This window comes from Glycine soja, chromosome 7 (genome assembly GCF_004193775.1).
Source record: "Glycine soja cultivar W05 chromosome 7, ASM419377v2, whole genome shotgun sequence".
NCBI classification, from domain to species: Eukaryota; Viridiplantae; Streptophyta; class Magnoliopsida; order Fabales; family Fabaceae; genus Glycine; species Glycine soja.
The window spans coordinates 16,868,789-16,940,877 of record NC_041008.1 but is presented as its reverse complement, the minus strand read 5'-3'; the positions used below and the strand labels follow the sequence as shown (position 1 = coordinate 16,940,877).

Genomic DNA, 72,089 nt, shown 5'->3' with positions numbered 1-72,089 from the left:
TGTATGAACTCGCTAAGCCACTGCACTTAGGCTTAGCGAGTGTTTAAATTTTCAGTTTTAATTTCTGGGTTTGTATAAACTCGCTCAGCCGGCATGTCGTGCTTAGCGAGTTAGTTTAGTTAGGTTAGAGTGTTTGAGTCTTCTTGTATTTTGTTGGCGGCTAAGCGAGCCAGTCTCGCTAAGCCACCATACCTCTTTAGCTTGAATAAGCCTGGGCTAAGCGAGTCAGTCTTGCTAAGCCCAAGGCAATTTTGTTTTTTGAAATTTTTTTCATGCGCTAAGCAAGTCCCACTCACTAAGCACAATTCCTTCTTTGCTTTTGAATTACACTTAGCGAGCCTGCTCGCTAAGCCAATTTTGTTCCAGTAGTTAAGTTGGGCTAAGCGCCTACTGACGCTAAGCCTATGTAGTGTGTCGCATTAAGCGAGTCAGTCTCGCTAAGCGCAATTAGCTCTCTGTTAGAGAATAAGGCTTAGCGAGCTATGCTCGCTTAGCCATTGTGTTGTGTCAACTAAGCGAGTGTGTCTCGCTTAGCTAGAGTCCTTATTTTTATGTGTTGCGCTAAGCGCGCCCTGCGTGCTAAGCGTATCTTATTATTTTCTGAAGGTGCACTAAGCGAGTCTGCCTCACTAAGCGCCCAATCTATTTTTCTGTTTTATTTTTCTGCTTTCAGTTTTGAATAAAACCTGTCTAATTTCAATTCCTGTTATTCTTTTAATGCAGATGACCTCTAGGAAGAGGAAAGCTACTGCCTCCGGACCCCGGGAGCCCTATGACACCACTAGATTTATATCTGAGGGTGCCTAGGAGAGATATGCACAGAACGTTCACTCCCAGAACATCCTTCCTGAGAGGAATGTCATCTTATACATTTCTGAGTATGACGAGTTCCACTAGGAGCTCGAGAGGTGGAACTGGCATAAAGCCTTGACCAGGCATCCTGATGGTCACATTGATGTGGCCCTGGTCAAGGAATTTTATGCTAATCTTTATGATCCGGAGGATAAATCTCCGAGGCAGGTCAGAGTGCAGGGGAAGCTTATAAAGTTCAATGTTGAGTCCCTCAACGCCTTCCTAGAGACCCCGGTGGTCTTGGAGCCTGGGGAACACTACAGCACGTACTTTAGATTCATGTCCAGACCCTCAGGAGTTCGTCGCCAGATTATGTATTCTAAGGCGCGGTTTTGTACTTAATGCTGAGGGAGCACCCTGGAAGCTCCTGAGGAAGGACCTCACCACCCTCGCCCATACATGAAGTGTGTTATCATACTCCAACCTCGCCCCCACCTCTTATACGTTCGATCTTAACATGGACAAGGCGAGGTTAGTCTACGGGCTTGTGATGAAGATGGATATGGACTTGGGCTCGCTCATTTCAGGACAAATATCACAGACGGGGACCTGACACTTCTGCTCCTTCTTCTTCCGCTCTTCCAGCTCCAGCTCCTCCACCAACACCACCAGCTCCCACTCCTACCACTCCAATACCCTCCAGAACCTCCGCTCAGAGCATAGAGATTCTAGTGTCGATGCTGCAGAGCCTCCACCATGGCTTATGCCTGGTGATGCAGAGTATCAATCATCTGGCTCAACATCGGCCCATTATGAGCATGGAGGCATTTATGGCCCAAGTGGTCTGGCCAGGAGTCCAGCATTCTCCTTTGGGGGGAGGTAAGGCTCCTACAGCCCAGGAGTCACAGTCAGAAGCTGAGCCGGAGGCATCACCAGAGGCCGAGGGCACTCTGGAGGACACACCAGAGGTCACACCTGCTGCCACACCACTTGTGGAGATTGAAAAGGATGAGGATGGCACCGAGGACACAGATTACACAGTAGATATGGCAGCGACAAAGAGCACTAGGGATCCCTGGCCCACTCCAGCACCAGAGACATCTCAGCCAGCCCCGGATGCTCCTTCCTCACATCATGATGAGCATACACCGGCACAGGATTGATGACAAAAATTCATTTTATATTTCAGTTTTTTGATACAACTTTTACATTTCAGTTTTAGTCTTAGATTATTTACATTTTTAGAAAATTTTATAGCTCTTTGAACAATTTACATTTATATATATGCAGTGGTTTGGTTTGGTTTTAAATTTGTGGTGTTTGTGATTGATTTTGAAATTGATCGATTGCATGATTTGAGTGAATTGCGATGTTAGATCACGTGCTTTGAACAAGTATGCGGTAATTAGAAGAGAAAGAGCATGAATTAGGGACATGAGTGAAATTGTTAGTTTGTGTGACAGATAAATTGTGAAGGCAATCATTAGCCATAACCCGGTGAGTTGTGTGAATAGAGAAAAATATTTAGCAACATCAAAGTAAGTTCAGTAGAATAACCCAACGCTTGTTACTTGATTGTTTTACTTCTCAACTTTTGGATATTTTAATCTGTAGCTAATTAGACTTTTAGACAAAAACCTTATTCAACATTTACTAGCTTTATACAAATGTTTGCTCATTGAATATATATTTTCTGAATGAAACAAGTTCCCTGTGATTCGATACTCGGTTCTTACTGTTTTATATTACTTGTGCGACTCAGTATACTTGCTGGTTAGCATCGCAGAATATTATTGAACCAATTTTGCTGCAAAACAGCAGCCTACTTGCTAAATAAAGTTCCTACAAAAGCAATCTCTACAACTCTATATGAGATATGGAAAGGAAAGAAACCAAGTCTTAAACACATCAAGGTCTGGGGTTGCCCTACTTATGTTAAAAGATTGCAAACAGATAAACTTGAGGCAAGGTCTAATAAGTGTAGATTCATTGGTTATCCTAAAGAAACAATGGGATATTATTTCTACCAACCTTCTAACCATAAAGTGTTTGTGGCAAGATGAGCAACCTTTTTGGAAAGAGAGATTCTTGTAGAAGGAAACCATGGTAAAGAAATTGAGCTTGATGAGACTCAAGTCACCAATGATAACATAACTCAAGAACATGAGATGGAAACTGAAAGGCCTTTCTTTGATGTTTTGAAATTAGGACAAAGCTCTTCAACTCAAACGATTATGGCTCAAGAACCAGCTATTGTTCAAGAACAAGTCATTATTCATGAAGAAGTTAATGAACCAATCTTAGAACAATTGTAGCAACCTTTGAACCCAACACAAGAACCTCTTAGAAGATCTACTCAAATGCATCGTGCACCTGATAAATTAAACTTAATGATGCAAGATGACATGTCAAATGAGGTTTATCATAATGATGATGACCCTAAGAGCTATGAAGAGGCCATGAGAAGCTCGGATTGCAACAAATGGAAAAAAGCCATGGAATTTGAAATAGAATCAATGAAGATCAACAAAGTATGGACTTTAGTTGAAGCTTCAAAGGATATAAAACCAATTGGTTGTAAATGGGTTTACAAGAAAAAGATTGGAGCAGATGGAAAGGTCGAGACGTATAAAGCTCGCCTTGTTGCTAAAGGATATTGTCAACAGCAAAAAATAGATTATGACGAAACATTTTCTCCTGTGGCAATGCTCAAATAAATTCGGATTCTACTTGCCATAGTAGCATACTATGATTATGAGATATGGCAAATGGATGTGAAAACAACTTTCCTTAATGGTGAGTTGAAAGAGGAAGTGTACATGACACAAACTGAAGAATTCACATCATTGGCTGGTTGTAATGAAGTTTGCAAGTTGCAATGATCTATATATGGATTGAAACAAGCTTCTAGAAGTTGGAACATTCATTTTAATAAGACAATCGAAAAGTTTGAGTTTTTTAAATATGCAAAAGAGCCATGTGTTTACAAAAAGGTTAGTAGGAGTGCAATTATTTTCTTAGTGTTATATGTAGATGACATATTGCTAATTGGAAATGGCATACCAACATTGCAAGGCACAAAGATTTGGCTATCAGAACAATTCTCCATTAAGGATTTGGGAGAAGCAGTCTATATTCTAGGTATAAAGATTTTTAGAGATAGATCTAAAAGGTTGCTTGGACTCTCCCAATCTATATACATTGATACTATCTTAAAGAGATATAACATGGATAATTCTGAACGAGGCTATTTGCCTATAGGTGTTGGAATTGCTCTTAGTAGGGAGAATTGTCCAACAACTTCTGAAGAAAGAGAACACATGAGTAGAGTACCATATGCTAGTGTAGTGGGAGCTATCATGTACACCATGACTTGTACACGTCCTGATGTCGCTTATGCACTAGGTGTAACTTGTCGATATCAAGAAAACCCTGGTGAGGAACATTAGAAAGTGGTTAAGACCATACTTAAGTACTTAAGAAGAACTTAAGACCAATTCCTCATTTATGGAGACTCTGAATTGAAACTGAAGGGTTATACTAATGCAAGCTTTACATCAGACAAACATGATAGCAAATCCATTTCAGGATATGTTTTCACTTTAAATGGTGGTGCAGTAAGTTGGAAAAGTTCCAAGCAAGCTACGGCAGCAGATTCAACTACTGAAGCAGAATATATAACAAGAAGTGAAGCCGCTAAAGAAGTCGTTTGGATGAAAAAGTTCATATTTGAACTTGGTGTGTTTCCTTCAATAGAAGAGTCGATCCCATTATTGTGCGACAATAATGGGGCTATTGCTCAAGCAAAGGAACCAAGATCACACCAGAAGTCCAAACATATTTTGCCAAGGTATCACTTGATTAGAGAGATAATAGAACGTGGTGATGTTAAGATTGAAAAGGTAGATGGAAAGGAGAATACAGCGAATCCCTTCACCAAGGCGCTTGGCATAAAAGAGTTTGACAAGCACAAATGTGAATTAGGAATGAAGTTCATGAATGATTAGCTCTAGGCAAGTGGGAGATTGTTGGGAATAAATTTGTATGTCCACGATCCAAGTTATCATGTAATCAATTCTAATTTTAATAATAAAGTATTAATTTATTTTCATTGTCATATTTCACTATTTGATTAAATGGTCCATTTGATAATGTCCTTGATTAAAATTAAAGACTTGTTATTATTATAGAGATTATGATAATGAGAAACAAGTTTGTTCTAATTTTAATCTAAACCGTTCTTGATCAAAGGATTATTATAAATAGGATATCAATAATCTGGATAAATTAATATATATGTGATAGTATTTATTGGATAAATATTAATAGATCTCATTTATTAATTTGTATATATAGATGAGTCCCATGTTGATGTGATCATTGAACTGACTCAATTGAAATTTTCTAATGGTTAAAATTTACCATAAACTGTCAATAGAAAATTCTCAAGAAGAGGTATAATAGCTTTCTTTGACCAGAGATTGTCGTAGTAATTAACAGGTTATTTGTTGTATTTTGATTCCAGACACCTAATGCTTTAAAGAACTTATTGAATGGATATTGAATATGATTAAATACCTATAGATTTAATGATTAATCAAGAAGGAATTCATCAACTCTTGGTAATGAGTTTGAGCTCTATGAATAAAATTATATCATGGCCAGGAAAATTAAATGAAAGAAGAAATGAGTTTCTTAAGTCACTATGAGTTAACTCAAAAGGGTTTGATAGTAATACCATACTCTAGAGTTAACCCAAAGCTGTAAAGATGGAAGAAATTATTACACTACTATTCTAATGGTTCTTGAAAGTAAAATGTTACTTCATGCTATCCGGACATTAAGGAGCGTTGCTAGACGCCTACCTTGATTAATATATTATCGGCTTAGTATTGAACCTACGGGATCACACACAAACGAGTGTTCTAATTTTTGTTAAAGAAATTATTTTAATATTTGATGGTTAATTAAATTAGAGAATTTAATATGATCAAATGATTAATTGATTTAAAAAAAAAGTGAAATATTATTATATTTTTGCTAGCACTAAAAATATAAATAATATGAAAGATTTGGTGAAAGAAGATAAACAAACATGTATGATTTTGTATTTGGAATTTGAATTGAAAAGGTGGCTAGATATAAGTTTGACTTGGTCAATTATTATTTCAATTTTAATTGCTAAATGGTTAGCAATAAAAGATAAGAAGAAATAATATAGCTTAAAAAATAATACTATCAATAATGATTTTAATTTGATCAGAAATTTGGTATCCTTAGCATGTTATAAATAAAGCCTTGGACTGCACGTTAAAATAATCCTAATATCATTTCTCTATTTTTATTTTTTCACTTGTCAAAGTTGTTGACGAATAAAGGTGAGTCTCGGTTTGGATACATGTTAGCATGTTTATAATATAATTTAAATACAAAATAAATCCTTTTATTATGTAATGTGTATTTTTGAACACTTTTTTTCTAATGCCAAATCCAAGAGTGGAAGTTTATGGAATCTATCAGTTGTAGAAAATGAAATAATTAAGCCCTGCTGAAAAATGATGTTATTCTCTACTGCCATATTGACCAAACAATCACGTGCCATAACAGCATCCATGACCTCTTGATTTTCGTACCTCCCATTTCGAGGGAGGAACAACATCAAACTCAATCTATGCATAAAAAGTTTGTCCATATCTTTGACGAATAATATGTATGGTAAATTTCCCCAGATGGGGTACTTTTATAAACTAATTTCCCATCTGGGGTAGTTTTCAAACTATTTCGGGAGGGGGTTGTTTTCTACGTAAAATGCATGCAGGTGACACGCAAACCGCCAGTGGAACTGGCGAGTTTGGTGTTTTCGAAGGAACCGCCAGTGCCACTGGCGATATCGGCATGCAAGGGGAACCGCCAGTCAAACTGGCGAGTTCCAAGTTGCAGAAGCCAAGCGCTTTTCAGTGATAGGGTTGTTGTTTTTTCAGGCGTTTTTCAGTGATAGGGTTGCTTTATCATAGAAAGGGAAGTTGCAACTGCCATTGGTGAGTTAAGGGCAAGTTGCAACTCCCATTGGCGAGTTAGGGCAGAAGGAATAGCCATTACAAATGGCGATTTAGGGCCTTTATATACGCGAAAATTGTTTCAGTGTTGCTGTGTGTTCACAAGTAGAATTGAGTTTTCAAAACTGTGAGTGTTTAGGGTTTACATTTATCCGCATAAGGTTTCAAATTTGCTTCTTGAGGCTTCAAAATCTGAATCAGGTTCGTAGGAATAATTTGTATTATAATTTTTTTTAAGTAATTTTTATAGCAGTTTGAATGTATAGTTTTTATTAATTTTTTAATTAAATTAGTTTTATATTTTATTTCGTAGTTTCCAGTAAAATAATTTGTATTATAATTTTTTTAAGTAATTTTTTGTAGCAGTTTGAATGTATAGTTTTTATGAAATTTTTAATTAAATTAGTTTTATATTATAATTTGTCATCAAATTTTTAATTAAATTACTTTAGTGTTGGTGTGTGTTCAAAACTATATTTCAGTCTTCAGTGTTGGTGTGTGTTCAAAACTAGATTTAAGCTTTAAAAAACTGTGAGTGTTCTTGAGATTTAAATTTGTCCGCATAAGGTTTGAAATTTGCTTCTTGAGGCTTAAATTTCTGAATGAGGTTCGTAATTTTCAGTCAAAAAATTTAATTTTAAATACCGTTCAAGTTGAATGCTCATAAAGTTATAGTAATTTATTTTAAAAATTTATGAGCATTCAACTTGAACGGTATTTAAAATTAAATTTTTTTCCCATTATATTTATTTGAAGTACGTATGTTGAAGTCATTATTGTGAAAATGAATTATTTATAAATAATACTAACTTTGTTTATGGTTTATTTGGGCTTTAAAATTACTACCTTGGAATCGTTTATTTTTTTAAGTGTTTACCATAAAAAATATTTAAAGTTAATAATTTTTTTATAGAATAAAGTTTTAATGTCAAATTGTGTTAAAGAGACTTTTTGTGATTACATTTTACTATTTTGAATTTATTATGATTAATTAATTAAAATATTGTTTTTGTAGGTACACGATGAATTTGGTTATAACGATGTTGTATTTCAATGGAATGGTATATGAAGATATTGATGGTGTAATATTTGAAGGCAGTAAAAAAGCGATTCAGATTAAACGTGGAATTAGTTTCAATGCTTTGAAGAAAAAAATTGGAGACAAGGTAAAGTTACAAAATAATGAAATTATTTCTGCTATTAGTTGTAGATTTTTAGTGTCAGGAAAATATATTGCCTTGCAAATTTGTGATGACGAAGACGTTGAAACGATGCTGGAAAGTTTTAAACAACAACAACAAATGACAGTTCTAGAATTGTACATAGAAAAGGATGTGGCTGGTAGTTCAATGTTTCATTCTGCAAATTCGCTTACATCATGTGGAAATTATTTATCTAATGATGAGACACAACTGCCAACAAATATGAGCAATTTACATGTTGACGAAGATGATGATGATGATGATGATTATCTTGTGTCTCACTCATACGTTGAAGAGTTTTTAGACGAAGATGACAATGTTGACGGTATATCTGATACAGACAATGAAGTTACCGACATGATTCCACCAGTAAGAATTGTTCACCTAGCATAAGGTATAATTTCCTCTTAAAAAATACGTCAATACATTTATTATTTGACGGAAATTGTATTTAATGCTAAATAAGTATGATTTGATTTTTTTTTTTAGACTATAAGGTGTACAAGGAATTCAAAATCCATTTTGGAATGATGCTTTGCATTATAATAATATCAACTGGAGTCATCCTGATGAGGAGGACATTTGTGGTTTGGAGATGTCATCCAGTTTTAATGTTGGCCAAGAATTATATGTTGGCATGGGTTTTGATAGTAAAGATGCGATCAAGAATGCAGTCAAACAATATGTTATGAAGATGCATCAAAGTTTCAAAGTGGTTGAAAGCAAATGGGACAAGTATGTCGTTTGTTGCTTGAATAAAAATGCAGATTGTCCTTGCCCTTTCTATATGAGGGCAATTCTATCTAAAAAAACTGATTCATGGAAAGTCACTGAATGGGGTGGACCACACACATGTCTCAATATGACCATGACCCAAGATCACGAGAAGCTTGATTCAGATTTAATTGCCACTTGTGTAGTAGGTACGTATTTTATGTTCATATTATGTTATTGTTTAGCCTTAATTGTCATTTAAATTTTGTTATTCTATTGACAGGCATGATCAGAGAAGATCCATCAATAAAAGTTTCGTTGATTCAAGAGAGGATTAACAGTGAATTTGCGTACAAGGTGTCGTACAAAAAAGCTTGGTTGGCGAAAAAGAAAGCCATTGCAATTGAATATGGCGATTGGGATGAGTCATACGCGAAACTTTTGTCGTGGCTAACACACATGCAAAATCATTCTCCTGAATCATATTTTCAAATACTACATGACGATTTTATCGTTGAGAATACGGTTAGTCACGAACACCGTCAGTTTCATAGAGTTTTTTGGACTTTTGGCCAATGTAAAGAGACTTTCAAGTACTGTAAGCCAATCATACAACTTGACGACAAACATTTGTATGGAAAATACCGTGGGACCCTCTTAATGGCCACATCACAAGATGGAAATGGTGGTGTCCTTCCTCTAGCATTCGCGGTGGTCGAAGGTGAGACGTTGACAGCGTGGTCATGGTTTTTGGCACACTTGCGTGAACACGTCACAAATAAAAATGATATTTGTCTGATATCTGATCCACACGCGAGTATAAAGTCCGTTGTCGCTAACGAAGCACTTGGTTGGCAACCTCCCCACGGTTATCATGTCTACTGCGTGCGACACATAGCAAGCAACTTCAATCGGAAATTCAATAATGCCAAACAAAAAGAAATGTTGAAGAAATTGGGTAAGATTTCATATTTGATGGTCACGTTTATTTTATGCAGCCTACACTCCTTGCAAGCACATTTTTGATCAAAATTTAGACAAATTTCGTCAACTGAGTCCAGCCATAGCAACATGGATTGATCGCATTTCAAAAGAAAAATGGACGATGGCTTATGATAGAGAAGGACGTCGATATGGCCACATGACAACCAACCTCTCAGAATGTATCAATAAGGTTTTAAAGGATTGTCGCAACATTCCCATAACAACATTGGTCAAATCAATATACTGTAGGTGTCGAAAGTATTTTGTTGAGCGTGGCCACCAAGCCCAAAGACTTTTAAATGAAGGACAAGTATATTGTTCGAAGCTTGTTAAAGAACTTAGGAAAAATCAAGAACAAGCTTGTACGCACATCATTTGCGTGTATGATATCCACTCCACAAGGTTTGAAGTAGAGGAGACCTTCAACCCTATAACGCAACGCGGCGGACAAAAGTGGGCAGTTAACTTAAATGGTCATCATTGTCAATGCAGAAGGTATTCTGCGCTTCACTATCCATGTTCACACATTATTGCAGCTTGTGGTTACGTGAGCATGAACTACTACCAATATATAGATGTTGTTTACACAAATGAGCACATCTTAAAAGCTTACTCCGCACAATGGTGGCCTCTTGGGAATGAAGCGGCTATTCCTCCTTCTGATGACACATGGACACTTATCCCTGACCCAACTACAATTCGTGCGAAAGGTCGGCCAAAATCAACAAGGATAAGGAATGAGATGGATTGGGTTGAACCATCTGAGCACCGACAAAAATGTAGTACATGTGGAGTCGAAGGGCATAACAAGCGTCGTTGTCCAATGCAATCTGAGCGTGAGAGTTGTTCAAATCATTTATTTATGTATGTTAGTTGAGTGACTTGTATTTGTTTAAGTTCTCTTCAATGTATTGAATTTGTGGGGTGCAATAAATTCGTTACTTAATAACATTTTGGTTTGTGTACATTACTTATTTGTGGCGAGAGATTACTTCGTTAGTTAAAAACATAAACATCAACCCTAACCGTAAACCCTAAACCAAAACCCTAAACCCTAACCTTTAAACCCTAAGCACTAAACCTAACCCCTAACCCTCAACTGTAAACCCTAAACCATAAACCCCAAACCCCAAACCATAAACCCTCAACCCTAAACCATAATCCATAAACCCTAACCCTACACACTAAACCTCAAACCATAAACCTAACCCTAAACCTAAATCCTAAACCCTACCCCCTAACCCATAACCCCTCAACCCTAAACATAGGTTGAGTGAAAGTGGGGAGTCCAATGCAGTAGTTAAGGGTATTCAAATTGATACTAAAGGGGAACTATCTACAATGATGAACTATGGACTTACTTAAAAACATAAACATAAACCCTAACCTTAAACCCTAACCCTAAACCCTAAACCCTAACACTTAGACTTAAACCCTAAACCCTAAAACACTAAACCTAAGCCCTAAGCCCTAACCCTAAACCCTAAACTCTAAACCCTAACCCATAAACCTAAACCCTAAACCCTAAATCTTAACCATTAAACACTAAAACCTAACCCTTAGTCTTAAACCCTAAGCCCTAACCCTAAACCCTAACTCCTAACCCATAAACCCTAAACCATAAACCATAACCCTTAAACCCTAAAACCTAACCCTTAGTCTTAAACCCTAAACCCTAAGCCCTAACCCTAAACACTAAACACTAAACCCTAAGCCCTAAACCTAACCCCTAATCCCTAAGCCATAAGCTATAAACTAAACTATAACCCTAAACCGTCAACCTCAAATCCTAAAAACAAAACATTAAACCCTAAGCCTTCCGTTTAAATCTATGCAATGTCTGATGATAAACCTTATAATTTGAGCAAATAGGTTGGTGGAAAAACTCCAGACTGATGCATGTAATGAAATAAAATTACATTTAGAAGTTGAAATTGGTGTTTGTCGTTAGTTAGTACCATTACTTATTTTCATTTGTCTACTTTAATTTTTCTTTATAACTTTATTTATTATTCTAGTTTGATACGCGACATAAAAATAGTCATTATGGTGTCCGTGATGGTGATTCCATAACACATAACAAATAGTCATTGAAAACGGAGTTCCATAACAAATTCCATAACAAGTAGTATGAGATACCATAAATTAAGTGTGAAATTCAAATTACAAAGATACAACAAAAATTTTAAATAGAGACATCAAAATCAGTCATTATGGTGTCCGTGATGGCGTGAGGATGTGTCACATGGTCGATCCCACCTTCGGGCTTGACGATCAGAATTTCTTCTTGCGCGCTGTCGCCGCCCTTGTTGCTCAGCCTCAGCAGAAAACTCGTGACGCAAATCAACACCTAATAAGTCACCCATATCAGGTATTGCTCCGGGTACATTCCATTGCGGAGCTAATGGGGCATTAGGTGTTGCCATTGGGGCATCATGTTGTTGCGAAGGGGTCATGGTCAGCCATGAAAAATGAGGATGTGTTTCCGCAACACCACCAAACGAATGTTCGCTTGCAGACATATCAGTGTCATGACCTTCGAAAGGATACTGATACATCTGCGAAGGATACTGAGAAAACGTTGGTGGCATGTAATACATTCCATGGCCACGCTGCTCCATTTGTTGGGAAAAATCTTCCGCTTGAACAATCTCTCTTCGTCTGTCAAAACCTCGAGTTTCAACACTTGACTGAAGCATGTGAAACTGTTGTGGGGGAAATCGACGCTCTGATGCTGGACCATGTGCCACAGGCTCAGTGATCCTCTCTTGCTCTTCGGATAAAATCGTTATCTTCTCCACATAAGGCACGAGATCATCTACTGTCCATGTGTTCCGCCCTTGTGGTGACACCATATACTGCAATGTCTCCGCAACTTCACCCTGCAATTATTAGGGTCAGGAAATTAATGTCGATGCTTTAAAAAATAAATTGAAGTTAAATATTTAAAAAGAAATAAATACCAATGTAGCTGTGTTTGCATTGTTTGGGTCGACAAACATCTTTGTTTTTCGCCTATACCAGACCATGTAATCGGAGTTAAAACTCAATAGGCCCTCATGTCGAGGATAAATGTCGACCCTAAACTCAGCTCGATTATTCCACTGACTGATCATTGGGGTCAACGGCTGGAACCAATTTTCATCTTGTTTGCCTTTCAGCATTAGCCCATGGATATTCTGTGGTTGCGAAGGAGACTCCGGAATAGGTTGTTGCATTCCAAATAGTTGCAACACTCTATCGGGTTGGTGCCACTCTACAACATGGAAACAAATGAGTGACACCACTGCGCACCACGCCACACTACCAACCAAACAAATGGGAGGCAATATTGACATAACAGTTACTGTGTAAGGCTCCCACAGAAAATGCACAATTGTTAATTTTGACTTAAACATGACATTTTATTTATTATTTAACGAATACATAATGATCTTCTTACCTCATGTCGTTTCATAATATCCAATTTGCGACGAAAAACTATAAGATCATCATTGCTAATATGTTGATTTCCACGTCGCAGCCACCTACAAAAAAAATATGAAATAATTAGTGGCGACACGTTATATTATTGATTATTTTCAAATGAATTTTTTTTAAACAACTAACCTGTGTCCGAGTGGTTTATTTTCTATTACAGGAGGAGTCCTCTTTGGAGCCAAAGTCGTGCAACGTTCCCATGCCCACATTTGGATTAAGATGCACATACCTCCGATTGATTTAATTTTGTAATCGGTGGCACTGCACATCTCTCTATATAAATAAGCAAGCACGGCAGGTCCCCATGTATACGTGCTGCACTGTTCAAAGTCCCGTAAAAATTGAAGGTACCTTAGGAAAACTTTACTGCTGCTTTTGTCAACAAATAAAACACCTCCTATGAATCTGAAGATCCATGCACGGGTAAACCTTTGTAATTGTTCTACGTTACCGCCAGGGATATTTATTTGTGAAAAATGGTGAGCCAGCCAACTTAATTTGACCACATTGCCTTGAAGTTCACCTTCATGTGGTCTGACTCCCAACAATTCTTCACATAATTCAGCCCAATCAAGATTAGTCTGACCAATTAATGGTGCCCCATCAACACGTAGACCTAATAATACTGAGACCTATTGAAGAGTAATCGTACACTCTCCGCATCTCATGTGAAATGTATGGGTTTCGGGCCTCCATCTTTCAATCAAGCCAGTAATTAATGACGAATTTATTTTGAGGTAGCTCATCTTCATTATCCAATAAAACCCAGATTGTCGAAGCAGAGGAATAATTTCCTCTGGTATTTCTTCTTGACCTTGATAAATTGGGACAGCTCATCGGATATGCAATTTTTTTGTCTGGTTCCCGATTCCACACACACACACACACACACACACACACACACACACACACACACACACATACACACACAACCCAGATTGTTGAAGCAGAGGAATAATTTCCTCTGGTATTTCTTCTTGACCTTGATAAATTGGGACAGCTCATCGGATATGCAATTTTCTTGTCTGGTTCCCGATTCCACACACACACACACACACATTAAAATTATTAGTTAACAAAATACTTACCAAGAAAACACACACACACACACATTAAAATTATTAGTTAACAAAATACTTACCAAGAACACAAACCCGTTGTAAGAAGAGCAAAAACGAATGCACTGCAAGGAGGGATCAGCAGAGAAGAAAGGAAGGCAAAGAATGCACTGATGAAAAGAGAACAAAGGAATGCATAAGGGAGCCAGCTGCCTCGCGTTTTGCTTTATAGCGGAAAATTTTTTGGAGCATGCTCACCAGTAGTGTTGGCGAGTTCCTCCTGCAACCCGCCAGTGCCAATGACGGTTCCCAACAAGCCTGCACCAGTCTGCAACGTAGCCTACGCCCTCCTGCCTGGAACTCGCCAGTTTGACTGGCGGTTCCCTATGCATGGCAATATCGCCATTGCCTGTGGCGATTTCTTCACGGACAGCGAACTCGCCAGTTCCACCGGCGGTTTGCTTAAGGCCTACATGCATTTTACGTAGAAAACAACCCCCTCTTGAAAAATGTTTAAAAAGGATCCCATCTGGGAAAATAGTTTTTAAAAGTACCCCAAATGGAAAATTTTGCCTAATATGTATCCTCACAAGCAAAGTTACATAAAACACAATATTTTTTTCTGTCCATCTGTTACCATTCCAACCAAAAATTAACTTGTACAATTTAATTTGATTTTAATTTAAATGTGGAGTTTGAATTATTTTACATTTTTATTAAGTTATTTCATACTTTTAAGTTCTAGTTAAAAAAATATCTAAATTAACTTTTATATAATAAATCTGCTATTTCATTCATACACATAAAAACAATAAACTCCAATTTATATTATTGACTTCCAAGGTCGATCGGTTACAACATTTCACTTTGAAATTCCTAAACATTTCTACTAGAAATTATTTTTTGCTGGCAATATGATGTCATTTTTTGGTAACATTAGATACCACTAGATATACTTATGACACATGTAGAAGAAAATGCACGCGACAAATGGTGTTGATTTCTGATCATAAGTAGTACTGCACTCTGCAACCTGGTTAACATTTAGGAAGATCAGCTGGTGGTGGAGGGACTGAAGTTGAAGGAGTTGGTCCGTTCTCAACCTCAAAAATCATGGCTAGTCCCCACGGAACATGGTCTTCCATATGGCAATGCACAAGCCAAACCCCTATAAGTAATGAAGACATTAGAGTCTGTTACCATAGCTAGTCTAGCTAGTTGATATGGCAACATCCGAATTTAGCATTATAAATATATAGTAGTAAGTTACTTGCAACATATATACTCTACTTGACTTTTGTTTTATGTAGATCAAATGTAATGTAACTAATGCAAAGTTTGGAAAATTATTTTTTTTGAATAAGCACTAAGAGAAAAAAAAAGGATGATAATTAAAATAAATTAAACTTCTCTCATAAATTAAAATTAAATTATACATGTATAAATTAAAATTTAAAAAGGTTAAATGAGAAAACTTTTTACAAAATAACTTATGCATAATTAAATTGATTTTAACAAGAGAATATTATTTCATTAGTATTTGTTAAAAATGTTAATCCAAAAACAACCGATATGTACAATTATAAAACAATGTGACATGACAAACTACGAAAAAACATTAGTTGATGCTGTAAATTAAAGAAATGAAGAGAATCAACACCTGGATTGTTTGCTTGGAACCTGATGACAGTCCATCCTCCCATAGGCACACCAACAGTGTTGCGTAATTGCGGATTCACCAAATTAAACTTAGCCCTATCCTTCCTGTTGAAATTCCCGAACCCTTGAGCCAAAACATGGAAGCTATACCCATGAATGTGCATGGGGTGGTTTTGGCCCCCAAGAAGTGCTGTATTCTGAAACACAACCTCCACCGTTGAATTGAACCTGAGCTTCTTCGCCCTGGTTGATTTTGGCGCAAATAGAAGGTTCGTATTGTTAGCGTCGTTCAGATTCGTGAAGTCAAACATAACCGGAGGCTTGTCAGGGAAATCCCTAGTGTAAACACTGCTCTTGTTTTTATAGAATGCTTCCAACAAAGAAAGCTTCACACCCGCGGGAACAGAAAATGACTCATTGTTCATGCTGGCAGAAAATCTGTGACCATTTGGACCCTTACACGTGGCGTTGTTGGGATTCTTGGAATCACACAATTCTAGGTTGAACCCAATGGTAATGAACATGTGCTCATCCACCTTACGTGGCACAGGAACCCAGTGTGGGGCCCTCACTTTGCTAGTTATGACATTGTAGAATTTAGTATAAGCCGTGTCCGTGTCGTTGAAGGGGGGTAGAACTGGCATTATGGGCTTTGACGATGGCGGGGCATTTTCGTAAATGACCGTGCCGCGAGCTACGTTGGCGTCGAAGTCTTCGAGACCAACAACGTAAGGAGATGCAACCATGTAGTACGAGCCAGTGGGTTGATTCGCTGTGAATAACACGTCAACACTCTGGCCAGGGGCAATGACGATGAGGTCGGAGACGTAGTGGTCGGTGTAGGAGGCATCGACGGCAACAACTGTGAAATTGTGGTTCGCTATCTTGAAGAATAGGTCGTAATTGAGTGCAGCGTTGATCATTCGGAGCATGTAGATCTTCCCTTGCTTAACTTTCATCTTAAATGTCTCTGAATTATAATCAGAAGGTCATACATACATAGACCTTAAATTCATGAATTTAGAAGAGTTCTAATGTTGAATATCAGAGCATGATATTCACATGCATGTTTAAATTGAATTCAAGTGACCTACTAGAAATTGTTCATGGCACTTGGAAAATCTAAGGACTACTTGAAAATTTAATAATGTTACATTAATTTTTTAATTAAGAAATTAAGTTAGAAAACTAGGATACACTCCTAATATTATCGGAGAGTAAGTCAATGACATGTATATAAGTTGTGATTACCAATAAAGGTTCATCTAGATGATTAACTACTATATAATATAAGCTTGAACCACAAATTTATCTATTTGATTGCAGCTACTGATTAACTAGTTCTTAATGAAGTGTCATACAATTTTCCTACCAAGAAAGAAAAAACAATGGTAGGGGATCGAGCCCACACCCATGGAGAAGATAGGAATTTGTAATAATCTTTAAATATTCGTGTCAACCCACCCACATTGGTAATGTATTACATTAATAATAGGATGAGTATTTGTATATATATCTTTTTATACAAGTAAATTTAATTTTATGTTAGCACATATGTTACTATTAGTTTAGATATATATTGTTTACACTAATAATATTTTAATTTTATAAAACACAATCTATATTAATGAGATCTAACCTAACAACTAATAATTTTTTGTATTGGTGTAAAAAATGGTATACTTATTAATTAATGGAGGTAATTAAACATACCATTTTCAGTACAATTCATGAGATGGCCGCTAGTCAAACCATTGATTGTAAAGGCGTAAGATATGTTTGGTCCTCCGCCACTGGCCTGTGCTTCAGTAGTAATATCCTCAACTCTAGAATTATACAAATCTCCTGCATTTTTAAATTAGAAAATATTATCATGAAAATATTACGACATTTTGAAGTAACTGTAGATTTTACAATTATACAAGATGATAGTATCAGCTAGATTTCCTTCGCAGATACTGAAGAAACCTCTTATGGTAGAACAATGGAATGACCCTTCATTGATAATATTAAAAGTATACGTGTAAAAGAAATAGAAGTACCCATTTTTTTTAAAAAAAAAAAACAGCTAATACCTAATATAAGAGGAATTTGCTTGTACGGTTTAGGAAATGGAAATCGGCCTGAACGAGGCTTAATGATGAAAGCACCATGAACTGTTGCTCGTAAATATGATGCATGAGCATGCCACCATACTGTTCCTTCTTGTTGTGTCACGTTGAATTTATATGTGTATTTACTTCTGGGTCTAATTGTACATTGAGTTATATATTCAGGACCGTCTGCCCAAGGACTAAAGAGCTGTAACACTCCATGCCTACACATACATAGTTCAAAATTTCATTTACAATGATGCATTAACTTAAATGAAACATAATTTTGTGGGCGTTGCAAATAAAAAAGCGTATAAATATTCACATGATTTACTTTGGTAGTAGTTTAATTAAGTCTAGCAATTGATGATTTATCAAATGAATGGTCATATCTTAATTTTATTTGAAACCAAATTAAGAACAAGAAGTTGGTTTCTTAAATGCGATAGAAAATAGCATATACTGATTTCTTGTCTCTTTCTTCTTGTTTTTCTGAATTTCTTGTCTCTTTCTTATCTCCTCAGTTAAAAAATAACGCGTGGTTAAAAGGTAATGTAATTAATATACTCTTTGTTAATTTTTTTCCCAGTTTTGCTAAAATACCAATTGTTTTAATTGAGGACATAGGGAAAGCGACTAAATAGGTCAGATAGCTAGGTTACTTGGTTTATGATATACTGGATATAAATAGTAATTATATATTCCATGGACAAAAAAGTACTACTACTAGATATGGCATCTTATTTAAATAAGGGAGGGCACAATTAATATCATGGTGGTGTGTGGGTCTAGCTAATTTATAATGGCTCCACATATTAATTACGAGGAATCTTCGCCATTCATGTGGGTATTTGAGTCTATAGACCTTGGTAGGGCTAGTAAGTACTAGTGCTAAACATTTTTTAGGCTCCATTAATTAATTAAGAAGATAATTTCTTATATTTCATGCTATTTTGTTGAATTCTCTAAGGATACACATATGGAAGAGGGTTTACCAATGAAGAGTGATATCATACGGTCCCTCGTTCAATACATGGACAATTACAGTGCCACCTTCGTGGACATTTATCGTTGGCCCTGGGAAAAGTCCATTAACTGTCACAATCACTTGCTCCTTGCAAAAACGTTTGATAGTCGTGTTTTGAACCTGAAATTGGTGAAATACATGAAATTGCAATAGTATGAACATCCCTTCATACGAAATTTCGTTCGACAAAGAATCTACAGACGTAAATGTGTTTTTAATAATGTATATATATTAGATTAAAATTTTATGGCTCAATATCTAATATGAGAAAGGTTAGACACTAACGTACGTAGAGCCAAGTTTACTGCATACTGTTGTTAGGTGAGGAGTTGAGATAGTTGTGTTAGACTAATGTTGTGATCTTAAGTGGTTGATTAACACACCAAAAGAAAAAAGAGAAAGAAAGAAAAAACTATGTAGACAGCACTAAGTTGCTTACATAATTAAACAACCATGAAGAGAGAAAAGAAATCAAATGGGGTAGTAATTTACTTTGAAAATGTGTTCCACGATAGCTGCTGAAGCCAGGGAAGAAGCTAGAAGGGCAAAAACAAAAACACATGCTAGAGAAAACGAGAATAGCTTCATGTTTAGGCGGGGAAACTAAATGATAGGATAAGACTATTGCTATGAATAAGTTTACTTGGATGTTTTAGTTTATCACATAGGCTACATATATATATAGTCCATGAGATTTGTCATTTTCTGTATTTGCGTGTCCATTTAGAATTATTTAAACAAGCAGCTCCAATGTGATTTGTAATTGAGTTGACGAGGAAGCAAGATAAAAAAATTTACACTATGACATCAATAATGTGGGCCTGGAAATATTAAATTAATGACAAGAAATGATGGCGCTTCGGCCTTCGACGAAAAAAATTGTCATGCATGAATATTTGATGATACACATATAGGAGTGCTACCTGACCAAGCATATTTTGATTAATATTTTTAGAGGGAAAAAATTATTATGGATATCAAAAGCTTAAGATAATTTTACACTCAACAAGTATCAAATTGAATTATTTATTCACCATGACTGTATAATCATTAATCGCATATTTGATATATTTTGCAAAATGTAAGAAAATAAAGTAAAATAATTTTAGCTGTATGCATTTTGCAAATGTGTTCGGCCATAACGAGTAACTAAATTCGTACATTTAGCTTATTTTTAATCTCACTTTTCTATTCTTTTAAAATGTTATCTTTCTTTGTTTTTTTCTTTCTTTCACTTCAGCTTTCTACTAATACAATCCAAAATTGGGATGTATGTTTAACTTTATCTCTATTTACGATTTTTCTTGTAAAACATTCTTTATAAATATTAGGAAACTTTTTTATAAAAAAAAGTATTAGGTAATACTATATATATATATATATATATATATATATATATATAGAGAGAGAGAGAGAGAGAGAGAGAGAGAGAGAGAGAGAGAGAGAGTAAATAGAGAAAAGTTACAGGAAGCCGTGTAGGAAAAGAGACGAGGAAAGTTGACCAAAGTATTAAATAGTACATAAGAGTTTCAATGCAAATGTTACCACCGACTATATTATCTTAGGGAGCGGTATTAAATCTTTGTAAAATAAAGTTATTAATCAATCTAAACATTTTTTTAAAGGAAATCAAACCTAAACATTCAATTAATGCTATTTAGGTTCATTCGAATTAGTTATCCAAAAAACGGTTCATGCAAATGAGTTTGATTTTGATGTACTTGTGCATTCCTTTCATAAGTCTAAGATGGTATGACTCAATTAATTAGTTAACCAGGATGCATAGATTATTGTAAATTTTATGGCAATATCTTCAATTTTTATGAATAAAGAAAAATACACTTGTTTCATAATAATAAATAATTACATAGTAGGAATATTATTTGTTTTTACGAAGTCAGATTGATAATTCAACTTAATTATGTACGTAGCTCTAAAGCGAGGCTATAAAGAGCAAGTAATGGCGCATGATATCTCTTCATATGTTTTAAAAACATAAGAAGAGTACCACTTTATTCGTATGATTAGTGAAGAGATAGCATGTCCATCATTTTCTTCATTAGAAGTAATTAACATGTTACTTATCAGATATAGACTTGAGATCATATTTATTTGATTGCTCCTTTAAAATTAATATGGCATATAATTTTTTACTTCATATTGGAACGAAAAAAATATGAAAACTGTGTTACTTATTGTCAAATAATATATGACTTTGTAAATCATCAAAATTTAAAAATAGGATATAATACATATATATCCCATCTGTTTTCTTGGTAACTGGATAATATCACGTTTTAAAAAGATTATCCATTCCCCTTTGATCATTATATATAATATTTCAGTGTGAGGTATACATATATGAAATAATGTTTTTCTCACGCTCCTTAGTTTATTTTATGCTCTATCTACACACTCTCCTCTTATAATAATAATAATAATAATAATAATAATAATTTTATTTAATTAATTATATTCCCCTTTTTTAACTGTTAAGAGATAGGTGCGAGCATATATAATATTACAATCTTAATTAGGTATATAAACATATCATTATTAATATCTATGAGTATGAGTACGACAAAATGCTAAATTGATTGACTCACAAGAACAAAAGAAAAGGTTAGCTGTTGTTTCTGTGATCCAAATCATGGACTTCTCCAGAACGGAAGGGGAATGGTTACTGGTTAACCTCTTCAGCTTTTGGCAGTTTGCTATGTCCTGCATGAAGGATGTCTTCGTCGTGATCTACGACAGATGATGATAGGGTTTATTTGCCATACCTGGAGACAAATTATTTTTATAAGAACTCACCGTCCGCGTGTGCCTTGGCTCGTTGCACACTAATAATTAAACATTTAAAAGGCATCTAATTCATCCCACTGCTGTGTTTTCTTTATGTATATTTTCTATTTCTTCGTTTTCGCATGTGTGAAATTCCTTGAGTAACCGTGGGATGTTATTTTTTTTTTTTTTTTAAAGTCAAAATATATATTCATTCAATAAAAAATTCCAAACTGATCTGTACGTACAAGATGTACAAAGGATCAGTGTATACAAAAAATATAAGCCCTTAAACAGAGAATTCCCACTCTACATGCATGCATCCTTCATCCTTCAGTAACTGTAGTCCAAGGATGCAAGCCCATGGTCAATACACCACCAACAACAACAATAACAACAACAACGCCTTATCCCACTAGGTGAGGTGAGGTCGGCTACATGGATCAACTTCCGCCATAATGTTCTATCAAGTACCATACTTCTATCCAAACCATTAATTTCGAGATCCTTTTTGATAACCTCTCTTATAGTCTTTTTAGGTCTTCCTCTGTCTCGAATTGTTTGTCTTCTCTCCATCTGGTCTACTCTCCTCACTACAGAGTCTACCGGTCTTCTCTCTACATGCCCAAACCACCTAAGTCTATTTTCCACCATCTTCTCTACAATAGGCGCTACTCCAACCCTCTCTCTAATAGCTTCGTTTCTAATTTTATCCTGTCGAGTCTTACCACACATCCACCGCAACATCCTCATCTCCGCTACACTTACTTTATTCTCATGTTGGCTCTTGCCGCCCAACATTCTGTTCCGTACAAAATCGCCGATCTTACCGCAGTCCGATAAAACTTTCCCTTTAGCCAATACACCATCAAGAGAAAAAAGTGCCCGGTTGAACACCAAATCTATACGGAATCCAATGCCACGAGACTATCTTAATCGGTGAAAAAATATCTAAGGACTCTCTAATGTTTTGTTTCTGAAAACAATCGAGTAACCGTGGGATATTATATTGTGTGGCCTAGCTAAGGTCTATCACAACAAGCATCTACGCTTATTAAGGGATGATGTTGAGGGGTTATGGTCTTTTTTGACCATTTAACTTAGAGGCAGATCGAGAGGCCAAAGCAGTATAACAAGTTTGGCCTACGCAGACTACCCAAAATTAGGGACCAATTAACCCTTTATGGATGCATCTATAGCTTAGAAGTTCCTTAGTTGATAATAGAATTTGTTTTGACGGTTTTTTGTGGTTTTGATTTGAATTAGACTCATGTTTAAGGTCATGTTTGTTACCCCTCAAAATTTTATCCTGTTGGTAGAGTAATTCATCGGCTATTTCATTCTTGCAGCAATTTGAACAACTCTTATTTATTTCATTGATTTGTATTATCAGTTACATTATCTCACTTTGTCTTTCCTAAATAGTTGTATATGATAATTTATTTTATCCGACGTAGCGTAGATAACCACTTTGGCTTTCTACAAAACATGAAATTTAAGTACTAGATATATTGATAAAACAACTAGAAGAAAAATCGGAATTGGTGGTGTTGCACTCTCAAATCTCCTTCGTAACATTTAGGCAGATCAACAGGTGGTGGAGGGAGTGAAGTTGAAGAAGTTGGTCCATTCTCAACCTCAAAAGCCATGTCTAGTCCCCATGGCACATGATCTTCCACATGGCAATGCACAAACCATACCCCTACAAAAGTAATGAAGATAATATATTAGGGATAACATTTTGGGCTCTATGAAAGACAGAGATAAAAAGAAAAGAAAAAAGAAAAAGAAAGTGATATTTATAATAGATGATGTAGAAGAAAAGGAAGATAGAAGAGGGAAAATAAATAAGGTGGAAAAAGGATAAAAAAGAAAATAAGTGTATATATCCTAGTTAGTGCTGTAGGGTTACATCGGAATAATATTATAATAATTACTTGCATGATGTTTCACATTTTATTTTTGAAGTTGAAATGTAAATTATGTAAAGTAATACACGAAAAATTATAAAAAAGTTGTGAAATGACAAAGTGTGAAGTAGAATATATATTAATTATTCTTTAGTTGATGATGCAGTAATGAAATAATCAAAGAGAATGATCAATACCTGGATTGTTTGCTTGGAATCTAATGACAGCCCATCCTCCAACAGGAACAGCAATTGTGTTGCGTAGCTGAGGATTCACCAAATTAAACTTGGTTGAATCTACGGTGGAGTTGAAATTTCCAAACCCTTGAGCCAAAACATGGAAACTAAAACCATGAATGTGAATTGGATGGTTCTGCACACCGACAATCGCTGTATTCTGAAACACAATCTCCACGGTTGAATTGAACTTGAGTTTCTTCGATTTGGTTGATTTTGGTGCAAACAAAAGGTTAGGGTTAAAACTAATATTAGGGTTTGTGAAGTCAAACATAACCGGAGGGTTGTTAGGGAAATCAGCAGTGTAGACTCCACTCACATTCTTAAAGAACGCTTCCAACATAGAGAACCCTCTCCCCTTAGGAATCACAAAGGACTCGTTGTTCATGCTAGAAGAAAATCTCTGGCCAGATGGACCCTGACACGTGGCATTGGTGGCATTCTTAGGATCACACGTGTCTAGGTTTAATCCAATAGTAATGAACATGTGCTCATCCACTTTGGCTGGCACAGGAACCCAGTGTGGGGCCCCCACCTTGCCAGTTATGTTGCTGTAGAATTTGTGAGCCGTTGCTGTGTCGTTTATAGGTGGTAGGGTTGGCATCAAAGGTTTTGATGATGATGGTGGTGGTGCATAGTCGTAAACGACAATGCCACGTGTCGTCGTGTTGTCAATGACGGGAACACCAATAGAATAAGGAGATGCAGCCATATAGTATGAACCTAAGGGTTGGTTTGCTGTGAATAGTGCATCAATGGTTTGGCCAGGGGCAATGACAATGATTTCGGTGATGTAGTGGTCGGTATATGCAGCATCCAAGGCAACAACTGTGAAAGTGTGATTTGCTATCTTGAAGAAAAGATGGTTATTGAGTGCAGCATTGATCATTCGTAGCATGTAGGTCTTTCCTTGCTTCACCTTCATCTTGAATGTCTCTAAATTATGTTCAAAAAGGCATTCATATATGTCATGAATCAATTATCTCAAAAGTTTAAGCGGTTAAATGAAGACTCATGAATGGTTTTGTAGTACATTCCTAACATGATTTTAGCAATAATATCAAGATTTTTAAACTCGCTACAACCACATTTAGTACATTTACTCACAATTTCTCACAATATTAAGAATCGTGACAAAATAACAACCGCAACTTAATTAAAACCTTAATCTCTAACAATATACACCTTGGACTTTTAAGAGTTCAAATGTTGACAAGTTGAACATGCATGAAAGATGATTTCAATTGTTTGCATCAGAACTTATGTGGCCTGAGGAAAGTTGTTCATGTAAATTTCAAAAAATGAATGCTATATGCATCTACAGTAACCAATTAAAACACAAGGAGGAAACATTACGAGTTCGAGAACAATTGAAGAGATCGCCAGGCAAGCCGTTGATTGTGAAAGCATTAGATACATTTGGAGGACCACCGGAGGCCAGTGCTTGGGTTTCAACATCCACAACATTAGCATCATACCAATCACCTATATTTAAATTTAAAAAAACAAATTGATATATCTTGTCTCAGAAGACTAATTTTGTAGTAATATCTGATTTTATAATTATATATTCAGGGGATTGTATAAGGAAGGCTTCCTTCATAGATGTAGAGGACTTGTTATATATATGAAAAAAGGCAAGAGAAAATACGTCAAAAAGAGCCAGAACAAACTTAATTAACAAAAGACATGCAGTACCTAATATAATGGGAACTTGCTTGAAAGGTTTAGGAAAGGGAAATTGCCCTGAACGAGGGTGAATGATGAAAGCACCATGAACAGTGGCACGTAAAACAGATGCATGAGCATGCCACCATAAGGTTCCTTCTTGTTGTGTCACATTGAATTTATAAGTATACTTAGTTCCCGGACTAATTGTGCATTGAGTTACATATTCAGGACCATCTGCCCATGCACTAAACAGCTGAAACACCCCATGCCTACACGTGTGGTTAAAAATTTCATACACAATGAGTCATTAATACTAAAACAGAATTTTAGACACAATGCACAGTAAAAACGAATATAATTCACATAAAATCTTAAGCTGAAGTTTGAGTGTCTAACAATGTTGATTGATCAAATAAACCGTCATATTCATCTTATATCTTACTCAAAACTCAACAAACCGGTGTGTCGTATTAGGTGACCAATAGTAACATAATACATATTCAAAAAGTTTAAATATATTTTTAGTATCCTTTTAAATGTTTTTAATTTTTAATTTAATCCCTTAAAATATTACAAAAATATTATTTAATTCCTTTAAATATCAGAAGTTTCCTATTTAGTATTATCATTTTTCAAGAGATGTGCTAAAAACTTAACAGATAAAAAAAATGAAAAACTAATAAAAAAATGATATGGAAAAGAAATTTTTTTACATAGGCTAAATTATAACCTTTTAAAAATAAAGGACAACCTGATAAAAAGAAATCCATAATATTTTAAAGGACTAAAATGATATTTAAAACATATTTATTCAAAGTTAAGGCTCTAAGATCAGTAGTGCAATTAGGTAAAAATTCTCATTTGATGTGAGAGTCTAATTAATTTTAGATGGCTCCACATATTAGGTGGGATTCACCTCGTCCAAGAGAGTATTTGAGTTCATAGAGCTTGGTAGGGATATTATACATTTTGACCCTCCATAGAGAAGAGATGCTCATTTATAGTATTGACATGCAAACTTTGATCAAGAATAAGTAGACGAAAGATTTCATGCTATTTTAAAATCATGCGTATGGAGGGCTTACCAATGAATAGTGATATTATAGGGTCCCTCGTTCAATAGATGAACAATCACAGTGTCACCTTCACGGACATTAATCTTTGGCCCAGGGAATGTTCCATTAACCGTGACAATCACTCGCTCATTGCACAAGCGTTTGATAGTCTTGTTTTGAACCTGCAACACATGAAATTGCAATAATATGAACACCCCTCCATACGAGAAATTACAAGAGAAATCTATAGTTTTATAAAAACATATATTAATTAGATGGCAAATTTGTGTCTCAACACTTAATATGAGAAAGAGTAAACGCCAACAGACAAGTGTATAACTGTTTATTGTAAATTGCTAGGTGACAAGAGAAATTCTCTAGTTATAATACAATCCTTCTGTACAACTAAGAAAATGTTAGAAAAATAACAGAAGAAAATGAGAAATTAGATGAATGATGTGATAAAGAGAGATAAAAAAAAATGTTGTAAAAGGTATATTATAAAAAAGTATACCTAACAATAATATTATAACTCATAATACATGCAAGATATTAATACACTACTATATAGTGGAACAAAAGAGTATATCAATTACTTTGAAAGTGCGTTCCACTACAGCAGCTGAAGCAAAGGAAGAAGCAAGAAGAGCCATAGCCCATGCAAGAAAAAACACGAAAAGCTTCATGTTTAAGAGGAGAAACCAGAGATCGAGAAGTAGGAATATAGAAGTGAAAGTGTATTGGGATGTTTTAGTACGTTACTGAAATGTAGACCATAGCTTGCTTTCCTGGAAAAACAACATGGACTTCATATATATAGTCAGTGAGATTTGATATTTTCTGTTTGCGTGTTCATTTAGAAACTATTTACACAAGCAATTCCAATGAGATTTGAGTTGGCAATGAAGCAAGCTTAGCATTTTATGACTTTAAGTCAACGATAATTGAGGGCAATATCAAGTTATTGGTATGATAAGAAATGAAACTGCTCCCTTCGACAATAAAATTTGGGATGATCTTTTAAATTGACGATACAAAGGAATATTAATGGTACTTGGCCAAGAATACGTAGGGAAACTATGCAACGTTCTCATTCCTATCTACAGCAAAATGTAGGTATAATTAAAGTTCATTTTCAATGCCCTTTTTTTCATATGTGATTTATCTTATACCCACGTTATATCTTTTTTGTTCGCATTACATCTTTCAATTTTTTATTTTTCTCTTCTTATCTCATATTTCTTCTTCTTTGGATTGTATACACATCCACTTAGAATGTGTTTGTGACAGCTAAAATTATTACGTTTCAGTTTTTTTTTTTTGTTTAGAAATAAAACTGCTTGAAAAATAGCTAAGTAGTGTGGAATTTTTATTCTAGTTCCTTTTAGCCCCACTCACCCAATTAAGCAACCACTGTGTTTTCTATAAAAATAAAAAATAAAAAAAAAAAAACGGGTAGCATCACATTCATAGACATACTATCCACTAATTCAATATTTATTATTAGTTGAAATTCATGTAAAATTTATTAAATATAGAGCCATAGTTTTTCTATTTAAAAATTGATTTTATTCTTATTTATAAGATTCAATTTTTTAAATTTATTTGTTTCTTTATATAAGACTCAATCCATATTATCTTATGTATTAATTATTTTAGACTAAAAATATCATTAGTTATTTTTTAAGAGTACCCATAATTCAATAAGAGAAATATTATATTAACATGTGTTTAAAAAAGAGATAAACATTAATGACACAAATATTTTTAATATATATATATATATATATATATATATATATATATTAAAATCATCTGTATATTTTTCGGTATCGACTTAAAGGCAGGTAAAATAAGAAATCTCAATGCAACTATGAATCTAGTTTCCATAGTCTATTTCAAAATCCCGAAATCCTTAACTATTATCAACAAAGTTATCAACGTTGAAATGAAATTGCTACATGTAGTAAACGGAATCGTGATTTTAAAAAGAAGGAATGGAATGAGAATTGACCGATCATTTTGAATACATCGTCAAGTCGTAGGATACAAATAATTTGGTAACGTGGCTTAAAATATTTGATTTCGGGTAAAGAAAAAAAAAAACAACAGAAGCATACGAATTGCTGAATAAAATAATTATTTCAGAATAACGTGCAATATTTGTTTAGAGTCAACTTCTGAAACAAGTTTGTCACCATCACATCAATATTATACAAAAAAATTTCTTAAAGTTCAGAAGAAGAAAAAATAGACAATTAGATGTCTAAAAAATATTTAAAACATGTTTAAAATAATTTATATAAAAACTATTTAAACTTATAAAAATAATAATTTATGATTTATATAAGTTGTTTTAAATTTAATTTTAATTTTATTAGAATGTTTTTAATTTATTTAAAAAAAAAAAGCTTGTCATGAAATTTATGACATGAAATCCTAAAGGATAGGACACTACTAAACAAAACCGTTTAACTTTGGTTTTAAACCAAAAGCTTTTAGCATCGATTTTCAAACGGTTATGGTTGAAGTTAAACACTTTCAACATTTATTTTTAAATTGATGTGAAAAGTTAATTTTTACATTAATTGTTTCTTAAATTGATATTGAAAGTATGTCAACAATGTTTACCAAATATTTTACATCAATTTTGACTTTAATTGATATGTTGGGAAGTTTCATTCTTACATTGATTTTGTTTATAATTAATATATGAAATATCTTTTCTATATCGGAGTTTTTCACAACCCATATGATTTTTACAGTTTTTTTAATGTTGATTTTGTTTTTAAAAAAACATAACCAAATTCAGGTAATACGTAATAGATAAATATATATATATATATATATATATATATATATATATATATATATATATATACACTTTCAAATTATTATCAATAAAAAGTAATAAATTTAGAAGTACTAATAAATGATTTCACAGTATCAAACTACATCCAACAAGCAAATTAAATATATAAATGTCATGTTTATAATATAAGTCTAATCATAAGTCATGCTAAATATAAGTTAAATATTCTAAACATTCTCAAATATCCAACTGACGATAACAAAGAATGCTATGATGGCTGTCAAACCGGAAAAGTAAAAGAGCCTAATTTGATATGATTTAATCTGCAGATTAAATATCAAATTTTTTAACGCTACAGAATTTTAAAAGGTTATAGTTTAAATCTGATATAGCTGAAACCAGAATTAAGAAACAAATAGCAGAATTAGCAGAAACAGAACCAAAGAAAGCAGAATCACCAGACGAAGGGGCAAAAACGGAAGAATCAAGACCAAAAAGGACCATTACCAAACCTTCTTACCTACGGGACTTCGTGGAATGAATGAGCAGATGGAGGCACCCAGCAGGGGAATCACCCTCAAATTCACAAATTCACCTTGTCGGCTGAGGTGTCAGAATTCTGTTAGGATTAGGACCCAATCACTTTGTCTTTTTCCTCCAAGGCTACACGCCAGCAAAAATGAATCGTTAGACTTGTATGAGCAGAAATGCTATATAAACAGAACATGATGTATCTAATGATTGAATGAAAATAATACTCACTTTTCTCATCCTTCTTCGCCCTGGAGACACCTAGGTCTCGAAAGCTAGGCTCCCTCTTCTCGGTTCTTAACAAAATTGGTGCTTTCATTTCGTCCTCCCATGTCTGACCGCTCCCCTTCCGCCCTCGACCGCATTGAAGATGCCATTTCCAAACTGGCTTCGAGCCAACTCCAAGTCACCGAAAAACTCGAGGATTTACTCCTCCGTGTGGCAAACCTCGAACAGACACCACCCTCACACTCATCTCCCTCACTCCATTCCCCCACACCTACTTCCAACAACCCCACCATTAATCACCCAAAACTGAAACTGGACGTCCCCAGATTTGACGGCTCCGACCCTACGGGTTGGGTCTTCAAAATAACCCAATTCTTCGCCTACCACTCCACCCCCGACCGCGAGCGCCTCACGATCGCCTCCTTTTACATGGAGGGCCCGGCGTTAGCGTGGTTCCAGTGGATGACCCGGAACCACCAACTGACCACTTGGGATACCTTTTTAGAAGCCCTCGAGGCACGCTTTTCACCTTCCCCTTACGAGGACCCCATCGGGATCCTCTTCAAACTCACACAACAGGGATCAGTCACTACCTACCTCACACAGTTCGAATCCCTAGCTAATCGAATCGTTGGCTTGCAACCCTCCATGCTTCTCAGTTGTTTTATCTCAGGCTTGGACCCTGACATCCGCCGTGAGGTACAGGCCTTACAACCCCTCACCTTAGCTCACGCCGCCGGCCTGGCTCGCCTCCAGGAGGACAAACTTGCCGCCCAACGCCGCTCGCCCGCTCACTCTTTCCCTTATCGACCCTCCTCCCTCCCAAATTCCTTTCCTTTACTGCCCCCACCCAACCCTAATAATTTTTCCCCACCCCCTTCTCCTACCCCTTTACTTCCTACTCCACCGAAACCACCCCCACTCCCTTTCCGCCGCCTCACTCCGGCCGAACTAGCTAGTCGCAGGGAACGTGGTTTATGCTTCCACTGCGACGAGAAGTTCACGAGAGGGCACCGCTGTGCCTCTCGGTTCTTTCTTTTGGTAGCAGATGAGGACGACCCAAATGCTTTACCTGACCCTTTAATACCCATACCTAACCCAAGCCCCAACCCGGACCCACACGACCCACCCCCACAAGACCCACCCCAACCGGACCAACCCAAGGCCCAAATTAGCTTCTACGCGTTGTCGGGTCATTCGGCCCCGGAGACTCTCCGTTTAGTGGGCCGCCTTGCCAATCGCCCCGTAGTCATTCTGGTGGACGGCGGCAGCACGCACAACTTCGTGCAAGCCCGCCTTGTCCGCCACCTCGACCTCCCTACCCAGCCCACCCCTCCCCTGCGAGTTCGCGTCGGAAATGGCAACCTCATTGAATCCCACCACCTATGTCCTTCTGCCACCCTTCAGATACAAGGCCATACCTTCACCCCAGACCTCTACGTTCTTCCCATTTGTGGCGCCGATGTGGTCCTCGGGGTTCACTGGTTACAGTCCTTAGGCCCCATCCTAACGGACTACTCAACCTTGACTATGAAGTTCGTCCATCAGGGCAACATCATCGAGCTCAGAGGTGATGCCACTCATGACATTGAGGCTATCTCCCCCACTCAACTGCGTCGTATGGTTCAGACCAACGCCGTTAATGAATTCTTTCATCTTCGAGTTTGCCCTTCACCACCATCATCCCCCACCATTCCCCCGACAATCCTACCCCTCATACAACAATTTTCTTCCCTATTTCAGAACCCCACCTCCCTACCCCCTTCACGTCCCACAAACCATCAGATACACCTTCTCCCTGCGTCTTCTCCGGTCAACGTCCGACCCTACCGGTACCCATACTCTCAGAAACACGAAATTGAAAATCAAGTAGCCGCAATGCTTCAATCAGGGATAATCCGCCCTAGTACGAGCCCCTTTTCATCACCCGTATTACTCGTGAAGAAGAAAGACGGGTCGTGGCGTTTTTGCGTCGACTATAGGGCCTTGAATGCCTTAACCGTGAAGGATCGTTTTCCGATTCCTACAATCGACGAACTCCTCGACGAACTGGGTGGCGCTAACTGGTTCTCTAAATTGGACCTCATGCAAGGTTATTACCAAATTTTAATGGCGGACTCCGACGTCAGCAAAACGGCCTTCCGCACACACCATGGCCACTACGAGTTCCTCGTCATGCCTTTTGGGCTCTGCAACGCCCCGTCCACGTTCCAGGCTACGATGAACACCACCTTCGGCCCTTACCTGAGAAAATTCATCATCATATTTTTTGATGATATCCTCATCTATAGCCGAACCCTGTCGGAACACCTCACCCATCTTCACACCACCTTCCAAATCCTTCACGACAATCATTTTTTCCTCAAAATTTCTAAATGCACCTTTGCCACCTCAGAAGTGGAGTACTTGGGCCATATCGTCTCCCCGGGGGGAGTACACCCAGTACCAGCCAAAATTGCAGCAGTCCAACACTGGCCCACCCCAAATTCAGCTAAGGCCCTACGTGCCTTTTTGGGCCTCTCCGGGTTCTACCGGAGATTCATTCGAGGCTACTCCACCATAGCAGCCCCCCTCACCCGCCTCCTCGCAAAGGATGCCTTCTGCTGGACTACCACGGCTGACACCGCATTCCAGCAACTGAAGGACGCTCTGTGTACCGCCCCCGTGCTCCGCCTACCGGATTTCTCACTACCTTTTGTGGTTGAAACAGACGCATCCGGCATCGGAATGGGAGCCGTTCTCTCTCAACAGAACCACCCCATCGCTTTTTTCAGCAAGACCTTCTCCACCAAGCTCTTGCGCGCCTCTACCTATGTTCGTGAACTCGCCGCTGTCACTACTGCCATTAAAAAATGGCGCCAATATCTCTTGGGGCATCCTTTCACCATTCTCACCGACCACCGCAGCCTGAAAGAACTCATGGCACAACCCATTCAGACACCGGAGCAACACCGTTATCTGGCACGACTCCTGGGATATGATTATTCCATACAGTACCGCGCCGGCAAGGCTAACACGGTGGCCGACGCCCTCTCACGCCAGATGGACCCTCTTCCCGCCGGCCAACTCTTCCTGCTAACCATTCCCAATTGTCTATTTTTGCAGGAACTCAAGAGGGAATTACTCAACAATTCCAATTTCCGCGACTATCGCCAGCGTATTCAGGACAATCCCCAAGATTACCACGATTGTTCCATCAACCAGGACTTCATCCTCCAGAAGGGGCGGATATGGCTTCCAAAGGACTCACGATTCATCCCTACCATCATCACGGAGTTTCACGCCACACCGACGGGCGGTCACCTCGGAATCTCGAAAACTATGGCACGCATTGGTGAGAATTTCACTTGGAACTCCATGAAAAAGGATGTACACATCTTCATCTCCTCCTGTCTCACATGTCAGCAGACCAAGAATGATCATCAGAAGCGCGCGGGCTTACTCTGCCCCCTTCCGATTCCGGCAAGCCCCTGGGAAGACCTATCCTTAGACTTCATCGTGGGTCTTCCCCCAAGTCAAGGCCATTCCACAGTGCTGGTCATTGTCGACCGTTTTTCAAAGGGGGTCCACCTCGGATCTCTTCCGGCACAACACACAGCATTTGCAGTGGCACAATTATTCATGGAAATCTGCGGCAAACTCCACGGTCAACCGCGCAGCCTTGTCTCCGACCGCGATCCCCTGTTCCTTAGTCGTTTCTGGCGCGAATTATTCAAGCTCAGCGGCACGACCCTCAAGATGAGCACGGCGTACCACCCTCAGACAGACGGTCAAACCGAGGTTATGAACCGTGTCATCGAGCAGTACCTCCGCGCATTTGTCCACCGGAAACCAACGACCTGGCGGCGCTTCTTAGTGTGGGCCGAATGGTCCTATAACACCTCTACCCACTCTGCCACAGGGATGTCCCCTTACGAGATCACTTTCGGGAAGAAGCCACCCCATTTTCCTCGATATTTAGCAGGTATCTCAAAGGTGGAGGCCGTAGACACGTGGATTTCCAACCGCGACACCATGATCAAATTCCTGACCAAGAAACTGGCAAAAGCTCAACTTCGAATGAAAGAGGTTGCTGACAAGCGCCGCAGGGACGTGCACTTCAATGAAGGAGACTTAGCATTGGTCAGGCTTCGTCCACGTCGTCAGTCAACAGTCTCAGGAGTCCAATATTCCAAATTAGCAAAGAAATTCTATGGCCCCTTTCGGGTACTTCAACGAATTGGCCCCGTAGCGTATAAACTTGACCTTCCTCCAGATTCACGAATCCATCCTGTCTTCCATTGCTCATTGCTCAGGCCATATCACCCATCACAGGACACCCAGACCAGACCCAACCCATTACCCAAGGACGCTGAAGACCATCAACCCCTCATCTCCCCCCTTGTGATACTCGACACCAAGTGGCAGGGTTCCGGAGATGACAAACAACTCCTCGTTCTGGTTCAGTGGGCCGGTCTTTTACCCGAAGACACCACCTGGGAACCATGGACACAGTTGCAAGCTGCCTACAACCTTGAGGACAAGGTTGTTTTCCATGCGCAGGGGAATGATATAGCTGAAACCAGAATTAAGAAACAAATAGCAGAATTAGCAGAAACAGAACCAAAGAAAGCAGAATCACCAGACGAAGGGGCAAAAACGGAAGAATCAAGACCAAAAAGGACCATTACCAAACCTTCTTACCTACGGGACTTCGTGGAATGAATGAGCAGATGGAGGCACCCAGCAGGGGAATCACCCTCAAATTCACAAATTCACCTTGTCGGCTGAGGTGTCAGAATTCTGTTAGGATTAGGACCCAATCACTTTGTCTTTTTCCTCCAAGGCTACACGCCAGCAAAAATGAATCGTTAGACTTGTATGAGCAGAAATGCTATATAAACAGAACATGATGTATCTAATGATTGAATGAAAATAATACTCACTTTTCTCATCCTTCTTCGCCCTGGAGACACCTAGGTCTCGAAAGCTAGGCTCCCTCTTCTCGGTTCTTAACAAAATCATATTCGATTTAAGATGATTTGACTGGTTGAGTCAAGCTAAGAACAAATAAAAGAACTTGTAACTAATTTGAGCTAATTTGAGATACCTCAGTATGCTGCATAATTGGAATCCAAAGAATTTTGTCTGAAAGTTGAGAATAACATGCTATGTTTTTAAGTTCCTTGAGTTATTATTAATTTATTATCCTCAACAATCCAGTTCAAGTTTAGTCATAGTGCAACCAAATTCTTTGTCACATTCTTGAGTTCTACAAAAATACAAAGAAGGGAATCAAGAGGCTAGCCTAGGCATCAACTACGAAGATCAATGCTTCTGAGCACATTGGCCTGTACTATCCACTTATTAGTCAGTAACAAATTAACAACAGTAAACAGTTATATAACAACAACTTGATAGTATCATCTAATTCAGCTTATATGGGATGAGGCATGTGTTGCTTTGAGAGAAAGGGGCCACAAATTTTGTCTAGGACTACCACAATTCTTTCTAAATCATACAATTATACTTTCTCTGGAGAAGGATACCAAATGGCCTAGTGTGCACACAGAGGCAGCAAGCAGTGTCAATTTTAACAAAGAATTTTTGGAGCGATGTAGAAAGGATTTTTTCTGGTAGTCAGAATATAGAATTAATTTTCCGAAAATACTATTATCTTCATTTAATTTTTTTTAAAAGAAAATATTGGATCAATGTATTCCAACATCAAGATTATGTACATCAATCTGCAATAATGAGGTGGTCCACCTGGTATGGTGCCTCCTCCATATCTATTATTTCTCATTACAATCAAAAGTTAACTTTGCTAAAGCATTTGCTACCCGCCGGTTACCAGAACGTTTAACAAAAAACAGATTAAAACCAGTATGATTTGCCAAAATCCTTCTACAATCGTCCAAAATCCCAGAAAGATAATTTTGAGCTTTGCATTTCTTGTTGGTAACATTGCTGGGTGATACTTGTTGCTGTAGCCAAAAGTGTTCGTTCGTGATTTAATATTTCTTAGAGTTAACGTGAAGCATACAAATATTTCTGTCCTAGGAGTATAATGATGGATTGATATACAAGAACATAGGAATAGGGTAATTAATTACTTTATATCTTACAAACTAAGATTTCTTGCAGACTCACTCTTCTGTAGTTTCAGCTATCTGTGCTGTGTTCTACGTGTGCCTGATGCATGGAAACGCGGTTAACTCGCCGTCGGCAGTATTTCAAAGCACTCAACTACGTAGTTAAGTATTTTTCTTCTTATATTTTTATATATTTTATTTTATATTAACAAAAGCATATGATTTATTCAAAAGTAATCTGCCTGTGTAAGTGATATACACCAAAGTTTCTATCTTGGGCTTATACTATATACCCATTTCGGCCCATATGGCTGCCAATCAAGATATTTTGTCATAAACCTATTTCACTTTTGGGGCTTTTGGTACCAATAAATATGCTTGAAGTTTTCCCGAAAATTATCAAGAATAAACTACCAGTATGTATGACAAATAAATATGTAATGGGAAATTGTATTAGTATAATATTTTTATATTATTTTTTTCAACAAAAAAGGATACTGAGATAAGATATTTAATATAGTGAAGAAAAATAACAACTGTACTATATAATAATATATTGATAGTATATAATCGATTTTTTCACTTTTATGTGTTACCATTCCCCTTTCATTTGTTTGCTTCTTTTTTTTCACTTAGCCTGTAGTCTAGATTCTACAAATTAACGACATTGATGATGAGAGCAAAAATATTGGTGCTCAGGGACTTTAAAAAAACTGCTTTCAATTGAATTAGATTGTAATTAAGTTAAACTGGATTGGGTTTTCTCCAAACTAGTTCAAAAAAAATGAGTGCATTATTTTATAAAATTAATTTAGTTAATCGAACTATTTTTTACAAAATCAATTTGGTCAATCAAATTGGTTTTTATTTAAATTTTTTTATTTGAAAAAAATAGTTTTAAAACTAGTTCAAAATTGGTTTGCCCTTTTTAGAATTAGTTTAAAACTGGTTAAAAATTAATTCAATTCAGAATCAATTTTTTAAAACTGGTTCAATTTTAAACCAATTTCTAAATTAATTTGACTATTTTGATATAAAATTGAATCAGTTAAAAAAGTTTGAAATCAATTTAATTTGATTTTTTTATCGAACTAGTTTTTGTACAACCCTACTCAAGGTATATATAATAATTCAAAAAATAAATTTAGTTGTCTCCGGTTACCCTCTAAATCTATATAATTAAAATTAAGATAATTACATTTAATTGTTATATATAATTTACTTTTATTGTGTATTGCTAAAAATACTAATTTTTTATTGATAATGTGCATTTAAATTAATTTTATATTATTTTTTATTTATTGTCGCACTATTTTTATAATTATTTGCGCATATTGTCAATTGGAAAATAATTTAACATTTTAATGAACCAAAATTTAAAATTTGTTATTATATTAAATTAAAATAGACCATTAATTTTGACCAGAATATGAAATGTCAATTTAAATTATTTTATATTAAGTTTTTTATTTATTATTGCACTATTTATTTAATTATGGCGCATGTTATCAATTCGAAATAATTTAATAGTGTTTTTGATGGGTCAATGTTTAAAATGGACAGTTAATTTAAAATCGATGATGAATTTGATCTAAAATACGATGTTTATTTGTTTAAATGAAAATAGAGCAAAATTTTCCCTTCACTTTTTCTTATAAATAGCATTTTAAATTGAAATAAATTGATTACTTATTCAAATTAACTTTATTTTAGAGATCTAGGATGATGAATACGAAAATAGAACACAGGAGAAGAGGGTCAATTTAATCTTGAAGTTCAGGAACCACCAACACTTTATCTTAGGTCCTGCCTTGGAACCAGATATTGATATCTCTGTAACATGGTAGAAGGCATTTGTAGTGACACTATCATGATCATGGTGAACCTGTTTCATTGCGCATGTGTACTTACGCAACTAAAGTTGGAGGCTATGGCCGTAGCTAGTTACTCCAATGATTGCAATGTAAGTGCTTTTTCTTGGTGAAAGACAGTAGGATATAGGTTCATGAGTTCAAGGATACACTCATTTTGTTTTTGGGTATGATTTGGACTCAATGACTTGCTTGAAATCTGTAATAAATAGCGCGTTATCTGTTATATGTAGGATAGAGAAAAGTTATTAACATTCCAACTAGTTTGAACAATTGAATTGCTTCTATTGCATTTCTTATATTACAGATTATAGATTTATAGTGAGTAAATCTCCTTAGTTTTAGTGATGCATCTTATTGTTAATGGAACCAAATTGATCAATATGGCTTCAATCAACTGCCCCTAATATAATAACTACCTTCAATTTCCATAACTGCGAAAATTCACGTTAATTACGAAACTTTGTTTTACATTCCAAAAGATGTTATATCTCATGCTCTGCCTCCTGCAAAGTTGAAATACATGAAGGCTATTTGTACCATCCACTGTTCCTAGAAGCAGCTGAAATCATGAAATTGTTGAAAACTACACTGATCAGCATGTTTCCTGCTATAATAGGAGTAAGAAACAGGAACCTAGTACTGTGTTTATTTGGTCAATATTTTTCTGATTATGTTAATGATCTAATTAAAAGGCTAAACAAGAGAAAAGGGTGTGAATTAGGGGTAGGAAATTAATTAGTGTATAAACCATGTGTGGCTGGTTATTAACCAAAAAAAGGAATTGCACAATCCTGGTACTAAAAATATCAGACTTGTAGTAACTTGCGCTAAAATGGAACAAACAACGCAATCATGAATGTGATTGGTTTGTCAGGTTGTAGTGGGCAAAGATAAGTGTTGATTGACCTGACACCTACCAATTACATGTTTGGATGAAGGTGCTACTTGCTTTTAAAAATTAGCATCGATTCTGTCATTGTCCTCTTAAATTCCTTCTATGATTCTATCACTTCCTATATTATGGTGGGTAGATTTTTTGGGGAAGGAATTATTAGAGGATATTTATTTTTTTCCTTTAGTCTTTATAATATTTTATTTATTTTAGTCTTTATAATATTTTATTTATTTTTTATTAGTTGTTTTGAAAAACATTTGATAGGGATTAATAATAAATTATCTATATATTTTAGGGATAAAAATGAAAAGATAAATATATTTGAAGGATTAAAACAAAATAATAAGGACTAAAATATATTTTTTATTTTATTAGATATTTAATGCAAAAATAAATATTAGAGACTTAAAATTAAAAAAATTAATTTATTACTGACAAAAATATATTTAAGTTTAATTTTTATATAAGTGTGACACACACATATGATTTAAAAAAGAATTGTACTATTAAATGTACATCAAATCAAATGACAAAAAATAAATAAATAATAATAATAAATAGCATTTAGAATAACATATTTCTTGATTAGTCTCACTTGCTTATGCTTTTAAAAAGATGATAGAAAAATGGCATTTCTTAAAATAGAACAAACATGGTCAACTATCAAGTAGTATCTTTGATATTTACCATATGTTTATTTGATGGAAATAGAAGGAGGAAAAATGAGAGGAAGGAAAAATGGAGACAATATTGGGAATCTCTTATTTAATGTTTCTTGTTAAAAATAATCGATTATTTTTTCACATATATGTAAGGTAGTTGTTGTTCAATTCTGTAAATTCAAGTGATTCTGTGTTTCAGATTAACGCAGCTTTCCACAGACATGCATAGATTTGAGGAAATCTTCTTGCACAATTATGTGCTGCAAATGCAAAGTGCAATCTGCAATGTACTAGTAACATTTTTTATTAGAAGGCTTGGTGTTTACTGGGATACACGTAACTTCGGAAAATTGACTTATTCTTCTGTAGATAAAACCATAATATATATAGCCCATAACCTATATATTTTGGAAGTTTCTTTGTTACTAGCTCCATCATTGATGGTACCCCACCATAATTGTACTATATAGATAAAATGGCTACTAGCTCCTGTTGGTGTCATTAACCTTAATGATGACACATGGTTCTTTAAGTTGACCATATAATTGTGTTGGTTCCACCTTCGACATGCGAAAATGATACAAAACCTATTTCCATTATCTGTTGGAAATTTTGTGTTGTTGGTGAACTTTTCCCTCCTCTTTGTTAGTGGAGGTTTACGATTTGATAAAGAGAAAAGACAAGGATCCCAAATCCACCTCCTAAAGCTATGCACACAAGAATCAAACACAAACCAAATGAGATTCTAAGTTATTTACAAATTACAGCAATATCTTATCTTTATCACTTTTACACTCTTTTATCTTTATCTTTAGAACGGTATAACAAGACCAGCAGAATCACAAAATTATTAGGCAAACAAATGTACGTACATGACTTAAATTTCAAACTGCATTTCAATTTTCTTTAATTATTTTATATTCAAGGTATTCTTAACTTCAAATTTCTCAATCATGAAATTCAAAATTGTCAATACCTTTCTTATAGTTTAAGAAAAAGTTCTTGTATAATTTTGTTAATCTGTATATCTAGTGTACTTAATATAGAATATAAGTGTTTTGGAGTTGTACAGTTGAATGAAGTTAATTGAACTATTTAGAATATAAAACTAGCATAAAATGTTGATATTTTTTTACATTAAATATTGATATTGTACTTAAGAAGCTAGCGAATTGTACTTTTATAATTATAAAAATGTGAACGTTGCATTTAGTGTAATATTGTGATAACCACTTGAACTTGACTTGGGTGGTTACAAAGAAAATTAATGAAAGAAGACTGAGTTTCCAAAGTCGTGGATTTGGTGAATGGATTGGATGGGCTAGTACTCGAACATGACAAGGGTAGTTAGACTATCTAAAGTTTTAGACTTAAGTATGATAGTTACAATAGTAGTGTTGTTGTCAATAGTAGAAAAAAAAATCTATTTTATAACCAAAATATATTATAATAATAATAAATAGAGAAAAAATAAAATTGTATACAAAGACGTGTGTTCTTGCATTAATAATTAGATTTTTTTTTAATAGTATGAAGATTTCACATGTATTTATATCGAAATTAATCTTTATTATCAACTTTTAGATGAGTAAAACTATATAAAATTAAAAAAAAAATCTTTCTATTTATAAGCTCTAGAATTTAGGCTTAAACTTTTTTGTATTTTGTGTATGGTATATTTGTAAATGTTTTTATTTATAATGTTAAAGAGATATGAATTTGGACTTTTTTTTTTATAAAAATGAGAGATTTTATTTAAAATATTATATTTGAAAATAAAAAACTATCTCATATAAGATTTTATTATTATTTTGTGGATAATTTTTGCATTTATAAAATAATACTCTTTATTTATATTAATTATATTTCTTATGCTAGCAAAAAATATAATAGTATTTGACTAAAATATTTATTTGATTAAATTAAATTCTTTAATTTAATTATCAAATAAATTATTTTCTTTTGTAAATATTAGAACACTTGTTTGTGTGTGACCTTGTAGGTTTAATATTTAACTGATACTAAATTCATCATAATTAGCTTACTCATCAAGGTAGATAGGTGTTTAACAACACTTCTTAATATTTTGATAACATGAATTAACATCTTTTATCTTCAAAGACTAATAGAAGAATAATAATGTATTATTTGTGTCCATCATTTGCAACTTAAGGTTAAGAGTAAAGAATAATAATATTCTCAACTCTAATATGTCAACACATTATATTTAATCAATGAATGACTTAAGAAATATTTTTTTTATGTCATTCAATTGTTCTGGCTAAGGTTTTAATTATATCATAGAACTAAATTCATTATCAAGAGTTGATAAATTTCTTCTTGATTAATCCTTAATTAAACAAGTATTTAATCATATATAATATTCACTCAATTAGTATCCTAAGACATTAGATGTCCAAAATTAAAATATAATAAATAATTTATTAATTACTATGATAATCTCAAATCAAATTTTAAAAAAAACTATTATATTTATTCTTAAGAATTTCCTATTGATAGATTAAGCTACTATTAATCATTATGAATTCTCAATTGAATTAGTTCAATAATAACATCTATATGTACATCATTTATATGTGCAATTTAATAAATAAAAATTATTAATATTTATTTAATAAAGATCGTTACATATATATTGATTTATCTGGATTATTAGTGTTTTATTTACAATAATCCTAAAAGACTTATTTCTCATTATCACGATTTATATCATGATAACATGTGTTTAATTTTAATCAAAGACTTATCAAATTAACAATTTAATAAAATTTCAAAAACTTATTAAATTGATAATTTAATAAAATAATAAATATGATAATAAAATAAAAAAAAATCTTTAATAAAATTAATAATATGATGAATTTAATCTGATATTTTTATTTATCCCCAACAAAATCAACCGACTTTGTCGTATAGTATATTATAGTAGACTATTAATATATATTTTACCGAAGTTATCGCATTGCCAAAAAAGTATATTAATAAAATAAACGGACCAGTAACTAGATATTTTATTTAAAAAAAAAATCTTCATTTAAGAAACCAGGAGAATTTACATTCAAATTTTATGATCCGGTTTCCATATTGATTACCAATGTTAATCTGACTAATATTTCTTAAATACGAGGAGAGCACCCCAAATAGATTCCCATACTTTTTAGGTATTTGTTGTTGATAGTCTCCAATTATGTTCTAGTATGATGCACCTATGTTAGTATTTGTAAACTATTGTTATTATTTAATATCATAAAATTAATATATAACTTAATATATGTTACAACTTGTGTTAGTTTTGCTATTGAAAATACATCTATACATATAATTCTTTGAAAATATTAACTTACTAATAAGTTTATCTCATACTGTAACTAATTTATAAATAACTTTATTCTTTGAAAATTAGTAATTTGTACACTTAATTGTATTTGTAATTCTCTAATAGGGTGTTTTTTTCATCGATTATTTCTTAATCCTATGAATATTTTTGAGAAATATAATATGAAAATATTATTATTATTGAGTATTTAAAAAAATGTATGATATATATGACAATAATTATTTTAGAGACTTGTTAATTAATTTTCTTAGAACATTGATTAAAAAATTAAAAGAAAAAATATTTATTGTTAAAATTATAAAAAAAATATAAAAAGAATCATGAATAATATAATTTTATGTATTTTAATAAATTCTTTCTTTACTTTTTAATTAATATATTAAGGACACTAATTAATATTTATTATGATTTTATCATATCATAAAAAATATGAGAATAAAAATTTTCAACCTCATATTTTCAAAAATAAATGTCTCCTAAATATTGTTATTATAGGATTTTAGTGCTTGCGTTTGTAAATAGAGATTAACTCAAGGCATGTTAACCCTTACTTTTCGGTTGCATTTATGGTGGCCCGTCATATTTGCCTAGGAATTCGTGTAAACATATGTTTGAAGCTGATCACAAAAAAAATCAAACATGCTCTAAGTCCCACTCAGTTTTCTAGCTTTTATGATAGTTTACTAACACATTTTACCTTTACTGCTTCCTTGAGCTGACGTGGCAAAGGGCATGTATACTTTATCTGACTTATATTTTTTTTTCCAATTGCATCAATTTAATTTTCCAATCAAAGCATCAATATATGCTCCATAATTTCTCTTAATATTGTGCCTATTCGGTGTATTTATCAGATTTGATAAAACTAAATGTTATAAACCGAATTCATTAATTCATTCATGTGTACGAGGTAATTAAGTTTACTTATATTTAAATTCGGATGAGGTATAATTTGTGTTTAAAGGTTTTATTATAAAATCAAATTAAAAGTAAAATTTACAAAAATATTTTTAAATCTTATGTAAAAATTATTTAATTCGTACTCAGTTTTAAAATTCTTTTTCAACGTGAAATTAAACATATAAAAATGTATCCAAAATTAATTTTAGATCAATTCTCATATGTCAAAGCACACAGTCAAGTTTTTAAATCTTTTAATAGACAAATATAAAATTTAAAATAATTTATGCACAAAAAAATACAATATGTCAAGGTTATCAAAATCAATACCTAAGTGAAAATTTCGTAGACTCAACTCATAGAATCCTAGGAGTTTATTTCATAAAAAAAATACCTATGAATATCATGAGTTTCACTATATCTCATCCAAGTCATGAACAAAAATATTGACACATTTGTCTTAAGCTATAATAAAGTGTACATAATCTGAAATACTAAAATCTAAATTTGATCAAAGTTCTTGCTTTCCTATAATGCCAATCTTTCCCATCCCACAAATTAAAAATATTCATTTTTCGGTTCATTCCACAAAAGAAAAAATCGATGTACATGTACTTTCTAAATATATATGGTAAAACTATGTTGATCATTGTCAGAATAGAACAAATCATTGTCATAATAGAACAAATTAACTTGCTACACAAATCATGCAACAAAGGTACTATATATATCTCAAATTATCTAGGGATAAATCTTAATTAGGAAAAATAAGTTGTGTCATAAGTTATAGTAAGAATAGCAAAATGTATGTCAATCATGTTGATCATGCTTCTTAATGTTATAGTACTACTAAACACTGATCCAAAACTTGTGATTTAAAAGATTCCCTACAAATTTGGCCATGAGGCAAGATTGTAAATATAATCCCTACCTATAATGTTACAATAAGGATAAGAAAAATGACAATAAGACTGGAAATAAGCCAATGATAATCATGATAATATCACAACCTCTTATAAATGATTTTGGGAAACACTCGCATGTTCCGGCTCCACACAAAGCCCCCATCAGGATACAAGACCCTTCATTTACATTAACATGTTTCTCTCAATTCTTTGACTTATGTAACTATGTAAGTAAACAAAATTACATAACCAACAAAAAGTTCAAAATAGAGGATTGGGACTCATTGTGCTAAAACGGTTACAAGTTACAATTGAACTAGAGGTTAACCAAAGGTGATTGGAGAAGTTGCGTCTCGGGTTCAAGCCTTCAAATCTGAGGTGAACCACCGAACTCGCATCTTGGGTCTCGAACTCGTCACGAATCATGTTGTTTTTGGGTCGTTTTATGTTTTGAAGCACATGGAGAGATTGGGAGACAGAGAGGGAACAAATGGATCGAGAAATGGCTACCCTAATTCCCTAAACGAGTTTTAACTTTTTTTTTTGTTTTTTTAGGCTACACCAAACAAGTTGTAAAGACCTTTTTTTTTCAAGTAAACTCTGTCACTCGGCCTAGACTCTCGAGTTTGTACAAGTTTAGTCCGAGTCCACCAAATTCCCTAGGAGTTTGCCAAAAAAAAAACAAATTTGTTTGTAATTTAACCCATGTGAATTAAGTATATTCTTAAACTCATAAGAATTTAAGAAGTTTAAGAGTTAACTTTAAAGTTTGATAACCAAATTTTCTGCATTAATGATAATTGGTCTTTAGAAATCTTTCATCCAAAATCAAGAAAAAACAATTGATACATAAGAGTATTTTGCTAATTATAATAATTTAAATCCTAACTATATCCGAGTAATAATTTAAATTCCCATCATATCATTACCAAAAAAAATTATAACCATATCCAAATAATTAAATGCATATACTAATTTACTGGGTTATTCTTTAATTGCTTCAATTTTCAATTTTCCTTACATTGAATCAATTGTTGCATTGATTATACCAATATATATATATATATATATAAAGATATTAAGATAAGATTATTTTTTCTCAAAAAAAGTTATTATTATTATGTAACACCCCTTTATCAATGCAATCTCGTGGGAGTATTTCTGTGCTCACACAGCACCTTTGTTTGTGTTGTTGTTGGCAGGGGTCACTGTCTCTGCCTTCTTCTCCCGCACCTGTACTCTTCGTCTCATTTCATCATTCACACTCTCTCTCCATTCCCAGTAATAAAAGGATGCAACTTTCCTCGCCCCGTTCCAAAACTTTTGGAACTTTGCATTAATGGGGTTGAAGGGAATGCTCACCTAATCCAGTTTCTCAATTCTTTAACCCAACCAAGTGCTCCCCCTCCCTTTTTTAAATAAATTTATTTTCTTTTTTTATATATATGTATGTACTTTTCTTCCGGTACACAATCCCCAACGCTCCAAATTTTGAGGCATTTCATGTTTTCTGTCTCAACCTCTGAGAAAACGTTATTTTTGTTGTTGTTGTCTTTGTTTTGCTCTTGTGGGTTGAAAAATGTCCACTTTGCAGATGTCCCGTGTTGATTTGGAGCAAGGGAATGTGAATCATCGCCATTCGGTTGTTGGAAGTGATGTGAGTGGTGAAGGGAGCGTATGCTTCTCTGATGCTGATGATGGTTCTTGCTATTCCCGTTTCTACTCAACAAATGGTGGTTCATATGATGATTACAGCTTTGCTTGTGTTTCTGATCCTGAGGTTGGGGGTGTTCCTCATTCTGGGAGAGCTTCTTCTTCGGCTTCTGAGTGTTCTGTGGAGGCGGAAACTAGAAGTGGGGTTCCTGAGATCAAGGTGCATTTGGCTAAAGTGGAGAAGGATTGTAGGATTTGTCACATGGGTTTGGAGAGTGATAGTCATGAGTCTGGTGCCCCCATTCAATTGGGATGTTCCTGTAAGGATGATTTGGCTGCTGCTCACAAGCACTGTGCTGAGGCCTGGTTCAAGATTAAGGGAAATAGGTGAATGTGAAACTGAAAACCCTTCTCTTTCCCTACTACTTTTTTGTTATTGAGATTTGCTTTTTTTATGCTAAATTTTGGAACTTTATGTGAAATTTTAGATACCCTTTTGTTGATTCATGGCATTGATAATTGGAACTTGTCAACTTCTTGTTGTGTCTTAGTGCAGCTTCAAAGATTTGCAATTACACACAATTCACAAATTTTTATTTGCTTGAAGGGTTTGATGTTAATGATTATAGAGTAGGAAAGTAATTGAAGTATGTTATTTGGAATTTGAGTTGTGGATTGTTTAACGGAGTGATGAATGTAAGGCTGAAGAAGATGGTGGGGGATGTATTTGGAAGCCTATTTTAGAAGGTGTAAGGAACAAAATTGCAGGGGGGTGGGGGAGGCTCAATTATTTTTCCATGAAAGGGGAAAGTTATAGAAGATTAAATTATTTAAAGAAGATGATGGAGAAAAAAAAAAAAAGGCGTAAAGCATTAGCTAGTCCCACTGATTCGCTTGGTTGTCTACCTAAGCACAGTGCGATTCTTTGTTGCTTTGTCACTTTTCTAAAATTTAGGAATCTATATATTACTCTCTTCTTTCTTATTCTTTTTATCTCTTTCAAAGTGGAGATTTGACCCCTTCTGACTCCTATTCATGTATTCAAATATCTTGGTAGATGCTAGTAGCTCACTGATGTGCCACCTAGAATATTTTAATCTACAGATTACTGGTCCCAGATAATCTGTTCATGTATGATGTATGACGACAACTTTTAGATTGCATAATAGTCGTGACTTGTGAGTACCACAAGCTACTGAATGTTGGTACTTGGTACTGATGTTCAGATCCCTTGTTGCAATTGTTGAGGTAAAATAATTCCATACTTCATGTACTGGTTCAGCAGTGTCACTTGCAGATAATGGAACAGTTAAAACCTTTATTCAGTGGCAAGTGCTAGTTCTTTATTTTAATTACAATCCCTAAATTCTTAATCAAAGTAAGGAGATAAGTTATTTGTGTTTTGTGATAACATGGTAGGGCATGCTTTAGTGAAGGACTGGTGACCGTCCATGCTTCATTGTCAATTTAAAAGCAATTTATAGGGGCCATTTATTGAGGAAGGATCTATTGTTATGTCTGATTCTGACGCAAATCCATCCAAGTGCATTACTTCATGGCTAAATTCAAATCCAATAATGCAACAGAATTTTAATCTTTTCAATTTTGGAATCTTCTTTAGTTGATGTGTTGATGCCTTCATTGGTGGCAAATATTTCATGATACCTTTTTTTTCCTTAATTTTGAGGCTTTAAAAATGTAACATGGTTGGGAAAGACAGTTGTGGACTTATAAAAAGGCAATTGGGCACTTTATATAGAGATTTGAGTTGGGCTAACTAGAGCTGAAAAACTTTAAAATCATGAATTATTCTGATTGGTTAACCTTTCTGCCATGACAGCCTAGTACAAATAGTTATGTTGGTTGATGAGTATCTTTGTTATATTTAGACTTAAATATGTTTTTGGTCCTTGATATATACCCAACTTTTGCATCTAGTCCCTGATAAATTTTTCCTTCGAATCGGATCCCTAATATTTGAAAACTTTTGTTCGAGGTCTCTGTCATTAGTTGGAATCCGTTATCTGCTTACATGACCGTTAGTCGAACACATAGACATACAACATGTGGTATCACATGTAATCTTTGTCTAAGTGGGATTATACGTAAGATTTTTTTTTTAAAAAAAAAAGTAAAAACGACATCATATTATTTAGGTGGTCATATTTCCCATCGCCCACTTCACCTTCTTGTACCTAATTTCCCAATCAACGGCGCATACACCTCCTCAAGGTCCACCCTTTTGTTGAAAAAATGGTCCACCCAAAGGTACCCTCCGCTTCTTAGCACCATGTCCACATCCAACAGCAGAAACTCCATCACCGTCAACAGAATCCACTAGTTCATGGCGCGCTTGCATCGCACTAGATCCATGACGTCGTCGAACAGCAACAGTTGCTGCTACAACAGCACGAGCCCTACAGTGGGATGGTCTCGCTGTTCGACACCGCCACGTTCATGGTTGTGGTCACCACGGTCACGTTGCGGAGCCTCATCACGGCGGCAAAGGAGTCGGTGCTACCACCAACGTCGAGGCCAAGGACACGTGGAACAACCAAGTAGGCTCATGTAACATGTTTTGGTCCAAGCCTGAACCCGTTTGTTAGGTTCGGACTCTGCGGGAGGTTCGGAGTTTGCATTGGAGAAATTTCAAAGTTGTGTGAGTGTGTTAGTGAGTTTGAGCCTTTGGATGGTGATGGTGGGGTTCTGGTGATTATTTGAAAGGGGAAATGTAGAAGCTTTAGTGAGAGGGAGTGTTTAAGGGATTGTAGGTGTGTTGGGTTGAGTTTTGACGAAGGGAGTGGGGTGTGTAGGAATTTTTATGGGTTGCTTTCGGATTTTCAGAATTTGACTTTGATTGGTGGTAGTGAAAGTGGGGGTTTTTATGTTAGGGTTCCAAAGGGGGGATCTAGTGGGAGGAAGAAGGGGTTTGATAGGAAGGTTTTGAGTGGAATTGTTGTGGTTTTGGGGGTGGTGGTGAGGAAGAAGAGGAGTTTGATAGGAAGGTTTTGAGTTGGATTGTTGTGGTTTTGGGGGTGGTGGTGAGGAAGAAGAGGGGTGTAAGAAATTTTTAAATTTTTTCAAAAAAAATCTTTTTCCTACGTGTAATCTCACTCAGACAAAGATTACACGTGGCATCACACGTTGCATGCCTACGTCTCCGGTTAATGGTCACGTAAGCAGTTAACGGATTCCGATTAACGACAGGAACCTTGGACAAAAGTTTTCAAATATTAGGGATCCGATTCGTAGGAAAAATTTATCAGGAATCAAAAAGCAAAAGTTGGATATATATCAGGGATCAAAAATATATTTAAGCCTTGAATTTAAATTAAACACGATTATTATAAGAGTGAGAGAATAGTATCTACACCCTTCAAGCATCGCTTATGTTGGACAAGCAGAAAAATGTCCAGGTTTTGTTATATTATGTTTTCAGTCCATGCATGTTAACAGCATTACCTTTTGGATTATTGAGGCTTAGCTTGTTTGAAGTGGATCTTAATACAATTTTGCACTTGATGTATGCTTATGTGTATATGATTGCAATTGTACATTGGTTGGAGCATTAGTAGTAAGTGCAATCATGCATTCTTGGAGTTGTCTTAACTATACCACTATGATAGTAGCAATTTAGCAGAACAGATTTCCTTTGAATTTTAAAATGTTTTTCTAATTATTTCTGTATGGTTAAATTTTAACAGGACATGTGAAATTTGCCATTCTGTTGCTCGGAATGTTTACGGAGGAAATGAGGAGTCGACGGAGCATTTGAGCGACGTTAACAATGCTACTACAGCAGCCACACTCTCCACACCTGCTCCTTCAGCAGAACCTCGAAGATTTTGGCACGGCCATCGCTTCCTGAATTTCTTGCTTGCTTGTATGGTTTTTGCGTTTGTCATATCATGGCTATTCCACTTTAATGTGCCATCATCCTAGATTTTCCTGAGGCAGTTTCATTTATAATTTAATTCTGAGTAAGGAGAAAAAGATGAAAAGAGAAAAGAGAGGGGGAAAAATCCCACTCTAGAATCCATGGAGATACTTCCTTAGAGAATGAATCCTTCTACAATTTGAGGCCTTATTGAGTTTATATAGGTAGTTGTATAACTTCTTTTCGTCCATGCAGATAGACATTTCTCCTTTTTCTGCTGTGCATTCGTCCTAAATTATTGTGCTTTACAAAGCTCTCTTATTCTGTCTTTCAGAGTCAATGTTATTTCTGGGACAAGTTCTAGAATGTTTATTCAAATGTAAATTATATATCATATATTATATTGTATTGTTACTTCATTGTCTTTTTGTGGGGTGATTTTTCTTGTTTATTTATAAATGATATTACTGAAAGCTGTTTTATGGATGTTTCTATTAGATTTGGTGGCTTTGCTTCTCTAATCAAGGCTAGGATACTACATCCGTGCTTATTAGATCAAATAGTTGTTCATTAATTCACATGTAAAATACAAAGTCCTTAATAGACCCCAAAAAGAAAATGATACTGTCCCAATTCATTGAATGAATATCTTTTGTTTCCACAAGTGCAGTGCTTTTGCCGTGTATAAGACATTGTAACTCATTCTTATAAAGTGACATTTATCCGAACGTGTAAGTTCTATGGAAGTTGATGATCTAAAGCTAAATAAATTTTGATCGTAGTGTTTTTCTGGAGCACATATTTATTATAAAGAATTGTTTTGGCAGGTAGCATGTATTCTTTGTTTAAAAAAAGAAAGCAATCCATTTTTTTCTTTAATTCTCTCATATAAATTCTTGTAAGAATTTTGAAATTTTTTTGTAAGACTTTGTTTTTACTTTTTCAAACGAATGGTGTATCACACTAAATATCCATTGGTATTATCATTGCTTTGCGTCTATTCTAACTCTAATGAAAAAGTTTGGTAGATATGCTTGCCACGTACATCCCATTCAACATTAAACAAACCAGGTTAACAATGCACTTGTTAAAAAAAATAAATACTTAAATATGTTTTTAATATTTTAGAAATAAATTTTTTTAAATTATTATTTTAAATTTACTTTTGATCAATTACATACCTAAAAATTTGTTATGTTTCAATATAGTACTTTGTCGTTAGTCTCATTCTGTTAAGTAATAATATGATAGACCTTACGTCATTAAGCCTAATCACGTAACACAGTCAAATTAAAGTCACATAATTATTTATTATTTTTTTAAAAAATCAAATTAAAAAAAAGCCATACTTATGTTTTTGAACCCTCCATGTCTTTGGTTGTTGTAGATTTCGAACCCTAAGGGAGACTCTTGGGAGACATTTGGAAATTTCAAACCCTGAAGGTGTTTTTGTTGATGGGTGAGAGGATGAATGGAGAGGGTGGGTTGTCATTGTTGTTCTCATTTCATGGTATGGTGAAATGCAAATTTGAGGTACCCGTTGTTATGTTCACATCACGTAGTGTGAACCATCCAGAGAAAAGGTTTTGGAGATGCCCACATTGGAACGTATGCAAATATCGATTTTGTGTTTTGTTTTGGGTTTTATTCTGATGTGCTGCTTGTTTAATTGGTATTATGACATAGGAATCAAGTTCTTGTAGATTTTTTCAATGGATTGGTGATACTGAGGCTGACAATAATGTGTCTGTAGAGGAGAGTGAGTTGGTCCGATATGTTCGAGAAAATGAAGAGCTGAAGCTGAAAGTTGCTTCATTAATGGAGGAAGCTAAAACAAATGTACAAGAAATAACAAATTTGAGGAAAAAAATTGTTGCATAAGAGGAAGAATGTTGTGCATCCTCAGTTCATGTTGTGCAACTAAAGAGTAAACTTGGAAGGAAAAAGAATAATCTTGTTGTTAAAAGGAATAAAGTGAAGTTGTTAGGTTTTGTAGTTGTAGTTCTTTGGGTGTTCATTTCTTTACTAAGCATTGTAATTGCAATGAATGTTGGTGGTCATAGAAGGAATTGATTTTCCTTGTGTGTATTAACTGATGGTAGGTTTTTGGTAGTTGTCTTCTTAAATTTTGTAGGTTGGTAGGTTGAGATGTAAATTTTGGAAAGTAACAATGTTGTATTTGAAGTAGTTGGATGCTTCCAACGATATGAGTTTATGATGTTTTAAAGCTATATTGTATTGATGCTTAATTTTAACTCCGGACCTGTTATTGATTTGTGATGTTTGGTATTAGCTTACTACTAATTCCTAAGCCCAACAATGTTAGATACTTTGTTGGAACAAAAATGAATTTGAGGTAGTAAAATGAAAATGGTTTATTTTCTAAGTACTTCGATATCAAAAAATTAACTTTTATGTAGTAAAATGAAAATTGTTTATATTGCAGGTATGGAAAACTTATTAAAGTCAAATTGCCCGAATCTTTCTTTTTTTTGCCCTACTATTCTGATTCATTGAACACTTCAGTGTTTTATTGTTTACTTCAACATTTATGGCAATTTCTATTTAGTAAAAGAGATTTGAATTTATTATTGATAAGTCACAATTTTTTAATATAAGTGACATGATCCCAAAAGGCCTAAATTAGTACTTAAGACTCTTATTGTCTAGAACAAAAACACAAAAGGTGCAACAAATTACGCACATGATTCCAATAAAGTAAACAATAAAGCAAGATTGCCACACCCAAAAATAAAATTCCCACACCCCACTACAAAATTATTTCACACAGTCCTATTTTTATCTATTAGTATCTTCAATTGGCCATTTAGATTTGTTAATTGATGCGCATGTCTTGGCCTGAGTGGTAGCAAGACCAATTCTCAACTCAACTTCTTCTCAACAGTTGGTAGTTGACAATCTTTAATTTTTTTTTCTTGAATTTGAAATTTTTTTGTTGGTGCCTTCTTGTTGTTGGTGGCTTACGTTTAGGAGCAAGTCTCTTAAGTGTTTCATTGACAAATTTGTTGTGCCCACAGTGCCCCTACAAAATTGAAATTTCTGAAAATTAGTGCTTGAGGTTGATGTCAGTAAGTACAAAATTAATGCAATGACATTGATGCAATTAATATTGTTATGTGTTTATTTGTAGGTTTAGCCTACTGCTATTGTTAAGGACCATAAGCTTTTCTTACAGACTATTGCACACCTTTTCCCATAAGCTTTTCATATAGACTGCTAAGTGTAAAAATTAATCTATATGAACTATCATATAGTATGTTAAGCATGTATAAAAAAATTTACCTTATTGTTTTTATTTGTACATTTGATTTGTGTAATGTCATTCTTTTGGTGTTGAATAGGACCAGTTTGAACTCCACCACCTCCACCCTTAGTTTCACCTTCAACTGCTCCCTCAGTGCCACCTTCAACAACATTGAGTTGCCCAATTTGAACTCCACCACCTCCACCCTCAATTCCACCTTCACTTGCTCCCTTAGTGTAACCCTCAACATTATTGACTTGCCTAGTATGAACTCCAATAGGTGCACCCTCATTTCCACCCTCAGCTACTCCTTCAGTGCCTCCCTCAACTACATTGAGTAGCTCAGTCTAAACTCCAGCATCTCCACCTTGTGCTGCACCCTCAGCTACACTTTCATTACAACTCTACTAGCTTCCTCATTTACTTCTTCAGGTACTACTTGAGGTGGCAATGTACACCTCCTGGTATTATGACATGCTACCCCACATTGGTTGCATTTATAAGGAGTTGGATCCCTTCTTAGCCTTGTCATGTTAAGGTCTTCATCGAGCTCTCTCTTTCCCAATTTCTTTGGTTTACCAGGACCTTTTCTGTATTTTGGTGGTTAAATCTTATCAAGCTCTATAGTTGGCCACATATCCATACCATTAATTGATACCACCTTATGTCCATAACAAACATCATATGTATCCCTTGAATAATAATTATCCACATAATCCATAACTTTTAATTTTTTGAGTTGTATGGTAGCCACTGCATGTTTGCAAGGTATGCCAACTAATCCCCAAAAGTTACATGAACATCTCTACTTATTTATATCTATAATAAATTTTTCACCAGAATAAATATTTGTGACTTCAAAATGTCCATCTTCTCCCCAAGCAGCTACCCAATTCCTAGACTTTTCAACCTCTTAGTCCAACCTTTTCAGGGGCTTAGGCATAACCTCACCTTTATAGTTTTGCAGTTTGTCTTTAAGGGGTGCAAACCTTTTCGTAAGATACATTCTAATTCACTCACACATGGTTATGATAGGCTTATCCCTAGCTACTAGTATTGCACTGTTAAAGGACTCACTTAAGTTGTTAACCAAAATATTACACTTTGAGTAATCTGAGAAAGCATGCTTACACCATGTTTTTCTCTCAAGGTTATACAACCAATGATATGCAACTTCATTGATGTCCTTAGTATGCTACATTTTGTGTTTCCACAACTGTCTATAAGTAGCTTTAGTAGCCCCCATCATTAGATCTTTGAGCATTACCCATCACCAATTTTTTTTCTTAAGATTGTTGTAAGGATGTCGCAGGTAGAATTTGTGATCTATCTATTTTGGAAATTCTAGAAAAACTTGTTGCAATCCCTACACATAAAGTATGTCATCAAAATAATCCAAAAAAATATCAGCAACATATTAATCTACAATCCAAAAATTAGTTTTTACCTTTTGTTGATCACTAATGAACACCCATTTGTTGGTTTCAACATCACCAATATCCTCCAACAACAAGTTCATAAACTATCTCCATGTTTCCTTGGTCTTTGTTTCTACAACAGCAAAAGTAATAGGCATGTACTGGTCATTTGGATCTCTACCAACAACAATCAAGAGTTTTCCTCAAAACTTTGATTTGAGATGACATCTATCCACACCAATCAGGGGTCTACATGCCTTTTTAAAAGCAGATTTTGGACCTTCTAAGTATATGTAGAAACTACCAAATATTGGTAGTACTTCAATGGATGATCTCTCTACTTGAATCAAGCATGAATTGTTTGAGCATCTATCCTTTAGTTCAACTGCATATGACCAAAGCTGAGAATATTGTTTGATACAATCACTATCAACTACTTTTTCACTAGTTGTTTGGCCCTCCATGCCCTAGACATTGAAATTCCAATTGAATAGTTAGCCTTTATCTCACTAATTATGTCTTTTAAAGACACATCAACATTTGTTGCCTTCGTCTTGTTGACTAAGACTTTGGCCACCTAAGTGGACTTAAACACTTGTATTATTGAACCCCTCCCCCCCCTCTCCTCCCCCACACACATGTGTGTTTAGGATGTAAGGTATTAAGCCTATATGTCTTACTTTGACCTACCTTACTAACATATACCAGATAGTTGGTACAATGCTTACACCTTGCTCTTGCTCGTCTCTTATCATTGAAATCAAACCTGATTTCTCTCCCATTAACACATTGTATTTCAGTATGACTTCTTTGAGCTCTTTTAGCAAAGCAAACTCCAATCCGAACTTCCATTTAAATTCCTTATAAAGCAACTCGTTGTTGAATCTTTCATATACCTCTTCATCTGAATCATCAATTCTCAACTATTCACTAACATACCCATTTTTAATATGATTTTCAGGCAAAGTGTGTGCCACAAATAAACTACCACTGAGATTCACATAATTGTGTTCAACCTTCTTACCCCTACCAGCAGGCTTTTTACCTCCAATACTAGCCTTTTTACCCCTACTAGCAACCTTCTTACCTCCACAAGTAGCCTTCTTACAACCAGCAGCCTTGTCCACCACCCTAAAATGTGCATCGCTCTGCACTTCACTTGGTAGGTTTAAGTTTTCCTCTTGCCTGAAGTAATCATAAATACTTCAATTAATTCAACACGTACACGTTGGTTGTTAGCTATGTCATCATTTTATGAACAAAAACATTAGCATAAGCATCATCACTTGAATCACCTTCCTCCCTCGCACCTTCCTCACTTAGATTATACACCTTTTTCAAAGTCTACCTCTTTATTCATTTATTTTTCAGTCTACCAATTTCTGAAATAGGTAAATCAAAACCATTATCCAATCCAATTGCCCTTTCCTCCTCAGACTCATCTAATTGGACATCTTTCACTGATTCATCACTACTGTCTTCAGAATCACCATAAAAATTGTCATCCACAACCCCTTTATTACCACCAGCACATTCCACAAACAACTCCAGCTCATAATTGTTAGCAATGGCATAATCAGACAACTCTAATGCACGATTGTCCATAGTAATCTCCTTATACTCACCATCACCACCTTTCCACCATAGCCTCATTGGTTGATCGTCATATCCAAAGTCTTCTTCTAAAATCCTAATTGCTTCAAAGAATGATAACTTGTCAACATCTATATCAATGATACTTCCAGAATTGCTAGTCCAAACATATTGCATCGTAGGGTCTCTTAGAAAGAAACCACTGTGATGCAATTTTAATTTGAAACTCATGTTTGTAATAGAAATAGAAACAATGTTTATCAATTTATTGTCCACCATTAATTAGACCCTAATTGAATCCTAATCAACCTCGATTAAACCCTAAATGAACCCTCCTCGAACCCTTCATCATTTCGTACTCGGACCTTAATAAAACTCGAAAAACCCAAATATTTTTTTTTCAACTTCACAAAATAGAGACCACTGCAATGTCGTAATAGAAGACAAAGGGACCACTAAGAAAGGGAAAACAAATAAACAAAAAAAATCACATTACCTACTATAGTTCGAAGATGACTCATCTCTTGAATGCGACAACATGTACACGTGAAGGAGACTCTCTCATTTTGTTTCCACTTAGTAGATATTACTGCTAACCTCCATAACACTCACAATCAGTCATTACAGAAAGTCACTACCATTACCATGAAGGTGAACTCATTTTTTCAAAAAGGGAACATTTTCCAAATCCGAGTCAACTTTTTTTATATAAATTTTATTAGTTAATAAAATATAATAATTTGATTTAAAAAATAATAAATAATGACATATTTTAATTTGAATATGTGTTAAGTGATTAGACTTGATGACGTGACACTTCATCTCAGACGTCATCACTAACATAATGAGACTAATGGCAAATACTATGTTAAAACATTAAAAAATTTCAAGTACGTAATTGACAACAAATGAATTTAAAGTAATAATCTAAAAATGATCTATTTTTATGAAAAACATATTTAAATCAAGAATAAAATATCTTAAATTTATCAACTATTGAATGAAGTGCTTACGTAATAAATGCCAAAACAAAAGCTTTCCTGATACTAACACAATAGTTGGAGGGGTTCACCACCCTTAAGGCCTTGACAAAACAATACCTTTCTATGCCCGGGCTTGTTAACGAGGTGTCCCATCCCTGCGCTATAGTGTTTTTTTGGGTCCCAATGTGGCCTAGTAATAATTTCAATTAAAAAGAGTAACAAAATTGGACCACTTTTTATATATTTATTTGTGATATCTATGAGGCAGGTTGAAATGAAACTGTGAGGTGAGGAGAATTCCCATGAATTAAGGTAAGATGAGTGTAAGATGAAGAACATTCTCAAAACCAGCAACCTAGTTGGGAATTCAAGAAGCCCTTGTGAGCTGCACTCAATTTGATTCATAGTCAGCCATAGCCATAGGACGGGTTAAACGGAAGGCTAACATTGAGCCTTCAAATCACGGTCGTGCCACGAACGGCAAGTAAAGCACTAACTTTCAAGTTTGAAAAAATAATAGTATCATTTATTAATAGTTAATAATATTTTAAAAATAAAAATAGTGATGATTTGATAAATAATACACATTCCGATGACAATTATAAGAAAAAAAAGACACACTTTATATTTATTAAAAAAAATTAGTTAATTTCATTAAATTTATCATTTCCAATTATAAAGTAAATATATTTTCTAAACTATTATTCCTTAGGAGTTGCATATCAAATATATAAAAAAATATTTGACATTCTTAAATGAATAGTATTTCGAAGAGTCTCACTAAATAAATAATAAATAATAAATATTTATTTATATTTGAAATAAATTTTTTTATTTATATTCTTTTCGTTCCTAATTACAAGATGTTTTTAAGTAATTCATATCCCTTAAGAAAAAATAATTATCGTATTTAATTTTTAATTATTTGTATTCTCATTCCAAAATTATTCTTTTATTCTCTTTATTTATTTACTTGTTTCTCATTAATATTTAGAGAAAAAATAATTAAGTAATGATATATAGATAAGAAAATTAATACATTTGAAAATTAGAAAAAATTGTTATAAAAAAGGGTAAACAAATTTTTGAAGAGTATTTTATAATTAGAAACATGATTATTCGAGACAGGAGGGAATAATAGTTTTATTTATAAGTAACTAAATATTTCTCTTTACTCGAAAAGATTTATTCTACTCTTCAAAATAAAAAATTATAATTATTGATTGAAAAACTAATGGTTAAAATAAAATATCCAAGTATAATAAAGTATATCATTATTTAAATATCTTTTGTTAAAAAGTTTATATTTAAATATCTTACCATTATTTTTTAATCAATAATTAAATGTCCCACGTTAATTCGTATACTAAACTCATCACTTAAGAGAACAGTGTTCTGATCTCTAATCTCTCTTTAACATTTCCCAAGGAAGAAAATCTATCAAGTAGCAATTCTTCCCTTGGTTAAAATTGAAAATTATTAAGTTAATGCCATTTTTTGTTTGTTTGGTTGGATGGTTATGTGAATGTATTCAGTCGATTTCTTAGATGTTTGTATTATTTTTTCATTTTTTATGTGAAACTATTTTTTTTATTCATGGGAAACAAAAAGAAGAGGATGACTATTTTTTCAGTTATTGCCATTTTTTATTCATACTGATTTTTTTTTATTCAGAATCAGATGTTTCATAGGGGTAAGACCCATTACATTAGCCTAAGACATGTTAAAAAGAAAGGATGCACAAGATTTCATAACCTGTACTTCCTTATGAGATGAGGATGGCTATTTTTTTATGGAAAATTTTTAGTGTTAATAGTTAGTTTTTATTAACAGGGTCAATCAAACTTATAATTTTTTTTTTATCATTTAATCAATCTTATAATTCCTTAGATGAAGATGACTTCTCTTTCTTGTGAGATGACAATGGCTATTGCTTCATGTGCTTCCATGTTGCTTCGTGTTCTAGAATATTTATTCCAAAATGTAAAATTATATTCCATATGTACTTTTTTATTTGGTTATATATTTTAAATAAATCATATATTAAATTATTAAGTATATTTTAATTCAATCAATATATATATATATATATATATATATATATATATATATATATATATAATTTAATAAAATAATAATATAAATATATTTAAGAATTAAATTATATTTTTAGTTAACTAAAAAATATAATTTAATTTTTAAATTTATTGAACTCCAAACATTAATCTTAAATGATAAGTCTAGTAATATATTATTGCTATTGGATAATAATTTAAGGATGTGATGATAGTAATAGAATATTCTCATCATTGGTTTGATATTGTTGAAGAATAAAGATTTAATGTTGGAAAAAAAGATTAGATGTTGTTAGAGGTGAAACTTTCTTGATTTAGACACAATACATTAAATGGATGTATGTTAAACTCTAAATGTACGAAAAATAATCTAAAATAACCTAGATTTTAGTATAATTTTTTTAATTAGATGACTTGTTGATTTGATAGTAAATTCAAGAATCTAACAAGTCTATTAATTAAGTTATAAAAAGTAAATAAACTCAGAAACTTGTAAGAATTAACATGTTTGATAACATGAAAAGAATTAAAAAATATGTATTAGATTAATGAATTTAGAATATATAAACTTATTTGGATACCATTTACAAGTCACAGTTTGAAACATTGAAATACAAAACCAACATACAAAAACACATTAACCAAGAAAAAGAAAATTAAAGCACCGAAAAAAACAAATACCGAATCACAATAACGAGCACAACGATAGCCACCACGACTGCAATGGAGACAATTATCATCGTAGCAGTTATGTGAAATGTATCGTTGTCATCTCCATTTGACTCTGCATTGGAAAGTCGACGAGGGTTGGAGTGTGTGTCTGTTTCTTCCATCAGACATGAGACCAAGGTGGTGAAGGTGGTGGTAGTAGTAGCTGACAGTGCTGCTGCTACTAAGAACGTACAAAATCAGAATGAAGAATATATGCATTTGTCGACATTGTTTTGAGTTGAGTGGAGACTGGAAAATGCTTGCTCAATTTATATATTTGAACGACCAATTAAGGGAGAAGCAACGCATGCTAATTGCATATAAGATCATTTTAAATGAGGAAATTAAGATTTTGTAAATGAGGAAAGATTAAGAAATGGGTGTGTGATTACTGCTTCCACAATCCTCTCCGTACGTTTGTGAGGAAAACGGACGACATTTCATTTTCAATCTTTACACATGTATTCTTCAATTGCACAAAATCTACACTCGTGGCTGGGAGTTCAAACAGCCTTACCATCAAATTTTGAGCATCACTTTTGGCAATTTACAAATTCGGTGGCATCTAAAAGTGGTGATCTCATTTGGAAACTGATATGGTGTGTGCTACAGTGGCTAGTATTTGGAATTGGAGGAACTCATGCATCTTCAGAGGCTCATCATTTGATAAAGGAAAGATTCTGGATCAAGCTAGGCTACAAGTATGGTCGTGGATGAAAGGGTGGGATAGAAATTTCAATATTTCTACAACTGCATGGATGGCAATAATAGTATATTAATATTAGAAATAATGTTAATCACCAATTTTTTTTATTTAGAAATCATCATAATAGTATATTAATAACATTAATTATTTTATTTTTATAAAGAAAATGAAAAAAATATTTTTAATTATCTATATATATAAATTATCCGGCCACCATTTACAATGAGATGACTTAGATATTAGGTAATGGGTCAATGATAGTGATTTGATTCATATTAATTGCCAATAACTCACATGGTAGCTAAAACTCAGCGGAAGAAATTTAAGATTATATATGGATCTAAATCTGTAGCAATAATATTTTTTTTGTCTGAAACAGGCCATGAGAATTTGTACTATAAATAATGTACTTTTATTGCTGATCATTAAGTGAATTTAATTTCATACTTGTTTTGTTTAGTTGTTTAACACGGGTGTTAGATTTGATCATGAGATTAATTATGGCGCCTCTTTGGTTTCTTAGTACTTTTCCAGATTCTAGGAAAAATTTACCTATGGGTTTCTAATTCTACTCCAGGTTGTGTTATAAGTTATAACCTTAGCTAGATCATGTTAAAACTTATATTTTGAATGAAGGAGTTCGAAAGGAAACAACACAAGCATCCTTTTCGGAATTCTCTTCGCAGGTAGAGGTTTTGATTAGTAAAAATAGGGGAGAAGTAGTAAAAACAAAAGATCAAATGCAAGTAGTAAAAGAAGAGGTTGAAATGTGGAAGCAAAGAAATATCGAATGCAATAACCATTATGGTAAATATATGAAGTATTGCTAAGAAATTCATTTTGAAAAAGGAGAACAAGACCAATTAAGTAAAAAGAAATGTGATGATCAAGTTATCACTGCTGCTATAGAAGATCCTGCCCTTGTTTGTGATGAGAAAGTTTGTCATGTTGTGTCTAACGATTTAGCTGGATTGTTGACAATCTAAAAGCAAAATCTTCTTAATAGATGTTAACTATTGTATTATAAACATAATTTTGTGAATAACGTTATTTATTTTGATTTAGAACATAGTTAGTAAGACTTTTCATAAATAAATAAATAAAAATACCGATATTGTGAAATTTATGTATATTTTTAGTGACACGAGAAATTAATGACTTTACAATAGTAGTTTTGGATTTTTAAAAAATATATTTAGTTTTTTGTCTATATAAATATATATTTTATATATATGTTCTCGGATCATTTTAAAAACATATGAATATTTTATATAAAATGTAATATTCATATATTTGTTGAACAAAATTTGATTTATATTCTTAGTCCCTCCTAATTTGAAAGTCTAACTCTATCTTACTATATAACAAAAATATATTTTTATTGTAAAGTTAGATTTTTTAGCACAACAAACAACAAAAAAGTACTTTTGTTAAGAGGTATGGAACCCACATTAAATATTGAAAAATTCTTCTCAATTCTTTTCCTCTTCTTAGCAACCAAACCTATTTTTAAGAGACACTTCATTGCAACAAGCCAAAGTTTTGGAGGATGAAAAATCCTAATGCTAGAGCAAGAAACTAGGCAATAAAGGGGGAACAAAAGGATCACAAGATATCTAAGGGGATGTAGGGAGTGAAAGAGGAGTGTGATGAAATTTTTTTTGTTGTTACAGTGAACAAAAAAGAGGGAGTATGCGAGGGAGAGAAGAAGGTTAAGAAAAATTTATTTAAGTAATTTAATTTTAGAAGAAGAAAAGAAGAGTGTACTTAGAAAGAAAGAACAACTGAGGCTAAAACACTGTCCCAATAAGAATTTTTCTATAGGTTTTATTTTTTGTGGGTTCAAATAAATAATTTGGTTTCGTTGTCTTTAGACTTTCTTGTTATTATTGTTGTTGCTACTTAATGCATACATGGTAATATTTTTCAATTTTTTTTATTTAGGGTCAATTTCAAATTATATCTGAAAATGGGATAAGTCTTAATAAATGTTATGATTTCTGAATTGTAACATCTGTTTCGAATTATTATTATTTTTTAATTGAATTGTAAAATTTTTTATGACTTTAGTTTAATTTTTTTATTAATCTTATGACTTTTAAGTCATATTTTTTTTACCTTTAAAGTTTTTTCTTTTAGAATTTTTTATTTACTTTTTTCTTTTGTTTTACTTTCAATTTTTTTTAAAATTTTCAATAATTTTATTTATTTAATTATTTGAATATTATTTTTTAATATTATTTTATTTAATATATTTTATATATTTAAAATTTAGATAATTTTTTAATAATGTTATTGAATTTCATTTTTTTAAATGAAATAAAAAAAACTAACATAATGTTATTTAATATATGTTTTTGAATATTTATTTTATTTTAAATATTTAAATTTTAAAAAACTAAAATTTTAAAATAAATATTAAAATATTTTCTTACTAATATTAACTTATACTTTATGAAATAATATTATTTATTTTGTATAATTGTTTTTTACTATTAACAACATCTAATAATTTAGTAATAAAAATAGTTATTAAATTAAAAACAACATAATATATTAATAGGTTTAATTTTTTATTTGGTTCATATAGTTTCACGATTTATACCTTTTTAATTCCTATAGTTTAAAGTGGTTTTTTTAGTTCCTATAATTTACATTTTAATTTTCTTTTAGTCCTTATGGTTTACAATTTAATTCTTTTTTAGTTCATGTCGTTTGAAAGTGATTTTTATAGTCATTATAATTTGTATTTTAATTCACTTTTAATTCCTATATATTGAAAGTGATATTTGTAGTCCTGTACTTTATATTTTAATTCCCTTTTAGTAGTTACCATCAAAATATGAATAATATTATCAATTACAATTAACTATGTAAAAATATTAGCAAGTAATTAATAATTAATCTATCGCAAGATAATTTATAATAAAAAATAGTTAATAATTTATAACTAATTTGTAACTAATTATTTTTATATTTTTTTGTAATAAGGATTAAAAGGTAATTAAAATACAAATTATAGGAACTAAAAAGATTACTTTCAAACTATAGGAACTAAAAGATAATTAAAATATAAATCATAAGGACAAAAAAGATCACTTTTAAACTATAAGGACTAGAAGAGAATTAAAATGTAACTTTAGGGACTAAAAAATCATTTTCAAATTATAAGAACTAAAGATATATGAATCATGAAATTATAAAGATCAAATAAGTAATTTAACCTATTAATATAAAATGAACAACACATTAAAGAGAAACATAAAAAATAGAAACTATATTATATTTATTTAATAATTAAATAAATAAAATTATTTAATTTTTAAAAAAAGGTTGAAAGCAAAACAAAAAAAAAAAAAATTAAAGATTGTAGAAAATTTGATGACTTTAGTTATAAAAAAAATAAGTTATAAGAAAACTACCACTTATAAACTAAAAGTCATAAATATTACAACTTATCTCATTTTCGATAATAAATTGAAATCGACTTCAAATGAAAAATGGGGGAAAAAAATTGCACCCTTTGCCTAAAAGTCCCTAGAAATGGGGATGAATAAAAGAAAGAGAACACTACAAAAATGGGGATTTTTGTGGCGGTTAACGAGAGCCGCTAGAAAATATTGTAATTCTGACAGAAAACTTGACCGCCACGATCGTATACTTTGTTGATGCTAACCATGCCGCATGTCAACTAACACATGTCTCGACTCACGACTCAAAAAAACCAAGGCATCAAATCAAACCCTCAAAAGTTCTCTCTCTCTCTCTCTCTCTCCTTTTATATCATCATGTTCTTGTATTGCTCTAGTCTCCTCTGAGAGACCTTGGAGATTTTTCCACCAACGCAAGGCTTCAACCTCCGCTACGAAAGCATGAGGCTCGCCGGTTGAAGTACTCTGAAGGATAAGTTCCAAGTGATCGACGCTGATTCCAGAGTGAAGCGCTTTCTTTCTTTCCACCATGGTTTCGCTAGGGTTTTGTCCTCGCTTCGTTTGAACTCTGGACGTTGTTTAGGGGTTAGGTTTTTTCTCTTATGTTCTTGTCTCTGGAACCGAGCACTGAAGGATGTTGTACCACGTTGTGCCAAAGTCGAAGTTGTGCGCGGTGCATTGCGCGAACATCAAGTTCTTCTCAGAGTTTGATTTGGCTGCTCTTGCCTTCGATGTCGATTATAGGAGCATTTCATTCTCCCCGCACTCTCCTCTGTCGATTTTGAATCGCACAATGTCTCCTTCGGCAGAAATTTTAGCATCCAAGATTGATTAGGGTTTCACTTCCCCCAGTTTCGCTTGTAGTCAATTGCATCGTCGATTGTGCTGATCTTCTCCTCGTTTTTCTTTTGGAGTTCTCTGGTTGATTAAACAAGAATCTGATGAATTTTAACTCAAACACCTTGCTATGAAATTCAAATTCGTGGGAGTGTATCAATAAAATTGAAATTTGTGTGCTACTCTGTGGACCATAACAGAGTTAATTCCTAATTTGTTGATTGCATGTTCAGCTGCTGGAAATCATGCTGAGCTAGTTTAATTTTCTTGATGATTTTGGATTTTAATTAATCGATCTATTGATTATGGCATCGTAGTGGATAGAATAATTTTATAACAACAAAAACAACGAAGCCTCTTATTCTACTAGGGAATAGAATAATTATGTTTTAATCCTCATACTTGTTGTATATGCTTGAGGTGACAATTAAGCTAGTCATCTGCTCATTGTGTGACTTTATGCTGATCTTAATGGAAAGAATTTGAAGTTTCATGATATTTGTACTTTTTTAATCCAGGTAACATCCAAGGTAGTGATTATTTAGCTTGGTTTTTATTCCTCGAATCATCACATCTCAGTATTTAGCTTCATTCTCACATTCAATCAGGTTTTTTCTCTCTCTAGTTAATTCCTTGAATCCTATTATCTTTGTATCATTTTCGTGAGTTTCCCCTAAATCAACTCTTCACTTGATTTGCACAACGTTGCTTCTTCTCTCAAGTTAGTTCGCTGAATCCTTACACTTCTGATCGATATCCTTCAATCTCAAGTATTTTTTGTTGGTTTGTGTTTGTAGTTCCATTGTCGAGGTGCACAAATTCGTGGTGGAAAAATTGTTCTCTTCTATCAGGTATTAGCTTTGAATCACAATTATTGAATTCACTACTTCAATTTTTAATCCTCAGTTCAGTTTAGTTTAATTTTTAGTTTGGTTTATTGTTGTAGTTTTACCTTTAATTAGGGGAAGAAAAAGAAAAGGCTATAAACTCAAATTGAATGATAATTTGAGTTAAAGAAACATGCTGCTGTGTGCCAGCTAGCATATCAAGTTAGTAACAAATGCTAGAAAATTAAATAAAGAAGGTTATATGATATGGAAGTTATTTTTTATATTGTTGTAATATTTTTTTATATCTTAAAAAAAGATTTTTATTATTATGTTGATGTTGATGTGAATTGTTTAACAGAGCAGGAAGAAAACAATGACTATTGGTGGTTACTGATTTGATTTCCTATTTTAAAAAAATAAAAATAAAAAGGGGTTTTGTGTCTTTTTATGGCAGGCTTGTGAGCTTGGTTAAACTCAAGAAGTTCACAAAGTTTTGAACACGTGATTTTTTTTCTTAAGATAAATATGCGGCCTTCAAAATTAGTATGATATTATTATTTTTGGTTGCTGAAAGAATTGGCTTAAGTGGTGAAGTGTGACACTTGACTACCAGACTTGATTATATATTATTTATGAACTATATATATGTAAAGGCTGATTAGATCTGGAAGTTTTTGTTACTGTTGAGTCTTCAACTATTTTCTTGAAAAGAATTACAAAGTGAATTTGTATCGAACTTATTGGTACTCTTGACTTTCTTCATTTGTTTTGGTTAAGATGTTTAAGCCTCTTCATTGCCCTCTTGTTGTGTAGTAACTTAAGTTGCTTTGACAGGATTGACACGTCAGGCACATATTTGATTTAACTAGAAATGGGTTCACACTTTGTAATGTACCTAGCTAAGGTGAAAGGTTTGATCATGACTTATTTCAAATCTATTATGCTTACTAAGTTGCCTGAGTATATTCTCATGGGATGAGATATAGTTCCTTCAGCTGTTCAGCTTACTAGCAAAAGTTATTCAAGTTTTCAAGACTACATATATTTGCCAACATACTATATATCTTTCTTTCATAATTCAGTTCCATTATGTCTGGTGCCCTGCTTGATTCACTGTCCTGGAACCAACCTCCATACTAAATACCATTTGTCTTTTGTTTCAGCCTAATTTTTAATGTATGGTGCAATTCAAAGTTTTCCATGAAACTGAATTTTTTCGTACACTTATGAGATATACTTTGTCTCTTTTCCAGAAAATTCAAAATCAGGACTACCCCGCTCTGTGTGGAGAGGTTGTAAACTTTGTTATTTGATTTATTTCAGTTTTTCCAGCTTCTACATTCTACCCATCCCCAATTTTCCATGACACTCAAACATTTGACAGAGTTTTTGGCTTTAAATGCATTTTTGATAAGTTTACAAGATTGTTATGTGTAGATTTATCTTTGTGCTCCAAGGTGCTGTCACCCTCACTAATGTTGCTGGTGTTAGCCAACTACTTAAGGTAATAACTAATAAGTTTACAATTATTAAGTAAATGAAGTTGTTCTGTCAGTATGATCACCAATTTTAGTACATGATGTATCTTTTTTGATAAATGATTATATGATCATGCAAAACTTAATGTGACAGTGATATTGTTAATTAATTACTTTTATTGGTAGATTTTTAAATTCTAACAGCTTTAGTGGACTAATTCCGGCTTCTATTGGTAATCTATCAAAACTTAATTGGTTAGATATAGGTGACAATCAGCTTCAAGGACCCATTCACATATTAAGTGGCAGTACACCATTGATGTTGCCAACAGGTAGAAGTGATCCAGAATGGAAGAAGGCATGGAATGCTCTGTTATCTAGTCACCTTTGTTTTTTTCCTGCTAAGTGACAATGTTAATTCTTTTGATGTTGTAGAACAATCTGAGTTTGTGCAAGTGATTTTTAGTCATGGTTTTTTTACCTCTTTATCTCTTTATGTATATCTTTGTTGGATACATGGCTTTACCTTTTTTTTATCTCTCTTATTGAGTTATTGTTCTTTTATTCTTATGAAAGAATATCTTGGGTGCAAAGGATCGATGGAGCCATGAATCATCCTTGATACAACCAGCGCATAAATAAATATTAGAGATTAAAAATTTGATAAAATGATTAAAATTAAAAAATATTTTTTGGTTATTTGTTGGTTTCTAAAACTGCTATAAATAAAAAAGGCAAAAATATATTTTGTGGCGATTTTTAAAACATGAAAAATGCAAAAAAAAAAATGTGAAAATAAAAATAAAAATGCACATTTATGGTGGTTTTAACCATCACAATTTTTCTGAGGAATTTACTAGCATTCAACTAAAAATTGTGACCGCGACAAATCGATGTCTTTATTTCTAATGGTTAATCTTGATTGTCAGAAATATATTTTGTGGCTATTGTTAATCGTCAGAAATGATTTTTTTAACCTCCACAAATAGATATTTTTTTTAGTGAAAACTTTTTAATTGTTGTTTTATTTTTAATTATGTGTAAACTTTTGATTGAATGTGTTAAAATTGTTTCTATAGAAGACATTTTCAGTATTTAATGGTGAATGTACTTTCATGTTTCCAATATTTTACTTACACTAAAGAATCCTGTAGAAGCAACAGATTTACATAAACAACATTTTCTGTTCCCATAATTACTTGAAGTATGTCTGCAGATTTTTGTCCGCAATCCTTGGCGGCATTAGCATACTTTTCTGGAGCCCGAAACCTTAATAAGATGAAAAGATATTTGGGTTGAAGCAAGTGAGTTTTAAACAACATGACCCCTCCTTTCAATCAAAAGATGGTTTTCAAGTGTACAAACAAATGGGGCCTTGATGGGGGCCAAGTGCACCATTTTCCTTGGAAAGGAATCAAACAAAATTCCATTTGAGTGATATATGAGGTACGTGAATTGCTTTGTTATTTGGACAGGGGTACAATATTAACCTATGTTGAGCATTTTTAATTGATAATGCTGTTCAATCTAGTAAGGCAAAATTTAATGAAATAAACATAGGTTAACAGAGTTAATGAAATAAACATAGTTTACAACTATTGTCCGGGCTATTTGGGGAAAAATGGTATTCATTCAAGATCATAGTAAGGCAAAAGCTAAACCAGTGTGCGAAAGTGGAAATGATATATTTCTTGTACATTAAAACTCAGAAGGTATTTAGAGAATTATGCTAATTGGAACGAATTGAAACTCTAAATTACAAAAAAATAAATGATTTATTAGACAAGGGAATAAGAAAACTTTTATCCCCACAAAGAGATGAAACAAAAGAAAGTGTTAACAGAGTTAGTGTTTACTTATGCACGCCTTGATTTTATATAATTAAAATTTAATGAAGAAAAAACATTTTTTACTACCGCATCTCTAACTTAACTTTTCTCCACTGAAAATGATTTTATTTTTAGTGTGATTAAATATCATACAAAAATCAATTCCATCCTACAAAATCATGGTGGTTAGATCATGAAAAAGTATAACTGATTATTTGTTGTTTTACCTTAGTCATAAATAAATTATTAATTATTTTTCATCATAAAATTAATCCAAACACACATTTTATCAACCAAACATCTGAAATGTGAGCCAAACCAAATTTAACTTTTTTTTTCTTCTGAATTACCAAATTTAGCTACACTCACCATTTATCATTCAAACCAAATATGCACTTAATGTCCCTTTGTTCATCAACATGCATTGATGAAGTTTTCTCTCTCTCTTTTAATTTTTATTCAACAAAAGGGGTAAGAAAATGGTCTCTCAAAAGTCACAAAAACGCTAATAGAATTGAGAGTCGTAAATAATTGGTCCTATTTAATCTACTAGAAACAAAAACACAGTTAAATTGATTGATCCCTCAAATGAGTATTGTTATTATTCATATTTCACACCCCCCATGAGAGAATCAAAAGGACCATCATATTGGGAAAGGAGCAGTACATCTATACATAAAGTGGTCGTTACTTGGATCGTAGACATGCCACAATGATGGTCTTGCATCACTCATATACATATTACATATATCTGCCCTATCATTGCACTCTGTCTCTGCAAGAGTGTGTTTGTGGGTGCTTGTTTGTGTCACAATAAGGGTAGGTTCTCTTTTCTCCATTGCATAACTTTCGCAAGCACAGCTTTTTGTTGAATGGCATCGCTGCTGTGTGGGGCATCTGGCTCATTATATATGATTCTAGGCACTTAGTGCACTCTAGTAAACAGAAAGGTCACACTCACATGCACGACCAGGGTAGCAGGTAGCTTGCCTGTAATTAGGATTCGTATCTTCAAAAGAAGATAGTGGCAAAAACTAGGTTGTATGTGAGCACAATATGGACTATCTATTTAGATGGACTAAGAAGTTATAATTCAATTGCTTACATGGAAATAAATAAATGTGAGTTTTGTGCATACTCATTCAATAAATAATACAGGCAAGGAAATCAATTTAGGTAGATTTTGTATGAACTTAGTAGTCTCGAAGTTTAAATTTTAGATATATAATTATATTAAATACTTAAAAAAATAATTTTATTGTTCAATAGTTATTTTCAACTCAAATAAAATTTTTTTAAGGTGATAAAGTCTTGTTCTCTAACTATTACTTTTTTCCGACCAAAACCTTAAGAGTGTGTTTGGATGGAAAAATTTAAAATTTTGAGAAATTTTAAATACTTCAATTGAAATTCTTTTATTTTCAAAATTTTGTATTTGGATAAAAAAAATTAAAATTATGAGGATGAAAAAAATGAATAAAAAAAAGAAAAAAATATGGTTGATGTGCTAGTTATACATATTTCTCTATGCTCACATCCGATCGATATTTTAGGAGCTTAGACGGTGTTTCTTGAAGAAGAATGTGAGAAGAAAATTTCAATTTCTCATCTTTGAGAAGGAAATTGAAATTCAAAATTTTTAGTTGTTTAAAATTCTGTTTTAAAATTTCAAAATTTTAAATTCTTCATAAAAAGTATCCAAACAATGAATTTTAAATTATAGAAATTCAAATTCTCCGATAAATTACTTTCCTCAGTTAAAATTCTAGGTACTCTTAATGTTTAAGGTTAATGTACACACCTTAAGAAATTTTTAATACTATTCACAAACTACATATTTAGTCTAAAATACCTTCATTTGATGTCTATGATGAAAGTAGCTGTGGAATCTAGGTCATGTTAAATGGGGTATATGCGGAAGAAAATAACTAATGAGTTGAAATATGTACAAGATCAATAATTTTAGAAAAAAAAAAAGAAAGAAATTAAAACATCAAGAGTTTTGTTCTAAAGGGAGTAACGTTTTAAGTAAGTGTAATCTAGCAATTATAGTTGAATCTGATGGTACAAAATTTAAAAATTATTAAATAATATTGTAATAATTCATTAACTAATAAAAAAAGTTAACTATGAGTAATTTAAGTACATGTTTGATTTCTCATCCAGAATGTTAAGCACAAAGTCAAGTAAAAAACAATTAAAAAATACAACTATTACTTACGTTTCCAAACACGCTGTGAAACTTAAGTAGAGCACAGTATAACAACCAATGTGATGTAAGCACGGAGTAAAAGTAAGAATAATAAAAGGTACCATCACAGCTAATGAAGTTGTCCAGGCATCACCCGGGTCACATATTCCTGGCTGTTTATTATTTACCACGTTTTCCCAAGCTAGAGTATCTCTAGAAAGTTTGGACATATCTCCCATGGTGACCCTTCTC

The 72,089-nt window shown here is 33.7% G+C and overlaps 3 protein-coding genes and 1 long non-coding RNA gene across 8 annotated transcripts; 2 read left to right on the top strand and 2 right to left on the bottom strand.

Annotated features, from left to right (window-relative positions):
- Positions 1 to 15,083: 15,083 nt before the first annotated feature.
- On the bottom strand, positions 15,084 to 19,714 carry LOC114419004 (laccase-7-like). The gene is made up of 6 exons (XM_028384577.1): positions 19,558 to 19,714; positions 19,034 to 19,185; positions 18,021 to 18,262; positions 17,659 to 17,790; positions 15,947 to 16,915; positions 15,084 to 15,454 (listed from the first exon to the last, which is right to left on the bottom strand). The coding sequence occupies exons 1-6, from the start codon at positions 19,651 to 19,653 to the stop codon at positions 15,324 to 15,326; spliced, it is 1,722 nt and encodes a 573-aa protein (XP_028240378.1). The 5' UTR covers positions 19,654 to 19,714; the 3' UTR covers positions 15,084 to 15,323.
- A 3,486-nt stretch (positions 19,715 to 23,200) lies between these two features.
- On the bottom strand, positions 23,201 to 27,490 carry LOC114419003 (laccase-7-like). The gene is made up of 6 exons (XM_028384576.1): positions 27,318 to 27,490; positions 26,752 to 26,903; positions 25,694 to 25,935; positions 25,352 to 25,480; positions 23,957 to 24,931; positions 23,201 to 23,551 (listed from the first exon to the last, which is right to left on the bottom strand). Exons 1-6 carry the CDS (start codon positions 27,405 to 27,407, stop codon positions 23,373 to 23,375), a joined length of 1,767 nt encoding a protein of 588 aa, XP_028240377.1. The 5' UTR covers positions 27,408 to 27,490; the 3' UTR covers positions 23,201 to 23,372.
- An 18,625-nt stretch (positions 27,491 to 46,115) lies between these two features.
- Positions 46,116 to 50,915, top strand: LOC114419001. Of its 2 annotated transcripts, XM_028384575.1 has the most exons (3): positions 46,116 to 46,356; positions 46,555 to 47,000; positions 50,318 to 50,915. In XM_028384575.1, the coding sequence occupies exons 2-3, from the start codon at positions 46,555 to 46,557 to the stop codon at positions 50,553 to 50,555; spliced, it is 684 nt and encodes a 227-aa protein (XP_028240376.1). In that variant the 5' UTR covers positions 46,116 to 46,356; the 3' UTR covers positions 50,556 to 50,915. The 2 variants fall into 2 exon arrangements, with proteins under 2 accessions (XP_028240376.1, XP_028240375.1); XM_028384574.1 differs by having other exon boundaries at positions 46,117 to 47,000.
- A 13,888-nt stretch (positions 50,916 to 64,803) lies between these two features.
- Positions 64,804 to 68,353, top strand: LOC114419000. Of its 4 annotated transcripts, XR_003668153.1 has the most exons (6): positions 64,814 to 66,117; positions 66,307 to 66,360; positions 67,174 to 67,243; positions 67,593 to 67,631; positions 67,777 to 67,843; positions 68,078 to 68,353. It is a non-coding gene; the product is annotated as an uncharacterized LOC114419000 (long non-coding RNA). The 4 variants fall into 4 exon arrangements; XR_003668154.1 differs by having other exon boundaries at positions 64,810 to 66,117; positions 67,174 to 67,250; positions 67,593 to 67,843; XR_003668152.1 differs by having other exon boundaries at positions 64,813 to 66,117; positions 67,593 to 67,843.
- Positions 68,354 to 72,089: the final 3,736 nt, after the last annotated feature.

What these genes read in the sequence shown, in the direction of transcription:
- LOC114419004 (XM_028384577.1), bottom strand. Translation starts at nt 19,653, where the DNA reads ATGAAGCTATTCTCGTTTTCTCTAGCATGTGTTTTTGTTTTTGCCCTT. An exon ending in GCAAATTCCTCTTATATTAG is followed by an intron (nt 17,791 to 18,020) that starts GTATTAGCTGTT and finishes TTAAAAATGCAG; the next exon opens with GAGATTTGTATAATTCTAGA. An exon ending in CATGAATTGTACTGAAAATG is followed by an intron (nt 16,916 to 17,658) that starts GTATGTTTAATT and finishes ATTATAATTCAG; the next exon opens with AGACATTTAAGATGAAAGTT.
- LOC114419001 (XM_028384574.1), top strand. Translation starts at nt 46,540, where the DNA reads ATGTCCACTTTGCAGATGTCCCGTGTTGATTTGGAGCAAGGGAATGTG. An exon ending in TTCAAGATTAAGGGAAATAG is followed by an intron (nt 47,001 to 50,317) that starts GTGAATGTGAAA and finishes AAATTTTAACAG; the next exon opens with GACATGTGAAATTTGCCATT.
- LOC114419003 (XM_028384576.1), bottom strand. Translation starts at nt 27,407, where the DNA reads ATGAAGCTTTTCGTGTTTTTTCTTGCATGGGCTATGGCTCTTCTTGCT. An exon ending in TATAATATCACTATTCATTG is followed by an intron (nt 25,936 to 26,751) that starts GTAAGCCCTCCA and finishes CCACACGTGTAG; the next exon opens with GCATGGGGTGTTTCAGCTGT. An exon ending in ATTCCAAGCAAACAATCCAG is followed by an intron (nt 23,552 to 23,956) that starts GTATTGATCATT and finishes TTACTTTTGTAG; the next exon opens with GGGTATGGTTTGTGCATTGC.